At 33.3% G+C, this 72,089-nt stretch overlaps 3 protein-coding genes across 4 annotated transcripts; 2 read left to right on the top strand and 1 right to left on the bottom strand.

The window, feature by feature from the left end:
• Positions 1 to 11,799: 11,799 nt before the first annotated feature.
• Positions 11,800 to 21,689, bottom strand: LOC143053899 (androgen-induced gene 1 protein-like). Of its 2 annotated transcripts, none has more exons than XM_076226691.1 (6): positions 21,527 to 21,689; positions 18,395 to 18,541; positions 16,968 to 17,069; positions 15,260 to 15,375; positions 14,939 to 15,090; positions 11,800 to 12,165 (listed from the first exon to the last, which is right to left on the bottom strand). In XM_076226691.1, the coding sequence occupies exons 1-6, from the start codon at positions 21,650 to 21,652 to the stop codon at positions 12,107 to 12,109; spliced, it is 702 nt and encodes a 233-aa protein (XP_076082806.1). In that variant the 5' UTR covers positions 21,653 to 21,689; the 3' UTR covers positions 11,800 to 12,106. The 2 variants fall into 2 exon arrangements, with proteins under 2 accessions (XP_076082806.1, XP_076082807.1); XM_076226692.1 differs by lacking the exon at positions 21,527 to 21,689 and adding an exon at positions 21,075 to 21,266.
• A 7,723-nt stretch (positions 21,690 to 29,412) lies between these two features.
• On the top strand, positions 29,413 to 58,336 carry LOC143053896 (uncharacterized). Its single transcript, XM_076226688.1, has 11 exons — positions 29,413 to 29,647; positions 31,141 to 31,209; positions 32,516 to 32,590; positions 34,456 to 39,802; positions 40,511 to 40,651; positions 44,297 to 44,346; positions 44,671 to 44,766; positions 46,507 to 46,586; positions 50,148 to 51,596; positions 52,401 to 52,508; positions 53,427 to 58,336. Exons 1-11 carry the CDS (start codon positions 29,608 to 29,610, stop codon positions 53,910 to 53,912), a joined length of 7,941 nt encoding a protein of 2,646 aa, XP_076082803.1. The 5' UTR covers positions 29,413 to 29,607; the 3' UTR covers positions 53,913 to 58,336.
• A 10,140-nt stretch (positions 58,337 to 68,476) lies between these two features.
• LOC143053678 (uncharacterized) lies at positions 68,477 to 71,709 on the top strand. Its single transcript, XM_076226468.1, has 2 exons — positions 68,477 to 69,302; positions 71,152 to 71,709. Exons 1-2 carry the CDS (start codon positions 69,219 to 69,221, stop codon positions 71,707 to 71,709), a joined length of 642 nt encoding a protein of 213 aa, XP_076082583.1. The 5' UTR covers positions 68,477 to 69,218.
• Positions 71,710 to 72,089: the final 380 nt, after the last annotated feature.

Below are 72,089 nucleotides of genomic sequence, written 5' to 3'. Positions count from 1 at the left end.
TCTCTGTTAATGACCGGTGGGGCGTGGTTTCTCTGTTTGAAGAGATGTCCCTATAATAAAACATTTTCCAGTTTTCAATATAATAATCATATTTAAGTTGTTGAATTGTTTACCATATGTTTTGGTAAATTCTAAAATTATAGTGAACTTGATGTAGTATTCATATACTGAAAAATTGCACTAAAATGAATGGCATTATTTCTACGACTGGTTTTCCCTCTTTGTCATAGAAATCGTACAACTACTCAAGTTTGCTTTGGACATTTTGAATTTATGAAAATTTTCAAAAACATGGTTTCTCAATGAAGTAAACATAATAGTTCTTGAATAACTGGTCATTATCGTGATATATGGACTGCCCTTAGGACAGTGGTATTGACTGTGACAACGATAATGACCTCGCCTTCGGCTCAGTCATTATCACTATCTTTGTCAATACCACTGTCCTGTGGACATTCCATATATCACGATAACCAGTTATTCAAAGACTATTATATAAGTAATGAATTCCACAACTTTCTTGTTCTAGATAATAATGATTATATATGGTAATTTGTTGGAGAGAATGGCTGTACAAATTTATGTTCTTTTTGTATTTTTTTGTTTGTAACACAATTATTTTACTTTGGTGACTGCTGTAACCGTATTTTGACTATTTGATGCGACTGTTATACAAGAGCGAGGTTTATCTGTACTCCGGGATGGGGTGTCCTTCGCTCAGACTTTTTTTTTAAATGATTAATCAGACTAGACTTCGTGAACTTTGCCACTTCCAGTGTACTCTCTACTTTATTTTTATGTGACAATTCTTTAATTATAAAGATATTTTTCGCTGGAATCTACTGATTATCAAAGTCATATGTCTGTGATTCGCTATGGTGGGGTTGACCAGTGCATCGAAAAAACCGTCGCTCAGTCATTTTAATATTCAAATTACAGTAACACATTGCTTTTGCTGAGGATGACAATCATGACACCTTCAAAGCGACACAGGATTGAGCAAGAACGTATTGACTTCTATTTCAATATTCCACCAAACAGAAAGTAATACTCTATGTAAGTTTATAGACTATTACACTCTCATGACAAAAAAAATCCACATCAATATTAAATACATACGAAAACATGTTTAACACCAAACGCCCCAGCTTATTTTAAAATAACATAGCTGAATATAATGATCCCCAGTTAGTATAAGCTCTATATACATTTTAAGTATAATATACGAACAATTTGATTTGAGGAGACAGTCTTAAATATTGGAGAGAAAAAAAATGACTGATTTTTGCCTTAAACAAACATTTTGGTCGTATCTGGATTGAAAGCAATTATCTTGACCACATTTTTGCTATTAAAAACGAAAATTTCCAACAGATTTATTGAGCATTCAATGAACATGATGAATAAAAACGGGCATATTTTATTTTGTGGCAAGAGTTTGCATGTCTGGCCGGCATATCTGTTTCGCCAAACTGATATATTGAATACTTTTTTCAAGACCAGACTGCAACCTGTCTGCTGGTGTGGCCTTTATGTCTCAATTTGTCGGCCGTCAATCATAACTTCGTTGTCATTTCAGACTCATTATTAGCCTTTGCTTGATTTGAAAACCCTCACTTCCCTTAATTTTGTTGGGTGAAATATAACAACCAAACATTTGGATAAAAATTGCTTTTTAATATGTCTTTTTTAACTCGTTAGGTTGTGAGGTTATGATAAACTTATTACTTGCAACAAACCGGCGAGAATTTTCCAAGTCTATTTTTTACTGGTAAGTCCCATGCACATCAAATTTATCAGAACATAGCTTTGGATTCATACTACTAGTATCATTTAATCATGTTAATGATAGACATCAATAGGGAGAATACAGCATTGAAATATCCAACCCTTATACTTTACAGCAACTAAAAAATATACATGCCCCACGTCAGGAACCGTTTAAAAGTGCATAGTACACTTTATATTTTATGTTTTTAGCCCCAAAAATGTCCCAAAAATTTTAAACGTTAAAAACTTCGCCCTCTTCGTAAATCCTGGATCAGCCCCTGCCTCCTACCCCTCTAAACTACCACAAAGTACACATTTATAATTGTCTTTCTGTCTGTATATTTGTTTATGATATGGATGAATGGTACTTCATTTCTGCGTTCTTTAATTAAAGTTTAAGTCCATTTTTCCATGTTTTCCTTATTCTATTATTATTTTTGCAGACTATTCCGTATCTGTATATATATATATATATAGGCATCTTTATCGCATAGACCTTGATTTTAAGTTTTAATATCGTATTATAGTGACCACTCCAGAATGGTTTTATTTTTTTACTTTATATTGTTTGTACAACTAAATTATGATTGTATCTAATTCTTTGTCATTGGCTTTATTATTTATTGCAAACATTTCCGATTATCTAAAAAAACACGGTAACTTAATATTTCAATCAAATTCAGTTACAGTTATTTCCCTTTAATTAGAACCAATTCGACATTTTATTATACATTCTCTAAAATTATATTTTGATAATATCCAGCTGAAAATAAATATTGTTGATACAAATTAAAAGCTAAGAAAAGGGACGAAAGGGAAGAAAAATATAGATAAACTGTTTAATTGCAAAAGCAAATTTTATATAATACATATAGCAATAATATTACTAGTTTATTTTATTACAATTTGTTGAACAGTATTTGCTTGACCTTGACCAAAATTGGTCCAAAGCTTGACCTCTTTGGACCATAAGTTTTTAAAAATTACCTGTTTAAAACGAATAGGTATAAGCCACAAATATTAACAGCACAAAATAGCAAGAGGTGATGTAGCCGCCCGTATATAAAGATGAACCCTATGTCAAAATGAATTGTTCAATTTATATTTCTGCAAACCGAAAAGGAAAAAATAGTTGTTTTCATTGAGAACAAGTGAAGAAATTACATCTCCTTGAGTTTCAAATTTGCTTCTAGTTCCTGTATGTCAAGATATAATCTGTTTTTGATTAAAGCCGAAAAAATCATTTGGTTCCGCGAAAATAAATACATTGTCGGAAAATATAAAAATTTAATCAAGTTGTATGAACTTAAGAACAAGACAAAAAGCGAGGCTCGTCGAGCTTTTCTTCTGTTTCGTATGGATTGCAAATACATTTTTATATATTCCAACAATGTACATAATATTGTTTTAGCCTGTAATGTACACCTTTAGTTTTCCAAATCTAAATCATTATCTCTAATTGGCTAAAGAAATCAACAGAGTTTAAAAACATGAAAAAGAGTTTAAAAACATGAAAAAGGGACGAAAGATACCAGATGGATAGTCAAACTCATAGATCGAAAATAAATTGACAGCGCCATAGCTAGAAAATAAAATAGAAGAATAGACAAATAATTATAGTGCACAAGACACAACACAGAAAACCAAAGACTAAGCAACACGAATCTCACCAAAAACTTGGGGTGATCTCAGTTGATCGCGAAGGGGACCCCGAAATCAACTTTTATGCAAAAAGACATATCCATTTTACCGTTTTCACATGGAAACGGGATTTATACAAGTTTAAATAAGGCAAAAATGTTATTTTCACAACAGTTGGCTGATTTCAGGATAGATAATTTTAAGGTAAAACAAATTCAATTCACTGCACTCTTGACCTTAAGCAAGGCTAAACTAATCATAGTCTTTTGTGATAAATTCTTAATATAAAATCGAATTAAATGGTGAAGATGATATCCTCGCTTGTTATAAGAATCTTGCACAAGACAGTTTTTTTAAAAGCGCATGCGTAGCAATACATGACATTTAATTTTAAATTAAACCTATAAGATATTCTCCTCATCACACCCCAAGATTATCAATTTATCTAACCCTAAAGGTCGTTTTGATTTGAATTCATTGATTTTGGAACTCGAGCTCGGACGACTCACTGACAAATTGAACATTTAAAGACACACAGTAGTTTGGGCTACATGTTCTTAAATTTTCCAGTTCTTAACAAATGTTTCCATTCTTCTTTGGTTGTATTTAGCTCACCTGAAATGACGGGACAAGTGAGCTTTTCTCATCACTTGGAATTCGGTGTCCGTCGTAGTTAACTTTTACAAAACTCTTCTCTGAAACTACTGGATCAAATTTAACCAAACTTAGCCAAAATCATCATTAGGGTATCTAGTTTTAAAATTTGTGTTCGATGACCCGGCAAAATCAAATCAAATGATAAAACACATCAAACGAATGGACAACAACTGTCATATTCCTGATTTGGTACAGGCATTTTGAAATGTAGAAAATGGTGGATTGAACCCTGATTTTTATCTGTTTTGTAGGTATGTTGATAGTTTTCCACTTCTTTTAATAAATATCAGTAATGCAGTTGCTTTATTTCAAATTTATTTGTGATGTTTTTTATATGTTAATTTTGATGTCAGATCGTTTGTGATGGTAACGCCAAGATATTTTGCTTTATCTGTTGTTTTTAATATGTGATCATGTAGTGTGTATTTAAAGATTACTAGTATATGTTTACGCTTTCTTGTTATGTGGATGATTTCACATTTGCCTGCGTCAGTGGCGGATCTAGAAATTTTCATAAGAGGGGGCCCACTGACTGCCTAAGGGGGGCCCCGATTCCGTCACGCTGCAGTGATTCCCTATATAACCAACCAAAATTTTTCTGAAAAAGGGGGGCCGGGCCCCCTGCCCCCCCCCCCTAAATCCGCCTCTGTGCGTTAAAAGTCATTATCCATTCTTGCTCTCATTGTTCCAATTTATGTAAGTCTGATTGAAGGGTGTAACAGTCAGTAAGTGATGATACTGTTAAATACACAATTGTGCCATCTGCAGGTTGTCTGGCATGTTAGGTTCATATCAGTTAGGAAATGACATGGGCTAACAGAGCCTTGAGGAACGTTTGTCAGCTGGTTTATGACCATTGTTATATTATAGTTTCTCTGTGTGTTACATTTTAGTGTTGTGTTTTGTTGTGTTGTAGTTCTCCTCTTGTATTAGATGTGTTTACCTCAGTTTTAGTTTGTAACCCGGATTTGTTTTTCTCTCAATTAATTTATGAATTTCGAACAGACAATGGTATACTTCTGTTGTCCTTATTTATTTGTTACTGTCAACACAATGTATCATCAAAACTGTCAATATACTAGTAGTAAGAGGGACAAAAAAGTCTTATCGTTTCTTTTCGATTGTAACCTTCGGGAAAATATCCCCAATAGTCATGAGGTCTAATTCTGAAGTTACAAAACTTTCAACAACAAAACCCTCATCTAAAGTGAACTTAACAAAAAACTAAGACTATACATCTCAAATTAGGAGTCTTGTCAGTGCATATGGACGTCTCTAGCAATATTGTAATATGTGTTTGTCTTTTAAAGAGTTTGAATTTTGGATGAACTTAAAATTTGAAGTCTGCAAATTCATTCAAAGCTCTTTTTGTTAATTGGGTAAATGTATTGTACAGACTCTAAATGTTATTGCTTTTAGTTTTGAATTTTGGACAAAATCGTTTCAGCCCAAAACAAACCTCAAAGACAGACCGTCTTTGCTCATTTTCCCTCTGTGGGATTTGCAAATGAAAAATAAGTACAATTTCAAAATATCACGTTTGTGCGATGAAAATTTATAGACCTTGATACAAATCACAAAGTAAATTCTATTCGTTGGCCCATTAAGTGTATTGCAGTCATAACCACAACAAAACAAAACTAGAGGCTCTAAAGAACCTGTGTCACTCACATTGGTCTATGTGCATATTAAACAAAGAACACAGATACATGACAAAATTGTGTTGTGGTGATGGTGATGTGTTTGTAGATCTTACTTTACTGGACATTCTTGCTGCTTACAATTATCTATAATGAACTTGGTCCAGTAGTTACAGTGTAAAAATATTTCATAAAAATTTACAAAATTTAAGAAAATTGTTAAAAATCGACTATATATAAAAGGCAATAGCTCCTTATAAGGACTAAATGAACCTCTTTGGTCATGTTGACTTATTTGTATGTACGTCTTAGTTTGCTGTACACCATTGCTGTTTATAGTTTATCTCTATCTATAATTATATTTAAAATAATAACCAAAAGCTGCAAAATTTTCTTAAAATTACCAATTCAGGCGTAGCAACTCAACAACGGGTTGCCTGATTGGTCTGAAAATTTCAGGGCAGATACATCTTGACAAAATGAACAATTATATCCTTGTCAGATATACTAATAAAATACTAATTGCAGAGGTATGAGCCAAAAACTGCCTTTTACCATATGTACTATTTTAAGCCATGTCGGTCATCTTGGTTCACCGGCGGGGTCATCGGACACACTTTTTAAACTAGATACCCTAATGAAGATTATGAACAAGTTTGGGAAAATTTGTCTTAGCCGTTTCAGAGGAGAAGATTTTTGCAAAAGATTATAAAAATTTACAAGAAATAGTTAAAAATTGACTATCAAGGGCAATTATTCCTTAAGGAGTCAACTGACCATTTGGTCATGTTCACTTATTTGTAGATCTTACCTTGCTGAACATTATTGCTTTTTACAGTTTATCTCTATCTATAATGATATTCAAGATAATAACCAAAAACGGCAAAATGTCTTTAAAATTACCAATTCAGAGGCAGCTACCCAACAACGGGTTATCCGATTCATCTCAAAATTTCGGGGCAGATAGATCTTTACCTGATTAACACTTTTAGCACAGGTCAGATTTGCTCTAAATGCTTTGGTTTCAGAGATATAAGCCAAAATATACATTTGACCTCCATGTTCTATTTTTAGCCATTGTGGCCTTCTTGGTTGGTTGGCCGGGTCATCGAACACAAATTTTAAAACTAGATACCCTAATGATGATTTTGGCTAAGTTTGGTTAAATTTGGTCCAGTAGTTTCAGAGAAGACTTTTGTAAAAGTTAACTACGACGGACACCGAATTCCAAGTGATGAGAAAAGCTCACTTGTCCCGTCATTTCAGGTGAGCTAAATACAACCAAAGAAGAATGGAAACATTTGTTAAGAACTGGAAAATTTAAGAACATGTAGCCCAAACTACTGTGTGTCTTTAAATGTTCAATTTGTCAGTGAGTCGTCCGAGCTCGAGTTCCAAAATCAATGAATTCAAATCAAAACGACCTTTAGGGTTAGATAAATTGATAATCTTGGGGTGTGATGAGGAGAATATCTTATAGGTTTAATTTAAAATTAAATGTCATGTATTGCTACGCATGCGCTTTTAAAAAAACTGTCTTGTGCAAGATTCTTATAACAAGCGAGGATATCATCTTCACCATTTAATTCGATTTTATATTAAGAATTTATCACAAAAGACTATGATTACTTTAGCCTTGCTTATGGTCAAGAGTGCAGTGAATTGAATTATATCCTTACCCTTGTTTGTTTTACCTTAAAGTTATCTATCCTGAAATCAGCCAACTGTTGTGCAAATAACATTTTTGCCTTATTTAAACTTGTATAAATCCCGTTTCCATGTGAAAACGGTAAAATGGATATGTCTTTTTGCATAAAAGTTGATTTCGGGGTCCTCTTCGCGATCAACTGAGATCACCCCAAGTTTTTGGTGAGATTCGTGTTGCTTAGTCTTTGGTTTTCTGTGTTGTGTCTTGTGCACTATAATTATTTGTCTATTCGTCTATTTTATTTTCTAGCTATGGCGCTGTCAATTTATTTTCGATCTATGGGTTTGACTATCCATCTGGTATCTTTCGTCCCTTTTTCATGTTTTAAACTCTGTTGATTTCTTTGGCCAATTAGAGATAATGATTTAGATTTTGAAAACTAAAGGTGTACATTTCAGGATAAAAACAATATTATGTACATTGCCGGAATATATAAAAATGTATTTGCACTCCCTACGAAACAGAAGAAAAGCTCGACGAGCCTCGCTTTTCGTCTTGTTCTAAAGTTCATACAATTTAACTTGATTAAATTTTTATATTTTCCGACAATGTATTTATTTTCGTGGAACCAAATGATTTTTCGGCTTTAATCAAAAACAGATTATATCTCGACATACGGGAACTAGAAACAAATTTGAAACTCAAGGAGCTGTAATTTCTTCACTTGTTCTCAACGAAAACAACTATTTTCCCCTTTTCGGTTTGCAGATATATAAATTGAGCAATTCATTTTATCTACGGGCGGCTACATCACCTCTTTTGTGCTGTTAACATTTGTGGCTTTAACCTATTCGTTTACAACAGGTAATTTTTAAAAACTTATGGTCCATAGAGGTCAAGCTCTGGACCATTTTCGGTCAAGTTCAACAAATTATAGTTCAACAAATGTTTATAAAATAAACTAGTAATATTATTGCTATATGTATTATATAAAATTTGCTTTTGCAATAAAACAATTAATCTATATTTTTTCTTCCCTTTCTTCCCTTTTCTTAGCTTTTAATTTGTATCAACAATATTTTTTTCAGCTGGATATTATCAAAATATAATTTTAGAGAATGTATAATAAAATGTCGAATTGGTTCTTATTAAAGGGAAATAACTGTAACTGAATTTGATTGAAATATTAAGTTACCGTGTTTTTTAGATAATCGGATATGTTTGCAATAAATAATAAAGTTCAATGACAAAGAATTAGATACAATCATAATTTAGTTGTACAAACAATATAAAGTAAAAAAAATAAAATCATTCTGGAGTGGTCACTATAATACGATATTAAAACTTAAAATCAATGTCTATGCGATAAAGATGCCTATATAAAAAGATACGGAATAGTCTGCAAAAATAATAATAGAAAAAGGAAAAATGGACTTAAACTTTAATGAAAGAACTCAGAAATGAAGTACCACTCATCCATATGATAAACAAATATACAGACAGAAAGACAATAATAAATGTGTACTTTGTGGTAGTTTAGAGGGGTAGGAGGCAGGGGCTGATCCAGGATTTACGAAGGGGGAAGTTTTTAACGTTTAAAATTTTTGATTTTTTTCTCTCCAATATCTAAGACTGTCTCCTCAAATCAAATTGTTCGTACATTATACTTTAAATGTATATAGAGCTTATACTAACTGAGGATCATTATTCAACTATGTTATTGTTGGGGCGTTTGGGTTAAACATGTTTTCGTAGGTGTTTAATATTGATGCGAAACTTTTTTGTCATGAGAGTGTAATAGTCTATATATATAGAGAGAGTATTACTTTCTGTTTGGTGGAATAATGAAATAGAAGTCAATATGGTCTTGCTCAATCCTGTGTCGCTTTGAAGGTGTCATGATTGTCATCCTCAGCAAAAGCAATGTGTTACTGTAATTTGAATATTAAAATGACTGAGCGACGGTTTTTTCGATGCACTGGTCAACTCCACCATAGCGCATCGCAGACACATGACTTTGATAATCAGTAGATAATAGATTCCAGCGAAAAATATCTTTATAATTAAAGAATTGTCGCATAAAAATAAAATAGAGAGTACACGGGAAGTGGCAAAGTTCACGAAGTCTAGTCTGATTAATCATTTAAAAAAAAAAAGTCTGAGCACAGGACACCCGATCCTGGAGTTCAGGTAAAGGTCCTATCCCCTCTTAGTTTAAGGATTAGAAAAAAATCAATTACCAATGATGCCTAACAGCATACTCTATAAGAATAACAACTGGCAGGGGCGTAGCTAGAAGAAAACGATGTGCAAGCAACTACCGAGAAAAATTTTGGGACCCTTTAATGCAGAAAAATGTTTTTTTTCGGTTTTCGGTCATAGGACGGTTTAAATAGGAGCTACATGTAGATAGGACTTATAAACAATTTATGAACGAAAACTATTCATACTTGAATCTTCTGAATAGAGTAAATCATGGTTAATACATAAACAACACATTTTTGAAGTTACAGAATTTACTCAACATTGACCAGAATCTGCTCTTCGGGTCTAAGCAGAAACGAACTTCTCTATTACTTTGTCAACATTCACACTGAAATCCCGATCAATATGCAGTAATGCTAGCGATGATAACCTGTCGTTGTTCATTGTTGATCGTATATTTGTTTTCAACAGACTTAATACACTGATAGATCTGCATGGTAGCACTCGCGAGATGTTATAAACCAGCGTACGTGTTCTCCATCGAGCGACCTCCCGATAGAAATTGTCCGCCAAATACATGCCAGGTAATTTTGTATGTCTTAGACAATGTTGAGAATTATTCGTTGTTTATATTCCTACAACACGAGGAAGCAGATACGACACAAAGATTATAAGCTATTTTCTGATAATACCAGACACCCTCTACTCTCCAATTCCATTATCATATGGTCTACGTGTGTGAACGCCAAATATAATGAGACTTTCCAATGCTGTTTTGGCGTGTTTTCAGGGTGATTGGCTTTGGTAGTCTTTCGAATACATCACCTTGGCATATTTTCAATAATATCAAAGGGTTTCGATAAATCTAATAGTCGATTGGTAGTACCGTACATCGCATCGCAAACAGATAAGCCGTACTCTGTAAAATGTGCTAAGAAACTACACGTTTTAGACCGATCAAATCTGGTAAAAGATACAAGTTACTGTCCGAGTTTTACACGATCTCCAATAAAACGTTTATTTTGAAATGCCGTTATTTAATGACAGTTCATCAATTAAAAAAGTGACAACATATGTGTTTCCTTTAACCATAATTAATTTATAAATTTTTATTTTGGCATTTATTTTTTTTTGCTTGCCGAATCGATGTGCACCCAACTGCGTGTTAGCGTATAGGGAGCTACGCGCCTGACTGGCATCACATGTAGAGCACAATCCACAATCCACATTACCATCAGTAGCACCTGAGATCACTCTAGTTTTTTTAAGGGGTTTGTGTATTTATGCACTAAATACAAACTAGATGAGACACAAGCCAAACAGATTTTATTTTGAAGTCTTTTCCATTTGAAATAGTTTTATTCACTCTAGTTTTTTAGGATGTGTTTTGTGATACAAAAAAGAAGATGTGGTATGATTGCCAATGAGACAACTATCAACAAAAGACCAAAATAACAGACATTAACAACTATAGGTCACCGTACAGCCTTCAACAATGAGCAAAGCCCATACCGCATAGTCAGCTATAAAAGGCCTGTTTTTCTTTCTTTTGATTGTGTAATTCCATGGTATTAACAGTTTGTTTTTGACTCACTAGTTTAATTAATCTTTTGATATCTCTGTTATTGGTGGTGAAAAAAAATAATACTAAAACAAGCCTATCATACATTTATTCAAACATCACACTGCTTAATAAGGAAATTAATATATATATCAAAATAAATAAAGTGGTTTCTGATTACAGATAACATACCATTTTCAATTTTTGTGTCTTGATTTTGATAATCGGTAATACTGATTTCTTATTAGCAATTAAGGTAAATCAAGAAATTTTCTGATTATAAATGTTCTAATCCAGTTTAGGTTTTGATAAGATTTGCTATTCTTGCTGAAGTTACAGGCTTATATAGATTAGACCGTTGGTTTTCCCGTTTGAATGGTTTTCCACTAGTAATTTTTGGGGTTCTTTAATTTACAGTTTGTGGTTTGATGTGAGCCAAGGTACGGTGTTGAAGACCGTACCTTGATCTACAATGGTTTACTTTTATAAATTGTTACTTGGATAGAGAGATGTCTCATTGGCACTAATACCACTGAGTAGTGTTCCTACATCTATTTGGACTTTCAAAATTTTCCAGCTTGGTCATTCATGGTGTATCAACACATCTAGTTTTGACCTGTCTTTCTCTACTCTGCATATTTTGTCCTAATTATTTATTCTGTTAACCCTATCATGACCCCCAGGGAAGTGAATTTTTATTTTTTATTTTTTTTATTTTTTTTCTGGGACTGGTTTTCTGTTCATGTGTTAAACATGTTAAAGATATAATTTAAACGAGAAATATTTTACAACATCATTATGCTGCTCTTCCAACACTATAATAACATTTAAAATTAAAATACATTTGGTATTTTATAAAAATAAAATAGTACATGCAAAATTCATAAATACATGTTTTAAGAAATTACAGTTCACAACAGTGAGACATTCTAGAAATACACACATGAAATATTAGAAAATTCATTCTTCTGTATTTTCTGATTTCTATTTGACTTTTTGTGTATTTTTCATTTTTCTTGAATGAACAACAGATCTTTCTTTTCCTGCAAAATAAAAAAAAAAGAAATATAAGACAAAGATAATAAAAGTTTATAACCAATTGGTCCAAGGACACAGTTATCAACCTTTGGTTTTCGTTGTCTATGAATATAGTCCCTAGTGTAAACAGTGTATAACTTGCATGTTTGATTTAGTACACTTTCCCAATTTATTTCTTGATATTAAATGCATGAAATATTAAGTAAGGGGATGTAATTACATGTTAAAAAAATTTGGGTGCTGAATCTTTATGTTAAGTAGTGATTTGGTCCAGTTCAAAAAGTTCATATTTTATCACATCTGAAGCTGTCAAACTGAATTTTACACCCCCTTAACACAGAATTGTCAATATTTTGAGTTAGAGCTAATAGAAGTTTCTATAATTTTGATATTATTTGTCTCCATGGTAGTACACTACACTGTAAAAATTTGTTTGAGAAAGAGCAGGTGGGATTTTTTTAATTTGAATTTATGGTCTAAAAGAAATGCACTATGAAATAACTGTGTTCTCAGTCCAATTATAAAGGTTAATGAAGACTTTTCTTGTATACACAAAATCTACCTAATATTATGCATGCTACTTGTTACCTTATACTGAAACTTATTTCCAGAAAATAACAAAAATAGCATAATAAGGCTTGACACCTGGTACATTTTTTTTCTCACAAAAAATTTCAGGTAAAAAAAAAATTATAACCATTACTAACTTTATAATTTAATTTTGGATGTAACTGATTGGCTGACGTTATTTTGTTATCAGCCCAAGGACATAATTTGACCATGTGACCGTGACGTCATCAACGTTTTTTCATGGTTTTCTACGTTCTAAAATGGAATTTAGAATTAATTTATAAGAAATGACTTATATTTTTTCTGTCTATTCGAAATAACATAAAAAATGTTGTGCACACTGTTAAATAACCCGCTACGCGCGTTATTCAGTGTGCACCAAATTTTTTATGTTATTTCTTCATAGACAAAAAAAATATTACAGTCATTCCTTAAGGAAAATGACTATTAAATGAATATTTAAATAAAAGGTTCATAGCAAAAAATAACAAAGCCTTTCAAGACATCATAGTAATTTAGACTAGGGTTAAACATGTGCCACATTTATACCAATGGAAGTACTTTTGGGTTTAGCATGTGCCACATTTATACCAATGGAAGTACTTTCTGGAGTTTAACATGTGCCACACTTGTACTAATAGAAGTACTTTTGGGTTTAACATGTGCCACATTTATACCAATAGAAGTACTTTTGGGTTTAACATGTGCCACATTTATACCAATGGAAGTACTTTTGGGTTTAACATGTGCCACATTTATACCAATGGAAGTACTTTTGGGTATAACATGTGCCTCATTTATACCCATGGGAGTACTTTTGTGTTTAACATGTGCCACATTTGATTTATACCAAATGGAAGTACTTTTAGGAGTCTAAAACGTACCACACTTATACCAATGGAAGTACTTTTTGGAGTTTAACATGTGCCACATTGATACCAAATGGAAGTACTTTTTGGAGTTTAACATGTGCCACATTTATACCAAATAGTACTTTTTGGAGTTTAACATGTGCCACATTTATACCAATGGAAGTACTTTTGGGTTTAACATGTGCCACATTTATACCAATGGAAGTACTTTTGGGTTTAACATGTGCCACATTTATACCAATGGAAGTACTTTTGGGTTTAACATGTGCCACATTTGATTTATACCAAATGGAAGTACTTTTTGGAGTTTAACATGTACCACACTTATACCAATGGCAGTACTTTTTGGAGTTTAACATGTGACACATTTATACCAAATGGAAGTACTTTTTGGAGATTAACATGTGCCACATTTATACCAATGGAAGTACTTTTGGGTTTAACATGTGCCACATTTATACCAATGGAAGTACTTATTGGAGTTTAACATGTGCCACATTTATACCAATGGAAGTACTTATTGGAGTTTAACATGTGCCACATTTATACCAATGGAAGTACTTATTGGAGTTTAACATGTACCACACTTATACCAATGGAAGTACTTATTGGAGTTTAACATGTGCCACATTTATACCAATGGATGAGAAATAGAGGTATGAATATCTAGACTCGGCTCACATTTTTTCTAATAGACAGAATTTGATTGACACATTTTGAGCAAGAGTTACTTCCCCTTTGTTGCAATGTTAGAGGTCTCAGTGCAGACTTCATGCCATATTGACCACCATATATTTTGAAAAGCTTTATTCTGATCAGCCTTGCTTGATATTATCTATGATATAGAAAGGATCTTTTATCAGACTTTAACCCCGCCACATTATTTATGTATGTGCCTGTCCCAGGTCAGGAGCCTGTAATTCAGTGGTTGTCGTTTGTTTATGTGTTACATATTTTATTTTCGTTCAATTTTTTTTACATAAATAAGGCCGTTAGTTTTCTCGTTTAAATTGTTTACATTGTCTTATCGGGGCCTTTTATAGCTGACTATGCAGTATGGGCTTTGCTCATTGTTGAAGGCCGTACAGTGACCTATAGTTGTTAATGTCTGTGTCATTTTGGTCTTTTGTGGATAGTTGTCTCATTGGCAATCATACCACATCTTCTTTTTTATATTGTATGTACTGCAGGTTTCAATTTGGTAAATAGTAAAATAGGAAATTCAACTAACGTTACCAAGGGCAATAACTCAAACTCAATTTACATCATATCCAAACCTGTCTAATTTATTGTAGTCAATAAAAACTATACCATCACATATTACCTTAAGACTTACCCCATAAAAATTTATTAATAGCCTCTCCTAATATATATAAACTAATGAATAGGAATAACAGTACTATGATGAACACAGCTCTCTGGTGGGGCTGTAAAACTTTCAATATAGGATATACCCAGATATTGGCATAGTAAGCTATCCACAATATCCTGAAATATAAAGAGATATACTGTAAAAGCAGAAATTTACCTGGAGAATTTAATTTTGTTAATTTCTTGGAAAGAGTATATCCATGAATTTAAAAAACCCATGAATGTTTAACTTTGATATTAATGGAAACCACAAAAATATAAATTTCTACTCTTAATGTATACTTACCACACTAAATACAGCAACGCAAAACCCAATAAGGTCATTAAACCAGATTTACGTGGTGGATATTGATGATATACTATGTATTTCTCTACTAATAAAAATGGTACAATGGTTGTATGCTGAAAGTAAAAAAATCCAATATTGAAATTGATTTAATTTAAATTTCTAAAGCTTAAGTGAGTGGAGTGATACCGATAGTCCAGTCCCGGCCTCTGTGACTGACAACAGATAAAATCAAAAATGAAAATCAGTCACTGAGGCCATGGCTTGACTAATTCAGAAAGTAACTTATATTTCTAAAAACATACTAAATGATACTATCCAATACTTACAAGAAAAAAAACTACAAATATACAATATTATTGCATGAATAATATCCACCAAACATTTTCATATTGTGTAGGGATCTGAATGGATGAAAATTAAACAATCAAGGAACTTCCACAATGAAGAATTTGCACTAGCTTTGGATGTACCATTTATTGTATAGCAGAGTTTAACACGCTTAATAAACTGTTAACACAAAGATATGTTTCCACTATTTGCATTTTGATAATGCAAATGTTGAAATTAAAGTAGCTATACTTAAATAAGTAAGTTATACAAATTAACTTGTATTGTTTTATACTACAAAATGTATGTAAAAGTTTCAAAGTCAATGAACCCAATCACAAACATATACATGAAAACTAATCAAAATTTCAAAGTCAATAGACCATGACTGAAGGGGAGGGGCCAAATAATCTCACTGGTAATGATGTGCCAACGCTAATATAACTGCATACCAAATACCATTGACCTACCACTGGTGATTCACTATAAACTAGACCTAATCATAAACTGATACATTGTTGATGCTGCCACCACAGACGCTGGGAAACAACATACCTATGTCTTTCTTTTTTACTTTGTCACAGCGAGGCAAAATATTATTCAAAATATAATTTGTCACTGATGACTTCACTTCATTGAATATCTATTTACATAAGTGTTATATGGTATCATTGTACACTGACAGGAAGTTTTTCTGTTCTATATTATATAGCAGAAAAAATGTTAGTCATATGGTGACCCTATTTTTCGAATGATAATCTGAAAGCACATTCTAAAAGCTATCTTGAAGTTCTTGTATTTTATTTCACAATATTAAATATTATTTAGGTATGTTTTACCTTCTATTTACATTATGTTTTTCGTGTTATCATACCAAATGCATAATTTTTTCACAACATGTAGCTTGAAAACAATCCTGGTAACCAGTCAGGGGTACTACTTAAACAAGTGATTTCAGAATCACTTCTTAGGGTGATTTTGGATGTGAAATATTAAAAATTTTCACACAGACTTTTCAAAATTACTGAAACAAGTAATTTGAGTTGAAATGTAAACACTTTTTAAATAAGTGTTCATAACATTTTTTAGATGTTTATCCCACAAGCTTGATTTTTTTATTGGTAAAAAGACAAGAATTCCATAGAAAAAACAAATATGTACATGCAGAATTTGTCTTTTGCTTGATAAGCCTGTCAGTTTTTACAGTTTATTTGAATATACAAAAATTGGAATAATTTGTAGAACAGGACATACAATGTTACCTTAAAATAAATCATTCAAACTCTAAAGAAAACCAATCATTTGGTTTTTTTTGTTGGTTTTTTTTGGAATTATCACATTGTTTTATTTATTTTGTTTATGGATTCAATGCACCTACCATAATATGATTGAGCCATGGTGGTATAATTTTATCCAAAGCTCTTGGATAGACAAGTTCTCTGTCTACAGCATATATACCCCAGAATGTCATCACCACAAACTAAAGGAAAAATATAAATGAAACAGTTTACACATTACATTGTACATGTTGTAGTTTGAAGTTATTCTTAAACAGTTCTTTGGATTTCCTGCATTGAATTTCTGTACTGTGAGCGCTTCCAATAATTTGTGCCTAAAAGACAATGTCTTCCTGTATTTTAAATCACATTGCTGTATAAAATGATGTTTTTTTCTTTGCTTTTCTTATCCATCTTTTTGATAGTTTATTTTTTTTAACCTTGGCAGGACTGATATATTAGATAGACACATTTCTATTGGAGAAGGTTTTGTGTTGCCTTAGATTTCTAATCATTTATAATATTCAAATTAATGCATGCAAGCTACAATATTATAAAACAAGAATGTTACCATAGTACACGGATGCCCCACTCGCACTATCATTTTCTGTGTTTAGTGGACCATAAAATTGGGGTAAAAACTCTAATTTGGCATTTAAATTAGAAAGATCATATCACAGGGAACATGTATACTAAGTTTCAAGTTGATTGAACTTCAACTTCATCAAAAACTACCTTGACCAAAAACTTTAACCTGAAGCGGGACAAACGGACGGAAGGACAGATGGACGGAAGGACAGATGGATGGAAGGACAGACGAAAGGACGCACAGACCAGAAAACATAATGCCCCTCTACTATCGTAGGTGGGGCATAAAAAAACACTCTAGTCTTGATCTCAATTTTTTTATTTAATTTGAAAATTGTAAAATTTACACTTAGATTTGTCCTTCTCACGTGCTAATTCATCTAGATTTTGATCATCATTATTATACTTTGGTGTTGACATGAATATCAATTATGTGGTCATTTTTATAAATTCCCTGTTAACAAAACTTAAAAATTTTCGAAAAACTAAGGATTTTCTTATCCCAGGAATAGATTACCTTAGCTGTATTTGGCAAACTGTTTGGAATTTTGGGTCCTCAATGCTCTTGAACTTTGTACTTGTTTGGCTTTATAACTGTTTTGATCTGAGCGTCACTGCTGAGTCTTATGTAGACGAAACTTGCGTCTTATAAATCCTGGTACCTTTGATAACTTTTTATACCTTAAATATTTTCAATTTGAATGCTTGCTAACCTTATCCCCTAGATCTGTCTTCATTATTTCATTTTAGGCCCACTTAATTTTTGTGAGGTTGAAATTTGTTTTGCATTTTATTTTTCATGTACATGTATGTGTAAATGTAAGGGGAACGACTCAGAAAAGAATTGTAATGAATTCTGTCAGTCATGTCAGAGTCAGAAACAATCATGACAATATCTGAAAAAAAATCCTATTTCTAAATATTTTGCAAAATGACTTACCATACCAACAGGAAAAACAAGCGTTGCTAAGAAATAATCTCTAAATTTCTGCATAGATGATATTTTTTGTCCTTTTTCTGATGGTCGCACATTGGATCCACAAAAATCATTCAGTACAGTGATGCCAAAGTATAATGTCTGAATACACTGGAAAAGATATAAAAAAAATATCAATCTAAAACAATATATATTATTTTTGTCAGAAAATATACTTGATGTGATACATATTTGTTTTTTGTTCATTTTTTGTACATAAATTAATAGGACATTTAAGTTTTCTCGTTTGAATTATTTTACATTTGTCATTTCGGGGACTTTAATAGCTGACTTTGCGGTATGGTCTTTGCTCATTGTTGAAGGGGTACAGTAACCTATAGTTGTTAATTTCTGTGTCATTTGGTATCATGTGGAGAGTTATCTCAGTGGCAATCATATCACATCTTCTTTTTTATATTATATGACCATGGTGACACCATCAATCATTTTGTCAATACTGTACCCACTCATTTAAATGTTTATTATAAAAGAGACTTATAGGGAAAGTCCACTTATCTTCTATTGTTTATCAATAGATAAAGATCCTTTAAAAGTCTTTATTCTGCTAATCACATCGCCCACAAGAATAATTACAATTAATCATACATTATGTAATATGTAAATATATATGGGACAATTTGGGCACTTTTTAAAATTTAGTAATGGTAACATTTTCTTCTGTAGGTCCATCCATATCGTAAACTTGGATATGTACATGTATGAAGACTCATTTTGAAGCTGAGACATTTTCACATATATGTGGTTAAATTTTTTAGGAGTAAAAATTATTAAAGTGAGGTTTATTTTTCCGTAAATTATCATTCCCTGAAAATCCTTTCATGATGCAGTGGTAAAAAATCCAATGTGACACTACACTGTGATTTTTGTACAATTGGTACCCCCATCCAATCCCCCCCCCCCCCAAAAATATAATGAAACTACACAGTAATTGTTATATTGCTTCCAGGATCCACATTTACAAATTTCCAATTAACATGATTTATAAAAGAAACCTCAAATTAAAAAAAAGTATGCATATGTTTTTTTATAACTCAATGCATAGTTTTCATATAAAACTTATGAACATAAATGTATACTTTTTTCTGAAGAAAATTCTTTAATTTGTTCATATTTAGAAGAAGTTTACTTTATTTTAATTCCCCCGACAAATTTTCCTTATGCAAAGTGACCTCAGTATGACCAATTGTGTAAAAATCCGGTGATCCCAATACGCATGGATGTCCTTAAAATAAACTATTATCTGATTGTACCAAGTTAAAAACGTGCTCAATATCCATGATTTTTGTTGATTGTTTACAAACAGGTGAAAATCGTTAAACTTTGGCTTCAAAACACGAACTTTAATTACCTGCCATATTTTCACAACAACACTGACTGATTGAAAAAAAAAGACGATTATACAAAATTTATGTGAAAAAAATGATAAAATCGTGCACAGAAGACTAAGTTTATGATGTTTGTATGCATTGGTTCAAGAATTGGAATAACATTATTTTTCACCAGTCACTCGTTTCTTATGACTTTCAGACTTGTTGGCAAGTGCTTTAAAATGTTCTATGTTCTCAAGCAATAAAGTAATGATTTTTTATGATGAGGTAGGTTGGGATCATTCTCTGTTGTCAATTCCTCCCAGGTATTTATAAAACTATATATATCCTCGTCTCATGAGATTTTCGTCATATACATGATATAAGGAATACATTATCACATTGAAAAAGCATGCATAGCATGGTGATGCAGTAGAAATTCATATGACGTGCAAAAACATATGATAACCTACATACATAACCTGTGGTGCTCCAGATAGTGGAGGGATTTACTAGAAAGAAAGAGAGAATAGTATCTGACCATAAATATACGGTACTGGCTACAGTTACATGGAAATTGGAGACTAATTGCCGAAATACAGGGTTTGGTAAGGATCCGATTAATTACGAATGTAACAACTTTATTTGAGTCTACGGTTTCATTGCGTTATCGTTACATACATGTATTAATGCACTTCAATATAGCTACACTAGATTTATTAAACTTAAACCTTATGGTTTTGATGCTTATTTATTTTTTTCGCCAATAAGAATGAAATTACGATCACATAATATCTGGAATCGGAAAATGAAAGCACTGATTCCACCAGTTTCAACATGTTGGCAAATGTTAACATCTCTGAATTGCCTTCACATTATAATATAAACATCCCAAAAAAAAAAATCACATGAATCATGACAGACATTGAAAGTTTCTTGAATTCCAAAAAGGGTTAGTGCAAAATGGAATTGTACAGCTTGTACAGTATGCAATACAGACTTGCACGTTGCTGCATCACTCTTTTGTGATGGCTGCTTAGAATGGTTTCGCAAAAATATGTCGGACAAAAACATGCTTCCATAAACAACATACATGACATACGGATTTTGTAGAAACTAACATTGTAAATAAATTCATGCAACAATAACGCAACGTAACCGTAGACTCAATTATTATTGTTACACTCGTAATTAATCGGTTCCTTACCCAACACTGCATTCTGGCAATTAGTCTCCAATGTAACAATAATAATTTTATTATTGTTACATTTCCATGTAACCGTAGCCAGTGCCTAAATATACATCCTGCAACTTACAAAATACCAAAATGTTAAATATTTGAATTTTCCACCAAATCCGTTGTAGCTGAGTACCCCTCTTCCATGTTCATCTTTGATTTGTATTTGATTGTAAATAAAAGATCCCAACAACACAGCAAATGTTGTTAGATGAAAAACTTTCACAAGCAGGGAATTCATCAGAAAATTAGAACGTTTTAAGGCAAGGGAGATAATTACTGTTTTTATTTGATTCGGAAGACCTTTGGACCCGGTTTTATCAGATTTAAATCGATAAAGTAAACAATTTAAATCTGTTGAATACTTGATATTTAAATTTTTGGCGGTTAATTGAACGCATTGTTAATTAATTACTGTGAATTTAGCTAGATCAAAGCATGGTTGTATTAAATTGCCTAGGAGGGCACGCGATCTGGTTTTTTTCCTGTTCGGTGTCATATTGCACTCGGCATTAAAGAAATGCCACTTACTAAATTCCAAAATGTTAGAAATTTAAATTTTCCACCATATCCTTGCCAACCAACTTCTATATTAACGATGTCATATGTTAGGGAGAAAATATAGAGAACATAAACTGGAAAATGGTACATCAACATTTTAAAATTTGCAGGTGAAAATTTGTTTACATCACGTGATAATTTGTAAAGCTATGGAAGACCAAACGTTCCATTGACGTCATTTATGAGCAGGTGCCCGTCGAATTAAAACGGTGTTATTTCACATATTAATTTATAATGCAGAAGTTGATTCTGAAAGGGTTCTTATGGTGACAAGCATGATGATAAGCCAGGACTAAAAGACAAATTGAAAGAGTTGGTATTGCTTTGTTTCATAAAAAAATGTGGCTTTAAAATGGCCTTGCAAGACGTCATATTAATTTTGACGAGGATATATCCGGCCTACTGAATAAAAAAATCACTCTGATTCAAACAATAAATTCTCTGAAAATAATTTTTCAAGATGCTTCATTTCTTGATTGATAATATATTGGTCACAAGTTACGTTTGGAGGACGTGTTTTTCAAGTCAACAAACCAGAGGTGGACATAGGGGGGGGGGATGGTGGCCCGGGCTCCCCCTTTTTGGGAAAAAGTTCGGTTGCTTATATAGGGAATCACTGAAGCGTGACTGGAGCGGGCCTCCTCTTAGGCAGTCAGTGGGCCCCTACTTATGAGGATGACTTCATACAGGAACTTATTAGGAAGAAAAAAAAAGAAGTTAGCAACATCCTTTAACGTAACAGTTACTTTTCGCTATATAGATGATGTTTTCTAACTAGCTATAATTCAAACTATTTAGTGACTATGTTGAACTCATCTATCCCATCAAATTAACTAGAGATAAATGATACAACAGATATATTAAGTCTGCCCTGTATCTTGACTTACACTATAAATTGACAATGATGGTCGGTCGAAAATAAAACTTTACTTTAAAAGAGATGATTTCAGTACCCAATTGCATGTGAACTTTTCATTTCTATGTAGTAACATTCCATCAGCGCCTGCATACGAAGTACATATCTCCTAATTGATACGATATTATCGGGCTTGTATATATTTCCTATCATGATTTCCTTGATAGAGGGCTGCTTCTCACTAGGAAGCTATTAAGCCAAGAGTTCCAAAGGGTGAAAGTTGAAGATATCCCTCCGTAAATTTTACGGACGCTATCACGAGTTGGTTGACCGTTATGGAATATCCGTTTCACAGATGATCGATATCCGATATGTTCCTTATGTCGTAACTATACAATCCCGTTCCCTTTTCACTTATGTGACCTATCGAGTAACATACATGAGAAACATGATGCATGGGTGCCACATGTTGAGCAGAATCTGCTAACCTTCCGGAGCATATATGAGATCACCCTTTTATTTTTGGTAGGATTCGTCCTGCTTAATCTTTTGTTTTGTCTTATGTACCATTATTTGTCTGTTTGTCTTTTCTTTTTAAGTCATGGCGTTGTCAGTTTATTTTCATCTATATGAGTTTGAATGTCCCTATTGTATCATTTGCCCCTCTTTTATATACGTATGCACAATGATGACAACTAGACATATAATGCATGTGTGTATACATGTGTTATATGTCTCAGATGGTAAGCTCAAAAAAATGTTTTAAATATTTATAAATAATCTACCAGACATATTCTTTTCAAGTCCTGATCCTGTTGATATCAATTGTTGTAGAATAAATTTATTTTAAACATATTTTTATATTTGCATAAACACAAATTTGATGATATACAATAAAATGGAAAATGGAAATTGGGAATGTGTCAAAGAGACAACAACCCGACCATAGAACAGACAACAGCAGAAGGTCACCAACAGGTTTTCAATGCAGCGAGAAACTCCCGCACCCGAAGGCGTCCTTCAGCTGGTCCCAAAACAAATACATGTATATATACTAGTTCAGTGATAATAAAGGCCATACTAAACTCTAAAATGTACACAAGAAACTAAAATTAAAAATAATACAAGACTACCAAAGGCCAGAGGCTCCTGACTTGGGACAGGCGCAAAAATGCGGCGGGGTTAAACATGTTTATGAGATCTCACCCCCCCCCCCCTAATACCTCTAGCCAATGTAGAAAAGTAAATGCATAGCAATACGCAAATTAAAATTCAGTTCAAGAGAAGTCCGAGTCTGATGTCAGAAGATGTTACCAAAGAAAACAAAGTCAACCAAACATATGAAGTTTTCTCCGTTTAACATATTGAACAATACAATACATAAGGGCATGCATACATTAGGGAAGGACAATTTAATCCAAAGAAAGAAGGGTTAAATTTCCAAAAAAAAAGTGTGATACCAATCTGATGAAAAACATATTGTAGCCTAAGTTAAGCAGATGACCAAAAACGTATTCTGAATTTCCCTATACTTTATAGTGTTAAATTTTGGAAAACAAGAATGTGTCCCATGTACACGGATACCCCACTCGCACTATCATTTTCTATGTTCAGTGGACCGTGAAATTGGGGTAAAAACTCTAATTTGGCATTAAAATTATAAATATCATATCATAGGGAACATATATAAAAGTTTCAAGTGGATTAGACTTCAATATCATCAAAAACAACCTCGACCAAAAACTTTAACCTGAAGCGGGACGAACGGAAGGATGAACAGACTACCGAACGGACGAACGAACGAACGGACCCACAGTCCAGAAAACATAATGCCCCTCTACTATCGTAGGTCGGGCATACAAATTGACTATCTGATACTATGAAGATTATTTTTTGTATAAATTAGTTAGTGACGATATTAACTAATTGTGTAGACACCTATCTTTTGTTGAAGACTATACTATATAGATGTTTTCCTCTAGTAGTCATTCGTTTGTTTTTTGTCGTTTGATTGCTGTCTTATTGACGTATAACCTACATCTCTAACAATTTTAATTCCGTTTGGTTTCAATTTTCAATCTTCTGAGCACAGGCACTTGTCTCAGAAAAAAAATTTCCTATATACCTTTATATAACATTAAGGTATATAGGGGGAAAAAATATGAGACAAGTGCCTGTGCTTCTGAGAACAAAATTTAAACGAATCCAAATCAGAATTCCGTGTTCTATTTTGATATTCTAAAATATATTTCTTTTTTTGGCGGAAATAACAAAAAAAAAAATTGGTTTGACTGTTAAACACTGATTTGAAAACATTGTTCCATTCTTTGATTGGAAATCATATCATGTTTAAGCATAAAATCGTCAAATTTGTTTTTTTAGTCTCGCTACACCTAAGGGGGATAGAAGGGGTCCTGATCCCGAAATCCTTGGCTTAAAAACACGAAATCCCGAGGCCCCGAATTTAAATAAATTGAAATCCCGACATCCCGTAATTCGAAAAGAGATTTCCCAGATCCCGAAATCCCGAGCTTAAAAACACTCGATCCCGGAGTCCCGAAAAAGTTTCTATCCCCCCTCTACACTCAGTGATTTTTTTTTTATTTTAAGGAATTACACGTCTTTCAAAATTCAGGAACCGTCCCTAGATATAAGAGGTACAGAGGGAGGGTTGAGATCTCACAAAACATATTTGTGCTTTCTAATGCATGGGGTTAGGGCCATATAGGCCCTCTATCACGGTATCACCACTGGCTAGCCTGCATTACAAGTGAAAAGAAAGCCGAGTGCGTAAGGCTTTCTGCAAGTACATAGCCTCTACACTATTCAAGACTTCTACAATGCCCCCCCCCCCTTGCGACAGCGCACGGTAAGTAGGATCTAGCATTCTACGTTTTATTGTAGAGGATCTCGGAGCAGCAAGGGCCCTAGAGTGAGCAGACCCAAAATGAAAATCCGGGAAGATGGAACTCGTCAGCCATGGTAGGCAACCGTCTCTGGGAAGGGAACCCTAGACAACAAAACCCCATCCTACAGGTAGTAGGTTTCTCGTATGGCTAATCACCAGACAGAGTATTAGGATTACGGAAACCCAAGAAAGGGCCTTAAATGCCGACCGGCATGAAGAGGATAGGTGAGGTGAGGTGAGGCATTTGTGCGTCTCAGTGTCCCAAGTCAGGCGCCTCTGACCTTCGTTAGTCTTGTATGTTTTATTTAATCTTGTTTCATTCATATGTTTTGGATATATATAGGAAAAAAATAAGATGTTGTATGGTTGCCAACGAGACAACTCTCCACAAGAGACCAAAATGACACAGAAATTAAAAACTATATGTCACCGTACGGCCTTCAACAAAAAAAAATAGCCCATATACCGCATAGTCAGCTGTAAAAGGCCCCGAAATTACAATGTAAAACAATGCAAACAAGAAAAAACTAACATGTTTACATAATGACGGGTTTAAATATGTAATTAAGCGCTTGGAGTTTAGTCCATATTTTCACTAAACTAGTACACACAATTGTATATTTGGGAGCCAGCTGAGATCTACCTCCGGGTGCAGGATTTTCTCATTTCGTTGAAAAACCAAATGGTGGCCTTCGGCTGTTGTCTGATCTTCGGTCGTGTTGTTGTCTGTTTGATATATTCCCCATTTCGAATTCCATTTTCAGTTTTATTGTCGAACTGTGCAGTATATATCTGAGGTATAGTAATTAATCGGCATGTCTTTGCTGTGCATTATCCAGATTATAACAGTCCCAGGTCAGCCCATTATAGATTTCTTAAATAGTAGTCACTGTATAGAATTGAGCATGTTTCTTAAACTTAGTCACGGTACAGTATTAGCCGTGAAAGTTGAATAGTTTTGACAGATAGCGTTTATTCTGATTTGTTCTACCTTTTAAAAATATAGCAGATTTTTCTCGAATTTTAAAGTAGAATTTCACTCACTTAATTGCATTTATACTATCCGATAGCGATATAGGATATATAGAAATCAAGCAAATTCATTGAAATTTAATGAACTGATGAATAGCACGGTAAAAATCTTTCTGATCTTATATATTTTTAACAACTTGTGCAAATTATAAATATGCATTTAGGCTCTCCTGGGTAATTCATGTACTTTCCACGATATCATTTAGTTTAATATGTATACCGTAATATATGATGTGTGCCTCCCTCTTGCTTTACGGCGTATAATTTTTGCAGTGTATGTCTGTACATATACATTATGTAATTATTGTGTGTATCTCTATACCATTGTAATTTGATTTGTTGAGAAATGAAGATATGGATACCAGATACCAGATCTTTCACTCTCCGACCGCAACTTCTTTTAAATCAGTGCGGACCGCCGTTAGTTGATGTATTCTTTCACGGTCAAATATATATTTTTTTCTCGATATGTACCGAATAACATGATCCGTAAACATAAACATGTTTCGGAACAAGAATCTTTCAAAACTAGGAGATTATGTGCCCTAGCTGAGAAAATATTGTATGAAATTTCTTTTTTGGTTCGTGTTCATATAATGCTTAAATATCCCCCCCCCTTTTTCCCTTTTTCCTGCCGGGCTTGCTGCTCGTGGCGGACCGCTTGGTATAAATTGATATGGAACGAAACCTACACATTGCCAACGCTGATCATAAATTATTATCTGCTGACCGCGCGGAGTCCCTGTGTGACTAAACATGCATGAAGCTCGGAACTCGATAAGTTAAAAATACATATACTGTAATTCAAATATAATTTAAGGGAACCGTCGCCTATCCGTTAACTTCCCCTTCCTATTCGTTCCAAATGCGGTGATATTTAAACTAGAACCTATAAAGTTTTTAATGGGGGGGGGGGGGCAAGGGGGGTCCCCATAACAGCAAAACAGTGAATTGATTTGGTGAAAAACAGATAACAAGGAATTGAAAAGGGACAATAACAGATAACAGTAAATGAAATATGAAAATAAATCTGTCCAGGACCAATCCGGTAGATGACTCGTAGATCTTAGTATATAACTTGTGGTATGGACCTAGAAAATTGTAGTTTGTGTAAACAAGACGTTTCGGCTGTTGAGGCAGTTCTGCCTTGGTTGATTTTTCCCCGTAACTTGTACAATAAGTTATAGTATGGATGTTGAATTTTTCTGAACGAAATTACCAGTTTCTGTTTTTGATATACGGATATTTTTAATCTAGGGCATTTGAGGGATCAATTTTTAATGATTTAGTTTTTTTTTATTTAATTTTTGAAAGTGCAGCCAGTGAAACTTTATTATCAATTTGATTTTTAGATTTTTTATTTCTGAAAAGCAATATATATACATTTGTACTTTACAAGTAATAAAAAAAACATTGATGCACAATATATTTTTTTTATTTAATGACCTCATGATAAAACTTACTTATAAAATACAAAAATACCCAGATCAGTGGAGACAGGACATGTAACTGACACACGCATGCCAGTTATGGTTATTCTGATAATAGAAATTGACTCAAGTGACAATTCTGATAGTAAAATAGAAATTGGACCTAGTGAAAATTTGGATGACACCAAGTGAAACACCAATCATACATCTTATGTATGGAAAATTTGGATACAGCATTGTAGAAGCTGTAGGATTTTTAAAAGGGTATTTGTCGAAAAATTAAACTGAAGACACATCTTTATTTGCATCAATGGTTTCTAAGCTTCAATTTTCGCCATGTGAAGAAGTTAAAAAGCTTTTAAAAATATGGTGGTCAGGGTTCTCTTTCATTTAAATGAAAAGAGAGGGAGTAGCACTTATAATATAAATGCTAAAAGAAAAAGATGTTGCATAATTCCCAAAGCCATAATTCAAACCCATACCACTTAGTAATGTAAAACAATTCAAAGGAGAAAACTAACTGCCTAATTTATCCACACAATAGTGAACGAGAAACTTAGTAACACAGTAACAAACTACAACCACTGAATCCAGGCTCCTGACTTGGAAATAGGCACATACAGAATGTGACTACGTCAACTTAAGCATGCTAGTTGATGTCCAATCCTCCCCTAATCAGGGACAGTGGTGTAATAGTACAGCATAAAGATTATTATGTGGTCATTGAATAAAAAAAAAATCTAGAGGGTGTACCAATGCTTTTTTTTATAACAAAATCCATACTATAAGTTATTGTACAAGTAATAAGTGAATTATAATTTGTACAAAATGCTACATATAAAAAAGAAGATGTGGTATGATTACCAATGAGACAACTATCCACAAAAGACCAAAATGACACAGACATTAACAACTATAGGTCACCGTACGGCCTTCAACAATGAACAAAGCCCATACCGCATAGTCAGCTATAATAGGCCCCGATAAGACAATGTAAAACAATTCAAACGAGAAAACTAACGGCCTTATTTATGTAAAAAAATGAACGAAAAACAAATATGTAACACATAAACAAACGACATATTCACAGACAACGGAATTTATTACAAAGGATAATAATAAAATATACTGGAATGGTCCTGGATCCAATTGATTTTAATATGTTTATGTGATGTATGTTACTGAAATTCTTCTGCAAATACAGGGTCACCCGATATTACCAGTAGAAAGACCCCAATAGATATACATGGTAAGAAGTTGTGGTAAGCGTGTCAATGAGACTATTTTCCATTCAAATCACAATTTTCAATTATCTTCAATTTCTACGGAAGATTGGCTGTCAAAATGCTAACATTCCAATTTTCAATAACAGTTCACAGCAAATTGATTCTCACAATAACAGATAACAAAATAGATAATAGTCCTATAACAGCTAACAAAGAATAAGACAATAACAGCTAACAGTAAATATATTTTCAGAATAACAGATAACAAAGAATTAAAATGCCCCATAACAGCATAACAGTTAAACCCCTTGCCCCCCCTCTTTAATTCGTCGAAACTAAACATTTCGCATATTTTCGGAAATCACCTGCCTCGTTCTCGCAAGGTCAAAAGGGTAATTCCTGACGTCATTAAAATCCTGCACAACATTGAGAAAATCCCCATATTTGATTGGATTTATCGATCAATTGGATTTAAATCATAGTTATTTGAAAAGTATTTTCTAAAATAAGAACCGTAATATATTCTTGTAATGGTGAAGTAGTTATACGATGTGCTAGTAACATTAAACTCGAGAGAGGGACATCCATGATCAGAGGGGATGCCACGTCGGAAATCCGTGTTTGGTTCGCCTCAAACAAGTACGTATTTTCTGTTCGTGTGTATGCTTGACAAGAACAACACATTATAATATGACTTTTTTAGTGATTTTGATACATTTAAATACACATTTGTCAAGTCTGTTTTCATTAGTTTTCTATGTGCTCTTGTTGGAGAAACCGCGTACAAGGGAACACCCTCCATGTTTGTTGATGTGGGATTACCCATAACCATGAATGATTTTGTTTTCTCAATTTACGATAAGCATCTAGTTTGACTTGTTTTTATTTGAATAGAAGCTGAATTTGGATGTTTATACAAGCTATTTCTAACAAGTAATTTATATTTTGAAGCTGCAAGGATATAAAATATTCGGTTTAGTTGTACCGAACAACCGTTGGGAATTTTCCCAGGCCAACAATTTGGACGGTTCCAAGAAGAACGGAAGATAGGGGTGTCATTGTATACATGCGGTTATTAATTCATCTATATTAATTTTTGCTAATGTACGTTGGAAACTGTTTATTTTCATTTTAGGAAATTTTAAAGGAATGAATTAAAATATTTTGTCTTAAAATTATGATACGTTTTTATAAATAACTGTGAGATCCGAAATATGTATATTAATATACCTATCAACAAAATGGACTCCTCAAGGCTATGTAGTCATTTATATATAGAAACTGTGCAAGATCATTGCACAACACAACAATTAACATATTTATTGATGAATCTAACACTTTGGAGAAGACAATTTATTCTTTTTATTCGTAGTAATTTAGCATGATATAATTTAGAATATTTGTAACCTGTATTTTTTTTTTATATTTGTGTCATTTATAATTTTGGAAATTACGTCACATTACTCAGAGTGGGTGTTCCCAAACATAATTACATTATGGATTGACCCATTTTGCAAAGTATATAGGGGAGATTCGAAATAGACAATCACGTGATCATATGTATTTTAAAGTATTGTTGAACCATAAAACATTATGAAGGTGCTAAATTTATGATAATCCCATGTATATTAAATAAAAACAACTTGAAAGCTATAATTAACTTTATTTTTGCATAAACAAAACCTTATTAAAAAAAAAAATCTCATATTTATTACAATTCTAAAACTTTTCCCACATTTTTTCAATAATTTGAGGGGGGGCAACATTTTTATTGTTGTGTTCATCTGAGACTACTATAACACATAGTAGTCTCAGTGTTCATCTATTAATAAAACAGTTGCAAGAAGAATCTTGTCATAGTTATTTATGAAGTGCTACATCATGTACATGTAGTGAACATCAAATAAAAAAATATTCAAATTCAAATCAAGACAGACAACAATTGAAATTCTGATATAATAATATATAGGGAAAACATTCTTCAGTACTCTCCAAGGATTTGTAAAGTGACACTATAAAAACCCTTGTACTCTATAAATGAAATTCTGGTTCAATCACAAATGAAAATAAGTTGACAGGAAGATTTTATTTCTAAAGCGTCTCATCATTGTAAAAAAAATGTTTCATTTTAGGTTCATACGATGATGATTCTGATGAATGCAGTGGAGGAAAAAGACTAAAAATATCGGAAGATTTCAATGGTAATTAAGTTTTGTTTAGTTTTGTATGTCATACATGTTATAAGTTTGTATCATAATGTGCGTGTTTTTTTTCTTTGAAATCTTTAGCCCTTCATTAAGATATTGTACAACATTTGGTAAATAAAACTTTTACATTAATAAAAGACATTGTTTAACATTTGTTCATTTTTCCCTTAGAGTTTTTTTTATTTAATTTAAGGAGGGTGGTCACAAATTTGGGTTTCTAAAATTTCAATTTTTTTTACAATAGGGACCGCTTAAGATATGAGACCAAGATGCATTAAACCTAATTTTGGGAAAGGGACTTGATAGCATTGAACATGTTTAAAGAAACAAGATTTCATAATTTTAGATCATAACTGTTAATGATATGGCCCTAATCTAACTTAATACTTGTGAATTTTGTTTTTCATTATGATGATCAAGGGTCAAATCTTCAATATTTACACATTTTGCACCTGGCAGCTGATGCCTCATGACATGCATATATACATATTTCAGAATGATGCATTACTTGTTCATGTATATAGCGGTATTTCATAGCGTATTACAACATTTGATTATGTTTGAAGGTTTATCATGTTTACACAAAGAAAGCAACACAGCAATTATTAGGGGTGGGGATATTATTTTATCCTTTTTTTTCAAGATCAAAATTACTTTTTCTTATCATGTGTAATGTTATATTTAGGTCATATAGATACCTGTCCCGTTGACTTCTACACACACAGGGGCCGATCCAGCTATTTCAAAAGGGGGGTTCCAACCATATGTTCCCATTCAAATGCATTGATTGTCATAAAAAAGAAGGAGTTTCAACCCCGAAACCCTCCCCTGAACCCTGCCTGACTCCAGAGGCGGATTTAGGAGGGGGGCCCAGGCCCCCCCCCTTTTTGGGGAAAAAATTGGTTGCTTATATAGGGAATCACTGAAGCATGGCTGGAGCGGGCCCCCTCTTAGGTCAGTCAGTGGGCCCCCACTTATGAAAATTTCTGGATCCGCCGCTGGACTCTAATAGACAAGCAACAGTCAACCAAAGCGGGTGGGGGGGCGGGGAGATGGTACCTGGCACTCCTCCTTTCTCCTTTTGTGGGTAAAATTAGGTTGTTTAAATAGGGAATCACTGAGGCAGGCCAACTCATTAGCAGGCAGTGCCCCTTCTCCCCTATGAAAATTTTTGAATTCATCACTTGTCACTTACCCTACCAACGCAGCCTGTGTGTATAAAGTACAGAAAGCAATTCCTGCACCATTACAAGCTCCTTTCGTTTATTAACCTGTTTTTTTTTTTATGTTTTTGCTTCAGAAAATGGTAGTGAAGAAGAAAATGAAGAGAACAGACAAGTGATTGTAATTTCAGAGTCCGTTCAGGACAATCCAGGTATAAGAACACGTAGAATTATGATGACCATTTAATTTTTATGGGGAGGGAGGCTAAGATGAAATTCAAAAAAAAGTCAGGACATGGGTTTTGAGTAAAAAAAATCTTTGGATGTCAATTTATGTAAAAAAAGGCAGGATGACAATTTATGTTAAAAAAAGTCAGGATAAACTAAAAAAATTGGCAGGACTGAACATGCTGAATAGATTGAAAAATAAAGAGTCCGGACAGAAATTACAACAGGAAAAAAAAGCCTGACAAAACTTTTCATCCTAGCCCCCCCTCCCCCCCTAAAAATCAAATGATAGAGCTCTCCCTTATTGCTTTGTTACACAATATTTCAAAACTTAAAACTTTATCAAAGTTTCAATTCCAAATGACTGCATCTAAGGCAAATGTATGGTTATTTGTGGAAAGGGAATGTTTGAGTTTTCTCCCCAGGTTATTATACTGCCAATCTAGAAAAAGAACATAGCAATTATTACACTTAAATATAAGAGTATGTTTACACAAAAAAAAACATCTCACACAGCACCAACATATTCATATTAAAAAAGAATAAAATATGACATGTATGAAAAGAAAGCTATTACAACTGCATTTATTAAATTGGTTTTAATCTAAACTATATACTTATACATGACAATGCATGATGAACATCTATATTGAGGTATAATGATCTATAAATGGATACAAGTATCAATAACTTTAAAAAAAATGAAATATGTCTAGTATGCAGACGCAAGTATATGTATAACTCACATATATATACGTCCTTGGCAGACGTCATAACTGGATTTTCAATTAATGTTACCGTTAAAACATACCAACATTGCACAAACCTAATCAAACTGTCGAACATGTCATAGCTATGTATAAAAATGCACTATAGTTATACATGTTATATGGACTAAATCGGTATGAAAATAACAGCACTCATCTTTTTCATAAATAGTTGCTACAAACAATGACAAAGAAAATCAATATTTATTTTATTCAAATATATTTTAGAGAAATCTGTCTTTTAGTTTTTCTTTGAAATAACTTTCTATTATATAATGATTTTAAAAACAAAGTTGAAGAAATTCTTTAAATAAAATCTAAAAAAATTGGTAGTTCTTTCTGCATGTTCTAAAATCAGAAAATTTGGAGCTTACTGCTGGCACTTATTTTATAACTTGACACATCCTTGCTGTACAACATTTTCATATAATACTCCTATCTACAGTGGTGGATCCAGAAATTTTCATAAGAGGGGGCCCACTGACTGATCTAAGGGGGGGCCGCTCCAGTCACGCATCAGTGATTCCCTATATAAGCAACCAAATTTTTTCCCAAAAAGGGGAGGCCTGGGCCCCCCCCTAAATCCGCCTCTGATCTACATGACATTTATATACCCTTATCATAACCCTATAGCTGAAGTTCCATAAAAATCAAAATAACTGAAATTTGACATATATTTTACGTCTTAGTCATGATAGTAGAGTGGCATGTCCTATATTTCTTTAAAGTGGGTCAAAGTTATGTACTTCCAGTAGTTTGTTGTACATCACACTAAATTAAAACTTAATACACATATGACTGTTAAAATATATATGTCAAATTTGGGTTTCGACCCAGATTTCATGGTTCATTGAACATGGAAATGTAAAAGTGCGATCAGGGGTCTCATGCCTGAGGACAAATATTCTAGTACAAAATGTATTCTAAAATAATATACTATCATTAAGGTATCATTTAATTTTAGATTTAGCAACATAGAAATATCATTATCTCTAAAATGACAATTTATTTGGAAGCATATTACTATTTGAATTTCCTTTTTTCTAAACAACATAAATGAATTTATTTTTCTTTCATTTTAGCTGTATCCCTGTCTATTGATGATGGACAGTCTGCCCTGGTTCAAGATGTTGTCATGGCAGAACCTATTCCAGTGACAATAGTGACATCACCAGACACTGGTCACCTGGTGCTGCAAACTATTACACCGGCATCTCTAACTTGCACAGATCTTGCTTCGTTAGAGGAACTCCAAGAACTTCAACGTCAGAATTTATCTCTCGGTGAAGAAATAAATGAGAAAGACCATACTATTCTAGACGTTTCAGAAACTACAATTTCTGCAGCAAATAAAAAGGAAGCTGTCACAGTTCAATCGTCTGTGCCAACAGTGCTGCCATCTAGTGTTTTTAGGTCAGTCTTATCAGCAGAAGGTATAAATAGCACTGCAAATATTCAGATTCTTGCACAGAATACATCCAAAGACCAGTTGGCACAAATTGTTGTGATTCCGCAAGGAGAATCTTTGACCGATGCGCAGAGACAGGCTTATATTATTGGAGCTCAGAAGAATTTGGAAGGTCAACCTAACGCAGCTTTAGATTCTCATGAGAAAAGGAACTTATCATTAGAAGCCTTGTTTCAAGTTACAGATAATGAGCTTCAAAACATCAGTAAGACAACACCATTGTCACCTCAACAACTAATAATAGATGATTCTCAAAAAGTCATTACTAGTAAATTCCTGGTTTCTGTTCCATCTAGTAATATTTCAGGGAACCAGCATCCTTTAACACAAACAGCTTATGTCACACAAGTTTCACTAGACCAGGCCTCCAAAGATATGATGCAAGTAGGAGGTAAAAAAACAGCAAAGAAACCAGGCAAATATATTTGTTCATTTTGTGGACGTGGATGTGCAAAGCCAAGCGTGTTGCAGAAACATCTCCGTGCCCATACAGGAGAACGACCATATCCATGTGACGATTGTGGGTTCCATTTTAAAACAAAAAGTAACTTGTATAAACATTGCAAATCAAGAACACATAGATTAAAGGTTGGTTTGCTACGTAAATCATCAAACAAAATATCTGGATCAGAAAGCAAAGACTCTCTAGAAATAGAAGAAAATTCTGCCATATCTGAAAGTGAGACTGAATCTGAAACTGAGGTTGATGACAAAAGTTCAAATGTCAGAGTTGAATATGATCAAGGTCAAGTTGTAAATGAGGCTATATACATAGCAAGCAAACTTGTAAATAATCCACTTTCAAGGTTGCCAATAGAAGAACATCAAAAAGTTCTGAAAATGGCAAGTCATATAGTGCCAGAAATAGAAATTTCAATGGATGAAAAATCAAAAGATCCAAATAAGAAAGAGCAAGCTCAGAACCATGTGTTAAAAGAAGTAATGAAATATTTAGGTAAGCCTAAAGAGGAGAGACCTAAAATAGAAGTTCCAGAAATCCCAGACACCCGAAAACCATTTACTGAATATAGAAGACCAATGAAATCACTCGATAGGTCTAAATCTTTACATGACAAACTAAAGGCAAAACTAGAAAGGTCAATATCACTAACCGAACCACCAAAAGTGCCATTACTGAAAAGAAGCATGAGCACCTTGGCTGATCCAAAAGCTATTGAAACACAGTTTTTAAAAATAGCTCCAAAACAAAAACATTCGACACAAGATTTGATGTCACAGATATCTCAGCCACAGAAAGTCATTGTTCAACCTACAGACATGCAAGAGTATTCCTCAAAAGCTTTACAAAACCTTGTTCAGAATAGTATACCTTCTAGTTCTGTTCTTTTACCAATAAAGACTTCTCAGCCTAAAAGTACCGTTAATCAAGTAGGACAAATAGAAACTGCCATTATACCACCTAAACCAACTCCAAATCTTGCTGGGCACATTGAAACAATAAATTTACCAAATGCAGATAGAAACCCAGCAGAAACTACAAAAGCATTACAAGACTTGGAAAAATTGACTGAAAATTTTCAGCAAGCATCCAAAGCTGGTACAAAATTAACTGCAGCAGTAACAACTCTTCCAGATGGAAGTTGTCAAGTTGTCATCCATTACCACCCACAACAGCAGACGACACAATCAGCATTTCCCATAATGCCTCAGCAGCCTATTACAACTCAATCACCAACAAGGAAACAGGACTCTAAAGTAGTGCAAAGTGCAGATATTTTAAGTGAAAGAATTCAAAATTTAATAAGAGCAAATGCTGCTATTGTTAGTACACCTATGGCTGATGCTCCAAGACACAGAAAGATGTCAAGACAAAACAGTGAAATTTTACCCAAAACTGAACCTCAGACTACGAAACTGCCACCACAAACACCACCTGTCAGTGGTAATCTAGTCAGAAAACTTTCTTTGGAAAATCTTCCAAGCAGTTTACAAAATACCGTGATTTTACCTAACATGGCTGCATTGAGTCAAATGTCGTCGTCAGGAGTTCTAACTAGTACAGCTATTTCTCCCAGTGTTGATGTGGTCGGGGATCAGCAAACACCATTAATATATATATTAAAACCAGATAGCAGAAAACAAACAGCCACTACAAAGTCAGCATCTGTGATGTCACCTTTAGGAAACGCATTATCCATTCCAGTGTCTATGGGTCATAAAGTTTCAACATCAGTGAAACCACACACAGTGACTAGTGCTGGTAGTATAGACAGTAAAAATCACACTTTGCAGACAAATGTTAGTACATCACGATTCCAAAACATTGCTCCAGTTACCAAGCCATTGTTGACCAGTCAATCTTCACAGTCTGATGGATATGTTTTCAGTACAACAAGAACAAAAGACTTAGATGGCCGTGAAATCACTGTAAAAATAAAACTTAATAACCCAGATGAGACTCCAGAAGGAGCTAAGCAAGAAGGTCAAAGTTCGAACAAACTTGAGGTTAAAGGTCAAATGAGCAATAATGTAAGAGAGGACAATATAAAAGAGATATGTAAATGCATTGTATGTGGTTGTGTATTTAAGAACAAGTATGAGCTTGGAAAACATGAAAGAATCCAGTGTAAATTTATTAAAATAACTGAAGGTCAAACTTTACAGAAACCTGTTCTCTCTGGTCAATCATTGGCTATTAGTGAAAACCATAACAAGAAACGAGGTTGTGTTATTTGTGGGAACGTTTTTAAAAATGAGTACGAGCTAAGTAGACATCAGCAAGTCCAATGTAAATCTGTAGAAATGGAAGTCAATGGCGAAATAATCAAAATGGAGGTCAATAAAGATGGAGACACAGTTTCTGAAGTTAAAATGGAGGGAGCAAAAAGAGGTAAAAGCTTACAACTTGAGGGACTCACTAATTATATGAATGTAACTAAAGAAGGAGAACTGAAATTAGTTGAAAAACCATTATATGGCTCACCTCAAGTAGCTTCTCCAGGAGTTATGTCCCTTGGAAATGCTGTGATGGTATCATCTAGTCGTGGGAGAATGTTGAACAGACAAGATGCAACAACATCCTTTGACATAATGGGAGGAGGAACCGTCACTGTCAAAACACCAGTTCATGATTCTGGAAAATTGCGTTGGATAGAGCAGAAAAATTCTTCAGTCTGTCAATCACAAACAAACCGTCCTTCTTCTCTTGAAAGTCCTCAGTTGCAAAAAACAGCAGAAGAAGCTAAGGCTATGTGGAAAAATACACTTAAACAGAAGATTTTAATGAAAAGGTCTCTCAGCACAGACAAGCTGGCATCTCCATCGGGAAGACTTGAATCGCCGTCTGCATTAGTACCACAGTTTAAAGGAAGACTGGAATTACTACCTGCCTCAGTATCACAGGTTAAAGGAAGACTTGGTTCATCATCTGCTTCTGTATCACATATTAAAGAGGAAGAACAAGAAGATACCGATTCATGGAAAGAGGCGAATCCAAATTTAAAAATTGATGAATCAACTCCAGCGAAAAATCACCCGATACTTTTGAAATATGTCACAGAACCTGTTGCACCCCATTTAGAAGAAAGCCAATCATTCTATACTGCAGAACGATTATTTGATTCAGATAAAGGCGAGAAACAGATTAGTAATGTACAAATTGGCAAGGGAGATAATTTGAGAATTATGAAGGGCGATAGTTTATTAGAAGACAAACTTGCTTTAACAAAAGAGTTGATAGAAAGACTTAACATAATAGTACCTGTAGTGATGGAACAAGCTATTTATAGGTCACCACAAATCGATAGTGGAACAGCTGGATTTGAATCGCACGGCAGTTCTGATGCGCTCAGCCCATCTAAAGGAACAACTGCTCAAAAAGTTTCTAAGCTAAAAGCTGCTTTAACTAGCAAAGAACCACTTAAAGAATCTATTTGGAACAAGTTTCCATCCCGAAGCAGAAGTTTTTCAGAAAGTGATGCACAGGCCATAGAAATTAAAGAGAAATATCCATTATTGCTCCATGGACATTCTTTTCCATCTTTGAAGTCCTCGACATATGCATCATTTTGTTGCCTTCAGAGACCACAACCAATGTATGTCATGCAGAGTCATTCAAAGAAGGTATCAATGTACTCAAATTGGAGAGTTGCACGTCATGATCCAAACCCTGAAGGACTGACATCAAAAATGCTGCTCAGTCTTTATTCAACCTCTTATTCTTCAAATCCTGTTTACAATGATGCCCATCAATATTCTCCAAAAGGAGGCTTATTGACTCATAGTAGTTACTGGACGTTTAAACAGAATCAGAAAACCGGAAAATCAGACTTAGAATCGAATAAAAAGGCGATGAAGCGATTAAAGGATGATAGCTCCATGAAGAAATCAGTATCTGTAGATCGTGCTGAATCTTCTACGTCTAGTCCATCTGCAAAGCGGCAAAAGATATCTGGTGTAGAAGGAGGATTTAAGTCTTTGGAAGATTACACATATGTCAGAGGAAGAGGGAGAGGTAAATATGTCTGCTCTAAATGTGGAATTCGATGTAAAAAACCAAGCATGCTTAAAAAGCACATCCGCACACATACTAACCTTCGACCATACCATTGTAAAACATGCCGATTTTCTTTTAAAACAAAAGGTAATCTGACAAAACACATGAAATCTAAATCCCACCATAAAAAATGTGTTGAAAAGGGGATTGTTCCTGTTCCAACCCAGATTGATGAATCACAAATTGATCAAGAAGCCTTGAAATTGCAATGTGAATATTCAAAGAAAGCAAAAATCAAAACAAAACTGGCTGAGACAGGAGATGAGGAAAATGAAGAGGACACTGACGATGCAGATGAAGAGAGCGATGAAGGGGAACCGATGGAGGACGATGAAGATGAAAATGATGTTATGGATGCAGACGATGAGAATCTAGATAGCATGGACAATGGTGATGATATTAGAATGGATGAATCAGATGAAACTTCAAAAGACGTAGAAATTAGGTATGTAAGATATGAAAAGTTATGCCTGCACTGAAATACTTTATATTAAAGATTTTGTTTAAATCAAACAAATTTTTACAAGTTTAGATATACATGAAGAATACTGTTCATATGAATATCAGAGGTTGTTATTGTTCATGATTCAATACATTTAGAAAATTTTTGTGCATGGATATAATTCTCACATTAATGATAGCATTGCCCTGCCACACTAGCAATGACAAAATACTCTCTTTATGATATTCTGCATACATGTATTTAAGGTGGTACCTAACACTACAGGGAGATAATGCTGTAAAGTCAGCTAAATGTTTTAATGACATTGTGTTATTAAGGGAATATTAAGCTTCTCAATGATCAAAATTAGTGTTTGTCAAACTGCGATATAACCAGTGTAATTTTTCTGATAAAACACTTGCTTCAAATTTTTTAAATTTTTTATATTTTTGTAAAAGGGTCAAAGTAAATACTTTGTAAAAATTTTATGAAAATTAAACTAGCCAAATTAATTTTAGTGAAAGTGTTGGGTACCACCTTAAGATCGCTAAACTTCCAAGATTTAAGTATACCGGTACATAAGAGTTTAATTTATCCAAGTTCAACTATTGTTTTTTAATTTTTTTAGAGGTAACCTCAAAGTGTGCTTTCCTTTCTTATGTTTTGTATTATTATAATATATGTATTCAAAACTATTTTTTTCATTTGCAGCTTGTCAAATTCTTCATCAGGTGCAGGTTTGTTTTCATCTAGACCAGCCATGTGTGCCAAGCTTCTACCTGATCATGTTTCTGTGACAGCCACTACAGAAAGCAAGACTTTAGGAAGATCTGATTCCAAGATGTCATCTAGGTAGTATATGTAATGTTTTTGTGTGAAAAATTGCGTCGTATAATGGTATCATGTCGTCTGCGTCTTTGTCCGAAGACGCATTTTGTTTCTGGACAATAACTTTTGTTTTATTGAATGGATCTCTAAAAAATTTTACCAGAAGGTTCAATACCACTTAAGGAAGGTTGGGATTCATTTTGGGGGTTATGGTCCCAACAGTTTAAGAATAAGGGGCAAAAAAGGGGCCCAAAATAAGCACTTTTGTAGTTTTCAAACAATAACTTATGTTTTAGTGTATGAATCTCTTTGAAATTATACCACAAGTTTCCATATCATGAAGGGATGGTAAGTTAATTGGGGGTTATTGCTCAAATTTTTTAGAATTGGTGCAAAAGGGGAATAACTAGTTTTTTCTGGTCAATGGACAATTGAGTCAATTTAAAAGCAGTGTAAGGGAGGTAATTCAAAAACATTTAACATTACAATGTTCTGATTTACCTCCCTTACACTTCTTGTAAATTATGTATAAAGGAATGTCAGGTTTAGGACTTATTGCAAAAATTTCACAAATTCCAAATTTATGAAATGTTTGAAGAAGAAATCTTCAATTGCACACTATTGCACAATAGATTTGTAAGATCTAGACATTTGTTTTGTGTCAGAAACTCATATTTATACCCCACGCAACGAAGTTGCGGAAGGTATAATGTTTTTGACCTGTCCGTCCGTCCGTCCGTCAGTCCGTCAGTCCTGTTTCTTGTCATCGCAACTCCTCTCAAACCACACAACAGAATTTCACGAAACCTTTTCAGATAATAAGGACATACTATGTAGTTGTGCATATCGACGGGAAATTGCGATTCAATTTTTTTTCTAGGAGTTACGCCCCTTTGAACTTACTTACTTTAATGTACTACTGCAACAGTTTGTCATCCCAACTCCTCTCAAACCACACAACAGAATTTCACGAAACCTTTTCAGATAATAAGGACATACTATGTAGTTGTGCATATCGACGGGAAATTGCGATTCAATTTTTATGCCCCACCTACGATAGTAGAGGGGCATTATGTTTTCTGGTCTGTGCGTCCGTTCGTCTGTTCGTTCGTCCGTCCGTCCGTTCGTCCGTCTGTCCCGCTTCAGGTTAAAGTTTTTGGTCAAGGTAGTTTTTCGATGAAGTTGAAGTCCAATCAACTTCAAACTTAGTACACATGTCTCCTATGATATGATCTTTCTAATTTTAATGCCAAATTAGAGTTTTTATTCCAATGTCATGGTCCACTTAACATAGAAAATGAAAGTGCGAGTGGGGCATTTGTGTACTGAGGACACATTCTTGTTTTTCTAGGAGTTACGCCCCTTTGAACTTATTTACTTTAATGTATTACTGCAACAGTTTGTCATCGCAACTCCTCTCAAACCACACAACAGAATTTCACGAAACCTTTTCAGATAATAAGGACATACTATGTAGTTGTGCATATCTACGGGAAATTGCGATACAATTTTTTTTCTAGGAGTTACGCCCCTTTGAACTTATTTACTTTAATGTATTACTGCAACAGTTTGTCATCGCAACTCCTCTCAAACCACACAACAGAATTTCACAAAACCTTTTCAGATAATAAGGACATACTATGTAGTTGTGCATATCGAAGGGAAATTGTGGTTCAATTTTTTTTTTTTAAGAGTTACGCCCCTTTGAACTTATTTACTTTAATGTATTACTGCAACAGTTTGTCATCGCAACTCCTCTCAAACCACACAACAGAATTTCACGAAACCTTTTCAGATAATAAGGACATACTATGTAGTTGTGCATATCGACGGTAAATTGCGATTCAATTTTTTTTCTAGGAGTTATGCCCCTTTGAACTTATGTACTTTAATGTACTACTGCAACAGTTTGTCATCGCAACTCCTCTCAAACCACACAACAGAATTTCATGAAACTTTGTAGATAATAAGGACATACTATGTAGATGTGCATATCAACAGGAAATTACGGTTCAATTTTTTTCTAGGAGTTATGCCCCTTTGAACTTATTTGCTTCAATGTACTTCTGCAACAGTTTGTCATCTCAACTCCTCTGAAAACACACAACAGAATTTCATGAAATTTTGTAGATAATAAGGACATACTATGTGTATTGACAGGAAATTATTATTCAATATTTTTTCTTATACTTATTTAATTTCTCCAATGACAATGTGGGGACGTGGGGTATGTGAGCGTGCTCACTAAGGTTCTTTAATATGTCAAAAATTTGATCACAATCCAAATTCAGAGCTGTACCAAGCTTGAATGTTGTGTCCATACTTGCCCCAACTGTTCATGGTTTGACCTCTGCGGTCGTATAAAGCTGCGCCCCTTGGAGCACCTGGTTATCAGTCTTCGCGATGAACTGTTAAATCTACAGGCCCAGAGCTCAATTTTTGAAAATTTTTAGTTAGATTGTGTTGGCCTGTAGATATGATTTTTACAGGCTCGAGAGCAATTTTACAAGCCTGGGCTGCCTGGGCTGCCACTCAGTGTGAAGACTGGGTTATATTTGAAAGTGGAAGAATATTAATTTGTAGGAAGAAGAAGACATGGTATGATTGCCAATGAGACAACTCTCTACCAATGACTAAATGACATTTAAGTTAACAATTATAGTTCAACAGTTGACATCAACATTGAGCAAAACACATACTGTAGAGATACTGCTTTGAAAGGCCCCATAATGACAATTTAAAAACAATTCAAACAAGAAAACTAAGGAGGGGGTATTCTTGTTTACCTCTGTTAGTTTCATGGGTGTCTCATTGGGGGTTCCGATCCTGGATCCCGCTTACTGTTTTGTCAGATTCCGGTATCTCGCTTACACTATGTACGTAAGCAAATCTCATTTTTTTTGGTCATTTCCCATTTCCCGTTTTTACGACACAATAATTTGACTTTCACATGTCACCCTTACAAAAAATCGGCAATCCTGCGTCAAGCTTATCCCATTGATCCTCATTGTGTTATTCTTAGGAACTACAATTCTCAGCCTTCTGTGTGTTGGAAGCATGTGGTGCTGTCACTGCTGTGTAATGTGCTTTAACATTAAATGCTAATCAATTTACTGTTTACAAAATACTTTAAATTTCAAGCATGGCCATGTATATAAATTTTGTCACATTTTTCTCAGAAAATACAAATCCGAGCTGAAATCTTTTTTCATGTTTCATGGTAGCATGCTACAAATGTATACATTTTTATGTGTTTTCAGGTCAATCTTTTATCAACTTCCTGTTTACTAACTTTAAGTCTTCAACCAATGCTTACTTAATTTTGATATATTGTTACAGGTGTGCTGATAAAAACACATTTAAGCAAAGTTCACTTTTGATGATTTTACTTTTGCTGTTGATGTTATCAGTGGCGGATCCAAGGGGGGGGGGGGAGGGAGGGGGGTTGATCCGGGGGTTGGAACCCCCCCTTTTTTTTTGCCGATCAATGCATTTGAATGGAAGCATATAGTTGGAACCCCCCCCTTTTAAAATGGCTGGATCCGCCACTGGTGATGGTCCTTGATTGGAAAATGATACTAATAAATAATACAAATCTAGTTTGCTTTTGTTATGGTAGCCTCTTGTTTATATTTAAACATTATACTAAGTTTTTGTGTTGTTTTTCAGTTTAGGCACAGTGTATGGATTCAGTTCAAGGAAAGACTCCAGTAGTTCAGGTACATTTTTTTTAATGTCTGTTGAACCTTTATCCAAGCCATTTATGATAAAATCCACCATGTGGCCCTCAACAAGGAGATAAACCGATACAAAACAGTCTGCTATAAAACACCCTGTTATAAAAATTTGTGAAATAATTTTCTTGCTTGCTTCCAACTCTAAAGGATCTTTGATTTTATTTGTTTGTTTTATAATTTTAAGAAAAAAGCGGTAAACAAGCTATAAGCTAGCAAACAAAAGATACAACAATTACGGATAAAATTGAAATAAAGGTGGCAAAAGGTTTTTAGTGTATGATTGAACTATTTATTTTGAAATTTTAGATAAAAGTGAAGGTTTGCAGTCGGAGGTGGCCAAGAGTTTGCTAGCACTAGCTGAGCAGAAATCCAGTTCTAGTCAAGGAACCAGTCAAGATAAGGGTAATTACATGTATCCATATTGTATAAATTTGAACTAAGGGACGACATCAAAAGATCGATGTATGATAAAAAACTTAAAATCAAATAGTTTGGGGGTGGGGGTCAACATTGCTGCAAGTTTTGTTAATCCAAAATCGATTTTTACCTATATCCATATAGGTAAATCAATTTTTCCTAAATTAAGTTAAGAGGGGGGGGGGGTCAGTGAAAAAACTATGTGAATTAAGTTTTTTATCCTACATTGAACTTTTGATGTCGTCCCTAAGCAGCAATGAAAGACATATCAGTATGCTGATGTTTTGCGATGAAACATTGCATTTTCTGGTTTTAATAAATCAGCAGATCAGGAGATATCAACAGTTCAGTCTATCTGCATTAAAATAAAAGTAACTTTTCCTCTTGCTGAATATAACAATGTTTTGGATGTGTTTAACTATTCATAAGGTGTAACACCACTAATTCAGGCCTGGCCAGAAAGCACATACCAGAAAGTAGTACATATTTAACACAAAATAGTTCCTATGCATGGACATAACTTTCAAAATATTTAGAGTATTTTATTAATTTTGGTATTAAATGAAAGCTGCATGACTGGTGATCATTGTAGAACAATTTTTGACTGATAAATTTGAATAATAAAAAAATGGCATGAAATTTAAAAAGGAGGGTACATTTTGCCTTTTTGTCAGATCGGAAGTACCTGTTTTGGTACATCCGTTGTTCCGGGAACCAGTTCTTTCTTATATGCCATGTAAGGTATGTTGATTTTTTCAGTACAGGACACCAGAAGGTGTTGCTTTGACATGCAATGATTGTCACTTTATTTGAACTTAAGATAAAAGAGCTGTGACCACTCGAAATTGAGGAATTTAACATAGAAAGCAATGGGGCCATTAATTAGTGGTGTACTTCCATAAGATTTACATGTATGATAATGAATAATATAACAAACAAATGACAAATAAAATGAAGAATTAAAATGGGGAATGTGTCAAAGAGACAACAACCAGACAAAAGAGCAGACAACAGCTGAAGGCAACCAATAGATCTTCAATGCAACAAAAAACATACAAGAAAGCTTACTTTAGATTTTAAAATGGCATAGACAAACAATATGAACAGAATTTATTTTGTTTGAAATGATGATTGAAATTAGTTCAGATGAAAATCATCTAAACTTGTTTATTGCAATCAATGTCAGGCCAATCAACACAAAACACATTCTTCAATCTTATTCAATACTGAAGCAAATAATTATAGTAAAATGGCCACACACAAAATAACAAAATCAATCAGAGTTGTCTTTCCATGTTCAGGATATGAAACGCTAGTGTTGACATAGTTTAAGGCTACCTGTTAAGGTGGTACCTAACACTACAGGGAGATAACTCTGTAAAATCAGATAAACGTTTTAATTACGTTGTGTTGTTACAAATGTGTTATGGGAATATAAAGCTTCTCAATGATCAAATTTAGTGTTTGTCAAACTCCTATATAACCAGTGTAATTTTTCTGATAAAACGGTTGGTTCAAATTTTTTGAAATTTTTATATTTTTGTCAAAGGGCCAAAGTGAATACTTTGTCAAAATTTTATGAAAATTAAACGAGCCAAATTAATTTTAGTGAAGGTGTTGGGTACCACCTTAATCCTCATTTTGTAATTGTTTTTAATTGAATGTTGGTTTTTTTTACAGAAACATAGATGGAAATATATAAACTATGTTATTGTTTCATTTCAGTTGAGCAGCCATATTGGTTGATAGGAGAACCCCGAGTCCAGTTATCAACTTCAGAGTCCATGGATAATGAAAAAGCAAAGGTAGGAAGCAGGGGAGTTTTTTTGAAAGAGGTAAAGGAAATATTTTGGGTTTTGTTGACTCACCTTGGCAAAGTAAAAAAGAAAGACATATGTGCTGTTTCTATTGGCCACAGGGGTGTCAACAATGTATTTACAGTACAGGTAGGGACTTATTTTTATGGATGCCTTAATCCGTCTAGATGTCAGACTGGTCGGACAGTTGTCCCAGTGTAATAAACACCTGCTGTGCAATATCCAAGTGGAAGGTCGTAAATCAATCTGTACCAGCTTGATTAGAATTAAATTTTACCTGTACAGATATATTAGTATTTATGGAGGATAGATAAATGTAAAATATTGTTTTGTATTCAAAGAGAAAGAATTAAAATTAAAATTAAATATAAGAAATAAAATTCAAATTAAATATAAGAATAAAAATTAAAATTGAATATAATTTTATTTTTTTTATAATTTGAAAATGAAATAAAGACGATTTTTAACAATATATTGTGTTGCCAATTATTTCAATAGTTTTGTGCCAATAAACTATTTTGTATTTGTATTTGTAAACCGTAAATATTTCATCTAATTCAAAATAATAAGCCTAATAACAACCAAGACTGTTTTCAATAGAAGTTTAAATCAAATTGTTGAGACTTCAATCCCGTAAATTATACGAGTTTTCGTTGATGGTTATATTATTTCCCGCTTTTAACGTCCTGTTCCTTTATATGTTATTATAAGAAACTCAATTTTAAGTATAAGGCCAACATATCGTATTTATGAAATATGTATAGGCATTGTGAATTAAGTTATTTTCCTTTTGATACAACTTTCCCCGTCGGAGCCTCTACATCTATTCACACCTGTCAATCATTTCTCGCAAGTGAAACATTTTGGTCAGACAGATCACTCGTGCTTTCTATTTTGACATATTTCCCGTTAATCTCTTTGAAAGTCAAACAATTGGTTTCCTTTAATACAATATTTATAACGCCGAGATCATATTTCGATTCCTATTTTTTTTATTTTATTTAAAATTGTTGACACTCGATATAAATATGCCTTTCTATTTTCATGTCTGAAATATTTTATGAAAATCGCCGGTGTTATAAATATATTTTACAAATTTTATCAAATCGATACACGAAAATCAAAGTTTAACCTTATATAGTTTATTGACTAAATGCACATTTATACCCCAATGGGGTTGAAGGCTAGTCGTACTAGTCATGATCAGCTGTCTTTACTTTTTCGTCGTACTTCTAGTCATTCTAAAGCTCGCGCAGTCAGTATGATTTTTTAAATCGATGTTGTATTATTTCCGAAGTTTAAAGGAGGTCTCCAAATATATTATTTAAATGGGAATCCGGGAAATGACTGATAAAAATAAAACAAAAATAGTTAAAGAAGACTAAATCGTGTTTTGATTATACATGTATGTAAATCGATTAAATTTCTATTCTGGTAAATCGATCAAGAGCCTCAAAACTAAAACACAATAAATGTCAATCATTCAACATCAAATTTAATCATGAATGAATTTTCCCACGGTAGGTCAGTAAGGTCACCTGTGTTTACTGTTACGACATTTCCCGCCATATAAAAATCTCGTGCAGTGGACAAAATCGATCTTTAATATCTTTTATTAGCATTCAATATTATTGCGAGTGGAGTCAAGTTAAAGTTCAACCACGTGCAAACTGTTGATCACTGATATGTGTATCATGGAATTGTCTTTTCACGGCAATTTTTTCTTTTTAGATTGCTATAAAAAATATAACATACAAGTTTCCTTTTTTACATGGATTGTGCGTAAATTAATATTATGCAATTAAGTTCGGGATTTCGGGATTAACCCTTTCGGGATCTGGGAATTCTTTTTTCGCGATGTCGGGATTTAAATTTATTTGAATTCGGGACCTTGGGACTTCGTGTTTTTAAGCCCGGGATTTCGAGATCCGGACCCATTTTACCCCTACCCCCAAATGCAGATCAATTATATTAATTTAGCATAATGAACAAACACGGAAATCTTAAAATAAACTTATGCCCGGGAAGAATCAATATTTTCTTCTAGTGTTATTATTTGCGTTCTATTTTAGTCATACAACACCAACTTTCGGACAATATTTGTTTACAGTAAAAAGTAAAAACTACAAAGAATCATCAAGCTACTAATAATATACAAGTGTTGCTCACTGTAATTATTTTTATCTCGGAACTGACACAACAGACTGAATATTAAATACAAATTATAGAAATATTTTGCATGTGACCGCGTCAAACTCAAACGTATGCAGCAGCACTTGAGACAGCATTCTGCTAATCAATGGATTTACGTGGAAAATAAATCAGTAAAATAAAAATAACCGTAAGCTTCAAGAAATAGAATACATGTAAAAATATATATGTTTAAAAAATTTATGCAAACAAATAAGAAAAAAAAAACCGAAAAGGAACATAAAATAAAAATAATTTTTAGGAACAAAGAAAATAAATATTAGCAGTTGAAATATCAAAACCATAATTAACAAAAATAGGCTATTTTTATTAAACAAAGGTTTCTCCAGTACTTCACTTGTAAAAATATTTTATGTCAAATACGATGTAGAACTAATATAATCAATAAAATGACTGAGAGGGTAAAATTACAGGTAATCTGATTCTGAAATCGGTGAACCGTAATTCTAGCAACACGGATTAAGATGAAAGGACCATTCACACCTGGATCTGTTGTTTAATGAACATACTACCTACCATAAAAATGTCGGATTATTCATATCCGACTAGACGGATTAAGGCATCCATAAAAATAAGTCCCTACCCGTACTGTATTTGTGATTAGGTCAATTTATAAGGAACCACAAGTGGAAGGTCAATAATATTTGGTATGCAGTTGAATTATCATTGGCACATATAAATTCCACATAGATTGTTTGGCCCACACTTTAAGTCATGGTCTATTGACTTTGAAATTTTTGCTTTGTTTACATGTACTTTCTTGTGATTAGGTAAGTTAATGTGGAACCACTTGTGGTAGGTCAATGATATTTGGTATGTAGTTGTATTAACATTGGCATATCTCTATTTGACCCTGAACCTTCAGTCATGATTCAATGACTTATATTTTGCATAGCTTTCATGTTAAAGTATTGCTATTCTAATTTCAACAGTTGCATTTTATGATCAAATTAAATGGCAGGCAATCTTATCTCTGTATTAACAGTTTATTTGATTTTTTACAAACATTTTTTTTGTCAAACTTCACACATATAAGGCACATCTTCTGACTTGCCTTGACAAAGTTGATAGGTCAAGAGGTCAAGGCTATGACATGCTGTTTCTGAATGTTTTGTATAGTTTGCATGTTAAAGAACTGTCATTTTAATTTCAACATTTGCATTATATTATAAATATAAAAAACAAAAACAAAGGCGTAACATATCTCTGTCAACAGTTTATATGTCATTTGTCAATAATTTTTCTTGCGAACTTGCATATTTATAAGACATTTTTGTTAATTTTTTGGAGTAGGTGAATTGTTTTATTCATTTTAAAAGTTTCAATATTTATTTTTAGATTTTACCACCAAGCAGCGCCTCACTACCTGTTGGCAATGTAATGGTTGTCTCCTCTTCTCCAGAGTCTGTATGTAAAAAGATTCTATCTGACACAGATAATACAGATTCATCCAATATATCCAAAGACTCAAAAGCAGAGACAAAAGAGAATTTACCAGAAAAATTATCTAGTGAGAAACCAGAAAGACCAAAAGATCTTTTTGTGACTGTTCCTCTTGGTGGATACATGCCTCCAATGAGGAGAACTCCTGGTGTTTCACCAAAACAACAGGGACAACAGGGGTCATTTGACCTTGCTAAGCTTTTTAAATTAACTGAAAATGCAGTTCGAAATTCAAAACAAGCACTTCGTATTGAATCTCCAGCATTTCAGTTCAGTCATCCGTTTCCCAATATGGCTACCATAACAAAAGATGGGCTTGTTGTTATGGCAACATCACCTGGAAACAATCCAAATGAAACGATATTGGTAGCTAGTATAGAACATGAAATCGAGATTGAAAGTGAGCCAATCAAAAGTCAAGAAATAGAATCAAAAATGATAAGTGATGTAGGAAAAGAGGATAGAAAAGTTTTAGAAGAAAAATATGTAACATTGTCAGAAAATCATGTTGACGAATCAGATGATGTGGAATTTATCAAAGAAGTTACAGTAAAAACACACACAGATTTAATTCATGAGAAAGCCGTATCACAAAATCTTATTGCGTCTTCAAAAGGAGGAAAATTCATATGTGAAATTTGTTCAAAGAGATTTCAAGAACACCAACAGTTAATTTTACACAGAAAAACACACTTCTTAGACCAATATTATAAATGTGAAAAGTGCAAATTACGATTTACGTCCAATGATCTACTTAAAGTTCATGAACAAACCGAGTCCCATTTGACTATGCTACAGCAACCCATCATTATACCCACCTCTGCAAATCCAAGACCATTCAAGTGTGATGACTGTGATATTGCTTTTAGGGTTAAAGGTCACTTGGCCAAACACCTGAGGTCAAGGGCTCATGTCTTAAATTGGGAGCACCTTGGTAAAATACCTCATGGTACATTCCAAAAACTAGAACATTTCATCGGAACATTAGAAGCATCTGATTCAGCATTATTTCTGAATTTATTGCTTGAGCTTATGAAAAACAGAAGTGAAGATACCAGTGCAACGTACCAGTCAAGTAGGAAAAGTAGTGTTAGTATTGAAAGTGGAAAACTTACACCTACATCTAGAAAGCGTTTTCTTTCTTCACCCACAGAGCTAAGCAAAAATGATCTCTCTCCTAGTAAACCAGTTGCTGTTGAAGTGAAACAGGAAACAATGGAAATTGATAATACAGATGCTGTCAAGGATGACAGTTCAAAAGGTCAAGCAGATGAAAGTTCTGACAATGGACCACATCTGTGTGGGATTTGCAGAAGAGGGTTTATTAATTTGGAACATCTGAAGGTAATTCTCAATGAAAAAATAATTTTAATCATGATTTAGGAAGGTCAACAATTCTGGCTTGTACCACCCCCCTCCCCCTTTGAAGTGGACAGGTGGTTTCTATATTTTTTAATAAAAATGGAAAAAGGATATCTGGTATAATTGCAACTTAAACAACATTCCACTAAAAATTTATAGGACACTCAAAACTTAAAACATCTTAGCTGCATATAATGAGGCATACATCACAATCACATTCTTCAGTCTGCGCCAAAAACTTTTTCATCTACTAGTCCGGAAACTTAATATCAAAACCTGTCCATATATGACTATATAAAATTTAGGAATTTATTACTAGTCCGAATCAATATTTACTAGTCTGGGGCATCGGACTAGTGGCTAACGGTGCAGACTGTTCTTTGATTATTTTATTATGTGCAAATGCAATCCAAAGATGATGCCTATACAGAATATAAACTTACTTTTTAAAGGAAAATACTGAACAAGAACTTTCTGTGCATACAGGTATTGATAACAAAATCAAGCAATTGTAAAACAAAATATGGCTCTGATTAGCCAGGAGATTGTACACATGTCAGTAAAGGTGTATAATTGAATTTTGTGTAAAGAAAATACAACAAACTAATATTTAAAATAGCGTAATTAAAATACAATATCATAACACAAAAACAAACAATTTCATATTATGATTTTTTTTGTTGCTCCTGTTATAAAAAATGCAAACTTGTTGTTTAATAACTAGATTTTATTTCTCATGGAGACTCTAAGTTATTGATGAAGCATTAAACAAATTATATTTTTCAGAATCATTTGATAATTCATGCTGAACTACGACCTTATGTGTGTGAATATTGTGATGCAGGGTTCACAAACGCACAGTCACTGAAAACTCACTTACAGTCTCATGCACAGGTAAGATAAATGTTAAAAAAAACTACCATTTGTAAAAATTTTATCCAGATGACCATTTCTAAAACTGATTTCTGTTTATATTAGTGAATGTTTTTGCCAAAATAATTCAAAACTTGAAACCTTGCATACAAACTTTAAAATTAACTCAAACATTATAAAATTAAGGAGATGTGGTGTGATTGCCAATGAAGCTACTATGAAAGATAACAAAGAGAGTGAAAAAAATATGCAGTTCTAACCAATATAGAGTTGAGACATGTCACTTTGTCTGACAAACATCTCTTTAATCAACTAAAATTGAAGAAAAATTGAAAATCACACTATTTTTGAAAAAAAATGACTGTTAGAATGAGATGTATACACCTTTTATCTTGAATGGTGTGCATGCTTCTCTTTGCATGCTGCATAAGAAAACTTCATACTTTTTAACAATTGCATGCAAATTCATAAGAAGGGTAGAGAGGTGTTTTATCATTTTGAGGTGTAAAAACTTCAAATAATGGGTGAAATGGAAGAAATATGACGGTAAATTATTATGATTATTTATTAAACTAAGACAAAATTTTGGCACTTACCGCAACAGACTGAAAAACAGACAACGATTTTCAGCCAATTTTCTGAATTAAAAAATGATTTCAAAGAAGTATTTCTTAGTAATTCTTTGACTGATTGCCCTAAATTTGAAATGTCAGCTATTCATCTAAAATGAAATTGATTTGATAAATATTGTTTAAAGCTGCAGTTATCTGGTTTTAAGTAGATGTTTAAAAATGGTGAATATGTGTACGCCTTAGACAAAACATCAGGAAATTTCAAATAGCCTTAAATCTCTAATAAAATTTAAGAACGGCATTAAAGCGGATTAAGTTCTGTTTAATATCACTATATACATGTATCTTTTCTTTCCTTGATTGACAGGCAACGCCATATGTGTGTGGTTTATGTGGTAAAACATTTGCACATTCTGATGTCCTAAAACAACATATCGATCAACATTTGAACCAGCAGCAGACTGTTCCTATGGTAACAAAGTCAGGTTCAAAAGATGACACAAGTGAAAAAGCTTTTGCCATGGAAACACATTCTAACTCAACAGATAGTGAAGCTAGGAAAAAGGAAGATTTTGTTTCCATGGAAACAGAAGTTAATGATGTTACTGAATCAGATTCAGGAAAAGATTATTCGACTCCCATGGAGTCAGTCTTGGACAAACACACTGATGATCCCAGTGTGGTTGCCTCTTCTTCAAGTGCTATAACTGAACACACACAGCAGACGACAGTTTCTCTTGTGACCACTTCTAAAACAGACATGAAGAGTCCACCGGAATTTGAACAAAATTTGGAATCAAAATATACATGTGATAGTTCATTGGTGAAAACAGAAAATTCAGAGGATAAATAAAGGGCACAATTCTTTACTCTTTACATTCCAGAAAAGATGGCTTCGAATCTTAATTATGTTGATTTTTACTGTACTTTATAATGATAGAAATTCTTTATTTAAGAAAAATTAGGATTCATATTTAGCATTGAAATCCTTAAAATTATTAGACTTAGAGACTGAATGTTAAAAAAATATTCTTTAAAAACCCTTGAGAAATCATCAAAAACTTCTTGCAGAATTTTTTGTCAAATGACAAGTTTTAATTTCTGAACTTTTATATACTTCAAATTCATTTTCTTTCATATAAAATAACCCACTGTGTAGAGGAAATTATGATAGTACACACCTGATTTTCAAACATTAATTCTAAAATTATCAAAATACATTTTATTTTCCCTTAATTTCATCACTATATTATTGATAAACACTGATCATATTCAACAAAGTATAAAAATACTTCAGATTGTGAAAGTCATTGTTTTTACATCATCACAATGAGTATGTACCCTAGCTAACTGTGTTTGTGGGTGTCTGAGAGACATGTATATTATAGGAGAAATCCAATCCATACATAACATTACGATTAATTCAGATTTGTTTTTATGTAGTAGTTAAACATTATGGAATACTGTAAATTTAGAAATTATTGTGATGTTTTTATACGACGGCAACATTTTTTCGGGGTTCCTATAATGCTAAGATGTCGTCCTCTGCATCATCGTCCGAAGACACATTTGGTTTCCGGACAATTACTTACGTTGAAATGAATGGATCTCTATGAATCTTTTGAAGAAGGTTCAATACCACAAAAGGAAGGTTGAGATTGATTTAGGGGTTGATGGTCCTAACCATTTAGTAATTAGGGGCCTAAAGGGGCCTGAACCAAGCATTTTTCTAGTTTCAGAATAATAACTTATGTAGAAGTATTTTGATTGCTCTTAGATTGAACCACACTTGTATGTAAGTGTATGGATCTGTCTGCCATTGTAAGACAAGTTTTTTTATATGAAATAAACAGGACTTTTCTCAATATCGCAAAAAACTTAAGTGACAAAATTGCAATAACTTCTTAAGGTGGTACCCAACACTTTAACTAAAATTAATATGGCTCGTTTAATTTTCTTAAAATTTTGACAAAGTATTTACTTTGACCCTTTTACAAAAATATATAAATTTTAAAAATTTGAACCAACCATTTTATCAGAAAAATTACACTGGTTATATAGCAGTTTGAAAAACACAGAATTTGATCATTGAGAAGCTTAATATTCCCTTTACAACACAGTGTAATCAAAACGTTAAGCTGATTTTACAGAGTTATCTCCCTGTAGTGTTAGGTACCGCCTTAATTTACAGTAACTGCTTGATTAGGAAAAGGTAGAAGACAATAAAGATCAGATATGACCTTAGGACAAAAAAGTGTGCAAATAAATACAGAATAATATCTCTTTTTTCAGCACAGGATAGGATGGTTTAGAGCATAAAACCACAAATTAACCTGTTTGTGTGTAGATTTTTATTTTTCTATGTCCCAAACATATACATCATAAGGTTGGCATGATATTGTCATTTTACTAGATTTTATCACCATTTTTGATATATACACAAAGCATTAAGCAAACCATTCTACGAATCCTATAGCTACCTATTAAAGGAGTAGGTTCAGTAAGACCCCTTTTTGGCCCCAAAATAAAGCAGTTTTACAAAATTGTTAAAATGTAAACCTTTAGTTATTTATTGGACAGTAGAATGCTTCTGCTACATAAATATGGGCTGTTTTTGACAATACAATGCACATATATCCGGTACTAGCACCATTAAGTCATGCTAAATTACTGAAATCCTCATAATTCTAGCATTTTAGTTAAATTTTAGACGGTTTTCGTGTAAAACGAAAGTGGCCGCATTCGTGTTCATCCTTAATATTGAAATGTAAGTTGTATTTTATGATAATACATAACATATATAAAGGTTGAGGATGAACACGGATGCGGCCACTTTCATTTTTACCAAAAACCATCTGAAAAGTGACATTTTTCGGCATATTAGGTAGATTTTTCATATTTGAGCTTGAATCGGATCGTTTTTAATGACTACATCTGTTAAAATCTTTCACATAAACTAATTAATTCAAATAAAATAGACACTTAAGTGTTTAAAAAGTGGTCAAAATCTTTCGTCAGATGAACATGAAATTTGAGGCCAAAATCGGTCCTTACCGGACCTACTCCTTTCAAGAAATTTATATACTCAAATACTCCAGTTTCAAAATTATGTGAATGCATACAATCTTTGTACAATCATATTTGTCAAGAAAATAACATTAATTATGCATGGTGTATCAATATAGTATATATTCTTAATATTACTCTATTTATTTCACTTGACTGGGCAGAGTTTAACCGATTCGCTCACAATAAACCAGTCCATCTATAGATAGGTGTTTTAGGATAAATTCATCAATGAAGTGTCCAGCCATTGTTTTGTAAATTCCTTTGATGACACTGATAGGCGATTAGAAATCAGTAATAATTAAAACAGCAATCATCCTTACGACACACATCTTCTAATAGACTGTCCTTATGCAAATTAAAACGTAAGCTCCGCCCGATCAGTTGAAATAACATTGGTAATAAATATCAATGATGTCATTGTCAAAGTAATATTTAAAGTTTGAATTATCTCCCTTTGTACATACAAGTACAATATTGCCCTTTCATTGCAATGTTTGATTTTTGTCTTGCCTGACAAAAGTATAGCTTTTCCAGCATTGATAACATTATCGTAGGCAATATATTTTTCTTGGCCTTGGGTTGGTTTGATAAGAACTACCTGTAATATATCAATGATATTTTGTATGATGTTGTATTAATAACAGTACATATCAGTTTGACAACAAGTTTGAGTCTCCCTCCCCCCAAACCCAACCCAACCCAACCCCAGTATCCTTAAATATTATATGTTATCTTGAGGGTAAATTTCATGTCCTATCCACCATGTCCACCAATTTTTACTCTATTTTTGTTTAAGATGTGCCAAATTTTCTTCATTGTATCCATGTGTATGATATGATCTGCAAGCTTTTTTTTATTTATTTGTTGAGTAGATTTTTGTGTTCAATCTTCACTTGATTATACAATTTGAAAGTATTTGTTTTGGAAATAAAATACTAACAACATGAACTCATATGCAATTTTAAAAGGCATTATTTAAACTTTGTGTTGGGCAGTTTTTTTTTTGGTTGGACAGTTTCACTTTGTATGGTAATTATAACCATTCTAACAAGATTCATTTGATCATGCTAGGTTTTCATTGCACCAGGTTTGATAGAATGTATGAAGAATTCAGTGAAACACTCAAAATCATTTTATCATCCATTTATAAGGGAAGTAACTCTTGTGAATCACATTAGAATGTCTTTGAGCAGGAATACAAATAATTGTTTTAAAGCTTAGGCCTCAAAATTTGAATACTTATTACTTTACTAGTTTTACAAAATTCACCTCACACAGTTAATTTGTTAGCTAAATTATCAAGTAAACAATGTTTAGTTATAAAAATACATCAATTTAATGAATGGATGATCGATCTCTGTATATTTGAATTCTATGTGCTATCATTTCCCTCTCCCCATCCACCTATGGATCCATCGAGAAGTGCTAGTGCTACTGTCGCTTTTATTTCTGGTTTGTAGCTATGTAATATTCCTAAATATTAAAGCAGACAGTTATCTACCCTGATTAATATATTAGGAAGAATAACTTATCTCCCCTGTGTAACCTTATGAAGGGAGATAATTTATAAACTATGCAAATTTATAAAGGGAGTTAATTTATAACTTATGTAACATTGTATTAACTCCACTTTGTAGTTATATTAACTGAAAGGTATTATTGTCTGGTGTTTTTATTGATTTATCGTGCCAATCAGGTTCACAAAGGTTGTAATTTAATCGTAGATATTATATTTTACACATTTGTCTATTCAGATAAAAAGGGGATGGTACATTTTTGGACCAAATTCATCCAAAAATCAAATGTATATTAAACAATATTAAATTACAGAATCAAATGTTGAATTTTTTAAACTTAAAAAAAAAACGATTTAGTTTTGGTTTAAGAATATCTTTCACAGGTTTCACCATGATAAAATAAGTGAAAAAATTTGCAGAATTAATTATTTTTTAATACATCAATAAATATTTTGCATAACCTCACTTAGAATATATTATATATAAAAGTTCATTTAAACAATTCTAACATTGAATTGTCTCCCTTATTTAGATACCATTGTTCTATTATCTCCCTTGTTAAAATATCATATTATTTAATGAGAATATGTATGTGCAAGGCATTAAGTGCTGAATTATGAGTATACTATTTTGTTTGTTTGTTGCAGCTTGTTACATTGTTGTTATTTATATTAAATTCATCACTACAGTGTATGTTGTTTTTGTTACTAGTTCTTGTTGATGCACTGGATCAGATGTCTTGTGAAGTTGATAACTACATAGGTATAAGAAGATGTGGTATGAGTGCTTATGAGACAACTCTCCATCCAAGTCACTATTTATAAAAGTAATCCATTAGAGCTCAAAGTATGATCAACACGGAGCTTTAATTGGCTCACAAGGAACAGCAAGCTATAAAGGGTCCCAAAAATAACTAGTGTAAAAACCATTCAAATGGGAAAACCAAAGGTCTAATCTATATAAAAAAAACAAGAAACCACATCAACAAAGGAAAAGTACTTCAAAAGACATATTAACATAAGTGAACATGCTCTGAACAATAAATTTGATCTATGATACAATGTAAATACAAAATCAATGATTGTCTAAAGAAATGGAGGTACACAATGGGGATGGTTTGTAAGGGTAACTTTATGGCAGCCTTTGTCTTGGAAACACCCTCTTTCAAAGTTGTATTTTGTATGCCCCAGCTGTAGCAGAGGGAGCATTTAGTTTTACCCTCATTCGTCTGTAAATTTTGTGTTCATCAGGGAAATTGGTTGTTGTTATTAAATTTATTTTGCCTCAACCAAATATGAAATTTTTCACAATACTTATTACCACAAAATTTGAAAATACAGATTAAGTTTGAATTTTGGTGGTGTCATTTTTACCATGCTAGAGTTATGACCCTTTACCAATGGAAAAATTGCTGAATTTTCTGTTTTCATTCTCTAACTTAAGTTTGCCTCCACCAAATGTTATGCAACATAATTATTACTTATTATTCAATTAACCCTGTTTCCGTTTTCTAAGTTGACTTTTAAATTAGTTTTCCTCAACTAAATGTTATGAATCTTATACACAATGTTTATTTTTAACCACAATATATGGATCAAGAATTTTTTCATTTTTACAGTTCTTGACTTAGACAAGTTTGCGTGGTAAGGTTCATTGAGGGGGCAAGGGGGATCCAATAACAGCAAAAATTTTGATAAAATTTCATTTGTTGATTAAACTCCATCTAAAAAGTTTTACATTATGTTTTGTTAATTTTTCCTGGGCACCAGAAAAAATGCATCAAACATAGCATAATGAAGATTGGCTCCCAAAATGCTAACAGTCAAATTTTTGATAACAGCAATACATTCTTACAACAATAGATAACAAACAAAAATAAGAGTCCTTTAACAGCTAACAAGGAATAAATCAATAACAGCTAACAGCAAACGCATTTTCAGAATAACAGATAATAAAGAACTAAATTGTCCCAAAAGAGCATAGCAGTTTAAAAACCCCTTGTCCCCTCTTCATTCCTCAAATACGATATGCGACTGGTCAACTATATTTAGTGTATGGAATAATTAATATGTTTTATTCGTTCATATGACTTTGACCCTCAATTGATCTATCATTGATCGAAGTTCCTATGTTTGGTTAGGTTAGATTGTTATATACTGTAAGCAATATGCCAAAATTACTTGGGCACCAAATAAACTATGGAATAATGGTGAGCTGCACGTCAGTCTGGCAGGGTTCATCATTCTAGGTTAAGTGTTTGGTGATTTTGTTTTTTTTTGTATGCCCCATTTATGAGAATTATGTTTTCTGGTTTGTGTGTTCGTGCGTTCGTCCGTTCGCTCGTCCGTCCGTCTGTCCTGCTTCAGGTTAAAGTTTTTGGTCGAGGTAGTTTTTGATGAAGTTGAAATCCAATCAACTTGAAACTTATTACACATGTTCCATATGATGTGATCTTTCTAATTTTAATGCCAAATAAGAGATTTCCCCCATTTCTCGGTCCACTGAACATAGAAAATGTTGCGGATTCGTGTACTGGGAGCACATTCTTGTTTAGACCTAGATTATGAAATAATCAATTTATCATCAAATGTATGGTCTAGCAAACAGATAATCACTATAAAAACACCCAAGTAATTATCAAAAATCCAATGATGCATCTTGAATACTCATCTAAAAAGGAAACTGCTCAGCGTCTGTAGGTGTTGTATTTTTTTTTATCAAACTTCACATGATGTCAGAAAGTTGTATTAGCATTTGTACATTTCATTTTCCTGACGATAACTTTGCCCTGCCCCCTCAACAATGCTCTATTAACTATTGAACTTGAGTTTTTTTGGTAATTATTTTATCTCAAGGGTAATCACAATAAGTAAGTCGATGATATTTGTAGGTAGGCAATTGGCCGTTTCGAAATCTAATGCATCCTGGGTAATATTTTCAAAAGCGTACACCAAAGCGTTTTGATTGGTTTAAAACGTCCTAAAAAATCGAAATTCAACCAATGGCGTAACGTTATTTTCACTTTGGGGTACGAACAATGAAATTACCCATGATGCTTTAGATTCTAAAACGGCCAATTGTATGAGTACTGGCACATATCATTTCGATGGAGATATCAATAATCATAATATAAAAAAGAAGATGTGGTATGATTACCAATGGGACAACTCTCCACAAGAGACCAAAATAACACAGAAATTAACAACTTTAGGTCAGCGTACGGCCTTCAACAATGAGCAAAGCCCATACCGCATAGTCAGTTATAAAAGGCTCAGAAATGACAATGTAAAACAATTCAAACGAGAAAACTAACGCCCTAATTTATTTACAAAAAATGAACGAAAAACAAATAGGTAACAAATAAACAAACGACAAGTAAGTTAGGTCCTGTCTCAGTCATTGCCCCATTTTTCCGTTGTCTTAAATCTTTTGCATAGTTTACATGTAACATTGTTTAATGACATTTATTTTCGCACAATTTAAATTAAGGCGAGTTAAACTATCAAAGTTGCATACAGGCGAGGCATATGTATGTGTCAACAATTTAATTAAATTGTATAGGACGTCGTTATTTCATATCTTAAAGCTTGCTTTCAGCAACTGTGAGCATTCTTTGAACTTGTATTATTTTGTGTAATTTTTTATTTGTCTATGATTTATCCAGAAATGCTCATCAGATGTCGTAAATACTGTGTTTGCTTTGATGTTCTTTTGTGTCAATATGCCACTTATTTTATTTTTCGAGACTTTAACTCAAATTTGAAAAAAAAGACATTTAAAAGTGGTACACTTGTTTTTATTAAATATTGAATTGGTTTTTGCAAAATATTTAAAATCATTGAAATCTCTGGTTCATGCAACCAAGAAGTTGACCAGTGTAAGAAAATATTCATACTTTTTCTAATCATGGATCAAAGTGTTTGATGTTTTGAATTAAGAAGTTTTAATATTGACAAATGCGATATTTTACAGTCAGTTTTAAAGTCTCAGACTTTGCACAGTTAAAATATATTTACCCAAACAGACAAAATTTCATTAAGTTTTCACAACAATAGGTTGAAAATTTAAAAGCACAGATTTTAATTGATTTGTAAACATTATTTGTGAAAAATATTTAAATTTTTAATTTAATGTATGAAAAACAAATTTTATAACAAAAATAGTTCCATGTTTATCATTTATATTAGGTTTTATATCAGTTAATGTATTTTAGTACATAAAATTAAGGAGGTTAACTATGTTATAATCATAAAACCTTTTATCAATTAAACGTGCTATTTAAAAGTTATTTTGTAAACAATTTGTAGTTTGATGCTTTCAAATTTGTTTGACTTATTATTTTAAATTAAAGGGGGTCACAAAGGAAAACTTTATGCAAAAGTAGACCAAGAACAGTCTGGTTTCCTTTCCTAACTTACTACTTTACCAGTCGTGGTTCCAACCTTGGTCAGCCTTTTTTCTTTTAGTTTGGTAACATTTGCACGCTTTTTCGCTTGCATGTTTAACCTATTTTAATTAAAGGGTTCACAAACGGGTATAATATATGCTTACCTTTTCGATCATTCGTCTCAACTCGGCTGATTCCGTACCCTCATCTAGAAGGATAGAAGGAGAGTAGCGGATTCTACCGAGGATTGCCGAATGCCTTTTCGATATTACCAATGAACCAGGTTTTGGCCCTGGAACAATACCAAATGAACAGGAATTGCTTACCATCCCGTCACGCCTGTGTTCAACCATCCGGGTTCTAGTTGCGTTTGTATTGTCCTATCGTATAGTAATTAAGGACCCAACCGTTGTTTTATGTCGATTCTGCAGTCTCTAACTTTAAAACATCTTGGTGTCTGCATATGCTATTTTTTTTCAGAATCAAATAACCGCCACTGGAATATGTGTCGCGTACAAGGGAGAAAACCACTCAAGTAAATGAATAAATAGTGATGCAACTAACTTACTTAGTACATCGAAAGTATACGTTATGGTAAAACAACTAGTTCGACTTAGCCAGCAGTTTGCATATGTGCAAAAGTGTTTCACTCCTATTACTTAGTCCTATAATATAAGACGTTGCAGGTTCATATCATTTACATCATTCAGCGCAGTTTTTATTGGATATTTTTTTTTTTATATCAATGTTGAACCTCAACGTGTTCAACATTGATAGTAAAAAAAAAATATCCGATAAAAAACGTTGAATGTAAATAATATGAATCTGCAACGTCTTATATTATAGGGCTATCCTATTACTGTAAAATCGCTAAGAGAAGTGTTACAGAAAGTTGCATGTTCATTCGCCACTCAGTAGTGTGTCCTTTACAAATTAAGAAAGAAAAAAAGTCCATTCGAGAAGTCATGCCAAAAGACTAAGTTCAACCTGGGACATACCATACTGTTTTATAATAGTCCCAGGTTCAACTCTGTCACCCTTTGCATATGTACAAAAATTGTTTCTTCTAAACTTTTTCACTCTTCATCTTTAAATCGAGCGGGGGACTCCGTAATCGCTCTGATCTCTATCCTTGACCTCTATAGTCATCCAAGTTGTTGGTGGGGTTCGTGTTACTCCGTCTTTAGTTGTCTATGTTGTGTTTTATGTACTATTGTTTACTTTTGGTCTGTGTCTTTTTAAACCATGGAATTGTCTGTTTATTTTCGACATATGCGTTTGAATACGGTCCCTCTGGTTTCTTTCGCCCCTCTTTTAATGATAGTTTTTCATATTGTACATAATTGTTATTGTTGATTTTCTTCTTCTTGATCTTTTTTCCTTAGGTCGTTGTGGTTATCTATTCTCCTCTTATTGTTTGGTTTTTGGCTCTTTATCACCCTTGATATAAGTTTCCTTGCCCCTTTTTAAATCAGATTTACACGTTCTTCTTCAATCGATCTTACAAGTTAAACCTCTTCATTTATTCTAAGATAGTATATACATTAAGTTTTGTTTGCACTTGGTTTTCCAGTGTACGCCCAGACCCATGCACCGAAAATTCAAAATGAAATATACAACAGTTAATGATGTATTTTAGTGATATTTGAAGTGGGTCAGAAAACGAAAAACCTATCATAAATTTGTAAAAACTCTTATTCTTAAAACCCTTTAAAATAGTTTATTACTTTTCGATAGTTTGATTTATCTTTCTAATATTATATTTTATATTACATTTATTTAACAGTTCATAGACTATTTAAATGTATTTACAACAGTAATATATAAGATCTTTTAAAGATATTTGATTTTTTGTCATTTGTGCATCATTTGATGAGGTAATATATTTCGATCAAAGGATCTACATATCGCTTTGAAATGATGTCAATAGATTCATACGGTCTCATTTAAATTACACCAATTCTAATTTCAACAACCATTTCATATTTTCATATATTGTAGTCTACTACAGTAATGCACATTAAAATACACATTTTTGCTTTCGTCGACTTGCATTTAAACTTCTGTTGATAGTTACAGTGTTGTGTTTTGTACGGAAGCCGTAAGGGGACACACAAAACATTAGAATTTTTTTTTTTTAATTCGAGATCACGATAAAACATTACCGTTTTACCGAGATCTCGATAAAAAATATATCGTTATCTCGATAAAACGAAATTGTTATATCGAGATCTCGATAAAAAATATATCGTTATCTCGATAAAACGAAACTGTTATATCGAGATCTCGGATTATTAAATCGTTATCTCGGTTTAATATATCGAGATCTCGATAAAAAATATATCGTTATCTCGAGAAAACGAAACTGTTATATCGAGATCTCGGATTATTATATCGTTATCTCGAGAAAACGAAACTTTAATATATCGTTATCTCGAGAAAACGAAACTGTTATATCGAGATCTCGGATTATTATATCGTTATCTCGAGAAAACGAAACTTTAATATATCGTTATCTCGAGAAAACGAAACTGTTATATCGAGATCTCGGATTATTAAATCGTTATCTCGGTTTAATATATCGAGATCTCGATAAAAAATATATCGTTATCTCGAGAAAACGAAACTGTTATATCGAGATCTCGGATTATTATATCGTTATCTCGAGAAAACGAAACTTTAATATATCGTTATCTCGAGAAAACGAAACTGTTATATCGAGATCTCGGATTATTATATCGTTATCTCGAGAAAACGAAACTTTAATATATCGTTATCTCGAGAAAACGAAACTGTTATATCGAGATCTCGGATTATTATATCGTTATCTCGAGAAAACGAAACTTTAATATATCGTTATCTCGAGAAAACGAAACTGTTATATTGAGATCTCGGATTATTATATCGTTATCTCGGATTGTTTAATCGAGATCTCGGATTGTTAGTTATCACGTGTTAACTGATTACAAGATGGCGGATCAAGAGGTGGCAGGCAACCCGGCGGAAGGAGTAAGTATGATTTGTGTGTTTCAAAGCTTGTTTGAATGACTGTTCACTCGATATGCATGATAAAGAAGCCCGGAAAGTTACTTCCAATATTTGATGTGATCAGGATGTTTCACTATTATAGGTGCATTCACATAGGAATATATGATACGGGTAAGAAATCTGTATGGCAATATGTGAGTGAAGCAATTTCACAAATTCGTCAATTAGTCAATTTTTACAGTAAACAAACATGTCTTATGTAGAACTTGTACTGTTACACCACTGTCCTAGGTTAAGGGAGGGTTGGGATCCGGCTAACATGTTTAACCCCGCCACATTATGTATGTATGTGCCTGTCCCAAGTCAGGAGCCTGTAATTCAGTGGTTGTCGTTTGTTGTTGTGTTACATATAGAAAATAAGAGGTGGTATAATTGCCAATGAGACAACTCTCCACAATTAACAACTATAGATCACCGTCCGGCCTTCAACAATGAGCAAATTCCATACCGCATACTCAGCTATAGAAGGCCCCGATATGACAATATAAAACATTTCAAACGAGAAAACTAACGACCTTATTTATATAAAAAATGAACGAAAAACAAATATGTAACACATAAAACAAACATATTTATTTTTCGTTCATTTATTATACATTAATTAGGCCCTTAGTTTTCTTGTTTGCATTGTTTTACATTTGTCATTTCGGGGCCTTTTACAACTGACTATGCGGTATGAGCTTTGCTCATTGTAAAAGGCCGTACGGTGACCTATAGTTGTTAATTTCTGTGTCATTTTTGGTCCCTTTTGGAGAGTTTTCTCATTGGGAAGCATACCACCTCTTCTTTTTTTTATATGCGTATTTTGCGATGTACCTAAACTATTTCAGTCAAAAATATAGACCCTATATATAGTTATGAGATATGATATATAAAAACGATTTCCAAAAACTCTTGGTAAAAAAGATATACATATAATAGCTTGAAAATTCTGAGACAAGTGATCACAAGTGCCTATGGTGAGTGTCAATGTATTTATGGGTTCGTATATATATGGTATATGAGGCTAATAAAGTTATTTCTCTTTTAGTGTATTACTCAAATTCTTATTTTATTTCAATGTGTTTTGTTTTGTTTCGGTTATTAATTCGTTTCGTTACGTTTCGTTTTGTTTCATTTCTTGTTTTAATGGGACCCTAACATGCATGCATTTAATTATGCAAGCATGGTCTTGTATTGTTTATTTAAGTTTTGGGATGGTTAACTTTCTGTTAGTAAGACCCGTTACGGCCTGTCTTTGAAACTGGATAGGCAAATGCTCACATTAATCTGTCACGGCCGAAACAATGTGCTAATATGTCCTCCTCTACAGCATACCTTATGGTGATGCTCCTTAGTAGGAGGTATTATACAAATACAATAAGGTTCGTATCTTCCCCCTTTATTATACTTTCCATGAACTAGGTAAGACATGTTAGAATATAGCGTATTTTCACCACTATTTTTGCAGAAGTTTGCAGTCACTTCGACACATTCAAGATGTTAAGTTTTATAAAGGACCGACCATTTAAATCTTAAACAGGGGGGCTTTTGTTTAAAGTTCCGAAACAAACAACACTTATTGCGATCCTGAATTTTCAGGAAAAAGACTAGTCAAAATAATTATGACGTCTGGCAAGGCTATTTTAATTTTTTTTCTGGGACGCCTTTCTACGTCTATGACGTCTGGCAAGGCTTTTTTAATTATTTTTTTTTCTGGGATGACTTCCTACGATGTAGGATTAATTAAAATAGCCTTGCCATAGGAAGGCGTCCCAGAAAAAAAATTAAAATAGCCTTGCCAGACGTCATAATTATTTGGACTAGAAAAAGACTAATTTGATAGAGGATCTTTTCTGAGGTGGCATTATTATGCTGTATGCAAAGATCTTTCATACAGAATAATAATGCCACTTCAAAGAATAATTAAATGTTCTGGCATTGTCTCACCAACGTTATAAATCCTTATTCTTACTGAGAAAAATAAATCAAATCCCCCCCCCTCCTCACCCCGGCATTTCAAGTTAAAGGGTAACTGGACCGTTTCACTCTAGTTACATGTTCGCCCTGGCCTAGGTCAGTTTGCGGTGGGTTCGTTCGCCCATGGATTTCGTTCGCCCTAGGTTCGTTTCCAATTAAAAATACTTTAGTAATTGTGAAGTCAGCTTCAACTTTTTCTAAAAACCCTGTAAGTTATATCTTTAAGATCACCCTCTGTGTTTAAAAGCAGATTTATCTCATTTGGAAAGGAATATGAAAGAAAAATATTATAATTTGTCTATTATATTAAGATAAGATTATTAAACAAAGGAATCTTAAATTATTGATTATCCCTGAAATCATATTAGGGAGTTTGTATAATAATCATTAACATGATTAACATGTTCAGTGAGTATGTAAAATCACTGGTCATTTTCAGGGATTATATATAATTACTAATGATTTCAGTGATTCTACATATTCCCATAAAAATCAGGGATTCTACATAATCCCTGATTATACAAATTCACTGTAACATATATACATAGACATGATACATGTAGATATAGGAAGATGTGGTGTGAATGCCAATGAGACAACTCTCCATCCAAATAACAATTTATAAAAGTAAACCATTATAGGTCAAGGTACGGCCTTCAACACGGAGCCTTGGCTCACATGGAACAGCCAGCTATAAAGGGGCCCAAAAATTCGTAATGTAAAACCATTTATATATTATGAAGAGAAAATACATGGTGTCTGTTCTCTCCGAGTTAATGTATAAAATGTATAAATGTGATCAAATACAGAACACGATAAGTCACGACACACCTTGATTTAAAGTCTCAATACAGTAAAACAACTTTATGAAGGGAAAAAAATCACAAAGCACACAAACGTATATACATGTAAAACAATTTAGACAATACAATAAAATTGTATCACAGTGATTATATAACTTGCAGATAAATTAAATGATAGAAAATATACAGCAAAAACAAGATAAAAAGTTGGTGGAATTTCCAACAAACAATAAAATATATGAAACATGTATGAAACATCAGAGTGAACGGACATAGGACAAACAAGAAGTAGAGTGAACAGGTCCTAGGGCAACGTGAATTAGAGCAAACAGACCCGGATTCAAGTTCAAATATCCCTAAAGGACCGACCATTTTAACTTCAGGGGGCCTGACTATTTATAATATCCTGAAATTTGAGGGGGGGAATTATTTGTCCAGGAAGGGTGGAATAAATTGATCTCAACATGCTCAAAGAGAAAAGTGGGCCTCAAAGGTACAGACCATTTGATTTTTCTGAGGGGGGAGAGGGGAGGCATCTGGGTTTTCTTAGATAAAATTATCCTGGCCCTAAATTTGCTGGGGAAAAAAATCTGGGTCCACATGAAAAGCCAACCCATCCCCCACCCCTGAAAATCAAATGGTCCATGCAACAGTTCTGCCCTTCTCCAAAATAGCTGGATTAACCGTAAATTCCTGTATCTTGGGAAAAACATGCTTTGTTTCGATGTGTGCAATAAATGAATAAAATTTCACGCACTGAAATTTTCTGACTCAACAGAGTTTTATTTGCCTACTGTCCTTTCTGTCCAGATTTAATACACAGACAGTAAGTGTGCATTCATTGTGACATGTCCACAATCTATGTGCCATCCCGGTTCCGTCAATCTCTGAAAGCAGAGGACTCCCTAGATCCACATTCTCACTACTGACCTACAGAACTAGAACTCTGTGCTATGGATATTGCGGTTCCGTGTGCCAGGATACCCGGCGTGAATATGAAAAAGTCTGAAGTAAGCATGTTTAAGTCAGTGCTGGTTGAGTATAACTTAATCAGCCATAACACCAAAAACTAAAGTAAAGTTTTCCATACGATTATCTGTTTCTCAAAATGGGGAACATCTTTTCTCCCATTGTTGGCGAATTTCCATATTTTTGCGCAACGGCCTGATTTAATATTATTTAATTGAATTCAAAGGTATGTGTTTTCTCCATGGAAGAGTTATTGCCCCTGATAAGCGTTATTTATCGATTTTTTAAATTTTATTGTTTTTATTTATTGACTACTGCCCTGGATTTTTGCTCATCAGTTCGGTAATTTTGTTATTACTCTTGATGTTATTATCATATTGATATTTGTCTTTGTTTTACAGAAAGAAATGGATGACTACTGTGAAGTATTTGAATTTTTAAGAAATGGAAATGCATCAGATGAATCAATACAAACAATTGGAGAAGAGAAGGTACATTATCATTATTACATGTATATTCACATTTCAATACACAATACTACATTATAATTGGGGGTACTTTATACTACCTCAGGCATAGATTACCTTAGCTGGATTTGGCAAAACTTTTATGAATTTTGGTCCTCAATGCTCTTCAACTTCGTACTTTATTTGGCCTTTTTAACTTTTTTGGATTCGAGCGTCACTGATGAGTCTTTTGTAGACGAAACGCGCGTCTGGCGTATATACTAAATTTTGTCCTGGTATCTATGATGAGTTTATTTATACTTTCACAGTTTTAATCATGTTTATAAGCTCTTTAAATTATTTTGCTGGAAGTTTTATGGTATACAAATGTCTGTCTATTTGTCATCCACATGTCACACTGTTAATTAAGGCCACGCTGACTATCAACGGGAGCCCTAAAGTAATTAGATTGTCAGTCCGTCCAAATTGTGTCCGCTCTACATGATTGTTAACCAACATGAGAAAGTGTGTTGCATACAAGAATGCATATAATATGCATATGAATTTAAACCAATTTGTGTCCCCATCACAACTTTCTCTTGTGAGCTCACCTGGACCGAAGGTGCTTGTAAGCTATTGTCATCACTCAATGGTGTCCATTTTGTTTATCTGTTAAGTTAACAAAAGTATGAAGCCACTAAAGGGATTTAGACGAAACATTGCCACAATCCTCTTTAGGGTATATTTTCTTAAAAAATTGTGTCGCACATAGCCATTTTCCGAAAAACATGGCTGCCGTTACTAAAAAATAGACCTTGGAGATGTGGACAGCCTATTTGGCCATATCTGGGACTATTATACTAAAAAATAAAAAAAGGCAAATCCAAACTATCACCTATAAATATGACTTTACAACAAACCGAACTTGCGTAATTCTTTTCAATCAAAAGTTATAAGACATTTTATGAATCATATACTTTTTTCCACATCGTCCCCACGCTATTTTAATCCTGAAAATTTCAATTTTTATATGTTAATTTTTACAATTAAGGCGGGATTTGGTGATTTATATTAACTGTCAAAGATCGGGATATCTTTTATCATTAAAGTAATCATGTTTATGTTAAGGATAATCATTACTAATACATTGTAACTATAAAATAGAAAAACAAATTACCGAAATTATAAGATCAAGGCACGATGTCACTGTCAAAACAATATGGCGTATCAATAAATAGCGCAGGTAAAGTCTCGTTCTAACGGCTGTGATGTAGATATTATTACACTGATTGGTGTAACGGTTTCCAGTCCCGTTAGTATTATAGTCCCAGGCCATGTAGAGACTAAAGGAGTCAACATTCCTTCTACCGAATTAGAAGATCTGCTAAAGTCTCCATTGTACGGCAAGTCGTACGACAATCCCTTATTTGGGGTTTATCCCCTTAAACTTCAAAATTGACCATATTTGCTGTTAATTGCATATATTTTGAAAATGGTATTATTAAAGATTATTACATGGCATTTTCCATATCGGCCCAATTAATAGCCAAAGACTCTCATATCGGACCAAGGGCTTTAGCCCAAGGTATAGATATGGGTCAAGGGCTGATAATAGGGTCGATATGGAAAATGCCATATTCTTCTTCTTCTTTATTCTTTCCTCCACTATATAGATCTGGAGTACCAATACTTGTGTAGTGTAGCATGGGTAAGCAACTGAGTAATGTAAGCAACTGTGTGCATGTACAGGAATAATTTACAGTGAATAATAATCTATTTATCACATATTTAGCAATTGAAAAAAAATGAGCTAAAAAGTAAACATTGAATAAAGAGTGTTTAGTTGTTTAATTTCTTTGTTTTTGTACATTCGTTCTTCATTCTTTATTGAAAGCTGAAAGGGAATGACAATGCCAAAAAGCAAGAGAGGAAGATTGAAATTGGGTGGTTTGATTACGATTACAGAAGTAGTGAATATCGTCAAGTCAGGACACTAAATGGTGGAGGCGTAAGATACATCAATGCACCGAAGACCTGGATGCAAGATGATATCCTGCAACATGGGAAGAAGGTATTTTTCCTGAATGGCAAATCAGAAAGAGGAAACGTAACAGATTTTCAATTTGAAGTCAGAAATTTTATGGGAGGCAGAATGGACAATGATTGCACAATTGGAGACCTATATACTTTGACAGGATCAAAACTTCTACGATTTTACATATACAGCAAGAAGTTACCAACAACTGCTGTGGGCTGTTCTGAAATGGAATCTCCATCCGATGATAGTTTACCTGATCACAAATTACTACAAGTAAATAAACAAGTCGCTAACTTATCTTCTGATCCATCAAATGAATCACCTCCAAAGACTTCATCATTAACTCCACAAACAGTCCAGCTAAGAGTTCAAGAGTTTATGAAGACAAGAACCCAACAGTTGCAAAAGTGTTGAAACTTCTAAAGTTTCCTGATGTTCTTGAACTCAAAGAACAGATTGTGGCTGGTTATCTTTAAAAGTTTATAAAAAGTTTAGACGAGAAAGGACTTCAAAACTTTATGCGTTTTTGTACTGGATCAAACCTCCTGAAAGTATTATCGATATGGGTCAACTATCCATCATAAACATATTAAAATCTTTGACCCTGTAAAAATCAAAAGGGTCCTGGTCTTAACTAGGTAAACATAATCTAAAGGGTTTACTAACAATGTTCAAATGGCTTGAAATAGATCATGAGGTTAGACTCAGTATTTGTAAAGCAGTAAAGCTATCAAAATATTGGTCAGCATATTAATTACATTGCTCCAATGTCTCGTCTTGGGAGATATGTCCCT

The sequence above is a fragment of the Mytilus galloprovincialis genome, chromosome 12 (genome assembly GCF_965363235.1).
Source record: "Mytilus galloprovincialis chromosome 12, xbMytGall1.hap1.1, whole genome shotgun sequence".
Classification (NCBI taxonomy): domain Eukaryota; kingdom Metazoa; phylum Mollusca; class Bivalvia; order Mytilida; family Mytilidae; genus Mytilus; species Mytilus galloprovincialis.
This window is presented reverse-complemented; position numbering and strand designations above follow the sequence as displayed.

What these genes read in the sequence shown, in the direction of transcription:
- LOC143053896 (XM_076226688.1), top strand. Translation starts at nt 29,608, where the DNA reads ATGCCACGTCGGAAATCCGTGTTTGGTTCGCCTCAAACAA. An exon ending in TCAAAAGACGTAGAAATTAG is followed by an intron (nt 39,803 to 40,510) that starts GTATGTAAGATA and finishes TTTCATTTGCAG; the next exon opens with CTTGTCAAATTCTTCATCAG. An exon ending in ACTTACAGTCTCATGCACAG is followed by an intron (nt 52,509 to 53,426) that starts GTAAGATAAATG and finishes CTTGATTGACAG; the next exon opens with GCAACGCCATATGTGTGTGG.
- LOC143053899 (XM_076226692.1), bottom strand. Translation starts at nt 21,236, where the DNA reads ATGAATTCCCTGCTTGTGAAAGTTTTTCATCTAACAACATTTGCTGTG. An exon ending in TTGTTTTTCCTGTTGGTATG is followed by an intron (nt 17,070 to 18,394) that starts GTAAGTCATTTT and finishes TTTTTCCTTTAG; the next exon opens with TTTGTGGTGATGACATTCTG. An exon ending in TATTAATAAATTTTTATGGG is followed by an intron (nt 12,166 to 14,938) that starts GTAAGTCTTAAG and finishes TTTATTTTGCAG; the next exon opens with GAAAAGAAAGATCTGTTGTT.
- LOC143053678 (XM_076226468.1), top strand. Translation starts at nt 69,219, where the DNA reads ATGGATGACTACTGTGAAGTATTTGAATTTTTAAGAAATGGAAATGCA. An exon ending in AAACAATTGGAGAAGAGAAG is followed by an intron (nt 69,303 to 71,151) that starts GTACATTATCAT and finishes CTTTATTGAAAG; the next exon opens with CTGAAAGGGAATGACAATGC.